At 38.2% G+C, this 70,985-nt stretch overlaps 7 protein-coding genes and 4 pseudogenes across 10 annotated transcripts; 6 read left to right on the forward strand and 5 right to left on the reverse strand.

Annotated features, from left to right (window-relative positions):
- The first annotated feature begins 3,576 nt into the window (after positions 1-3,576).
- On the forward strand, positions 3,577-5,772 carry LOC137729562 (adenylylsulfatase HINT3). Its single transcript, XM_068468536.2, is given in 8 exon segments — positions 3,577-3,908; positions 3,998-4,053; positions 4,477-4,534; positions 4,808-4,874; positions 5,088-5,143; positions 5,355-5,408; positions 5,501-5,590; positions 5,592-5,772. Coding segments are annotated over 8 exon segments (627 nt in total). The 5' UTR covers positions 3,577-3,704; the 3' UTR covers positions 5,634-5,772.
- A 1,867-nt stretch (positions 5,773-7,639) lies between these two features.
- On the forward strand, positions 7,640-10,776 carry LOC137729660 (E3 ubiquitin-protein ligase CHIP). The gene is made up of 8 exons (XM_068468660.2): positions 7,640-8,033; positions 8,156-8,223; positions 8,333-8,396; positions 9,100-9,171; positions 9,798-9,931; positions 10,043-10,190; positions 10,257-10,367; positions 10,469-10,776. The coding sequence occupies exons 1-8, from the start codon at positions 7,929-7,931 to the stop codon at positions 10,589-10,591; spliced, it is 825 nt and encodes a 274-aa protein (XP_068324761.2). The 5' UTR covers positions 7,640-7,928; the 3' UTR covers positions 10,592-10,776.
- Positions 10,777-11,627: 851 nt separating this feature from the next.
- On the forward strand, positions 11,628-13,895 carry LOC137727880 (small ribosomal subunit protein uS2). The gene is made up of 5 exons (XM_068466716.2): positions 11,628-11,899; positions 12,431-12,693; positions 12,856-13,053; positions 13,133-13,346; positions 13,553-13,895. The coding sequence occupies exons 1-5, from the start codon at positions 11,755-11,757 to the stop codon at positions 13,642-13,644; spliced, it is 912 nt and encodes a 303-aa protein (XP_068322817.2). The 5' UTR covers positions 11,628-11,754; the 3' UTR covers positions 13,645-13,895.
- Positions 13,896-27,774: 13,879 nt separating this feature from the next.
- On the reverse strand, positions 27,775-30,307 carry LOC137729627 (U-box domain-containing protein 9-like). 3 transcript variants are annotated; one of them, XM_068468608.2, is made up of 3 exons: positions 29,665-30,207; positions 29,416-29,467; positions 27,775-29,065 (listed from the first exon to the last, which is right to left on the reverse strand). In XM_068468608.2, exon 3 carries the CDS (start codon positions 28,949-28,951, stop codon positions 27,980-27,982), a length of 972 nt encoding a protein of 323 aa, XP_068324709.1. In that variant the 5' UTR covers positions 28,952-29,065; positions 29,416-29,467; positions 29,665-30,207; the 3' UTR covers positions 27,775-27,979. The 3 variants fall into 3 exon arrangements, with proteins under 3 accessions (XP_068324709.1, XP_068324708.2, XP_088534961.1); XM_068468607.2 differs by lacking the exon at positions 29,416-29,467 and having other exon boundaries at positions 29,665-30,307; XM_088678835.1 differs by lacking the exon at positions 29,665-30,207 and having other exon boundaries at positions 29,416-29,484.
- Positions 30,308-38,423: 8,116 nt separating this feature from the next.
- On the reverse strand, positions 38,424-39,936 carry LOC137728337 (GEM-like protein 2; annotated as a pseudogene). The gene is made up of 4 exons (XR_015952771.1): positions 39,698-39,936; positions 39,232-39,333; positions 38,769-39,037; positions 38,424-38,692 (listed from the first exon to the last, which is right to left on the reverse strand). The product of XR_015952771.1 is annotated as a GEM-like protein 2 (transcript).
- A 3,394-nt stretch (positions 39,937-43,330) lies between these two features.
- On the forward strand, positions 43,331-44,670 carry LOC148693689 (uncharacterized; annotated as a pseudogene).
- Positions 44,671-52,564: 7,894 nt separating this feature from the next.
- LOC148693690 (putative mannitol dehydrogenase) lies at positions 52,565-53,195 on the reverse strand. The gene is made up of 2 exons (XM_088678842.1): positions 53,042-53,195; positions 52,565-52,889 (listed from the first exon to the last, which is right to left on the reverse strand). Exons 1-2 carry the CDS (start codon positions 53,094-53,096, stop codon positions 52,684-52,686), a joined length of 261 nt encoding a protein of 86 aa, XP_088534968.1. The 5' UTR covers positions 53,097-53,195; the 3' UTR covers positions 52,565-52,683.
- LOC137728021 (putative mannitol dehydrogenase) lies at positions 53,167-54,300 on the reverse strand. Its single transcript, XM_088678841.1, has 2 exons — positions 53,954-54,300; positions 53,167-53,813 (listed from the first exon to the last, which is right to left on the reverse strand). The coding sequence occupies exons 1-2, from the start codon at positions 54,043-54,045 to the stop codon at positions 53,300-53,302; spliced, it is 606 nt and encodes a 201-aa protein (XP_088534967.1). The 5' UTR covers positions 54,046-54,300; the 3' UTR covers positions 53,167-53,299.
- Positions 54,301-55,725: 1,425 nt separating this feature from the next.
- Positions 55,726-56,695, forward strand: LOC148693691 (uncharacterized; annotated as a pseudogene).
- Positions 56,696-60,255: 3,560 nt separating this feature from the next.
- LOC148693692 (putative mannitol dehydrogenase pseudogene) lies at positions 60,256-61,590 on the forward strand (annotated as a pseudogene).
- Positions 61,591-64,656: 3,066 nt separating this feature from the next.
- LOC137730322 (uncharacterized) lies at positions 64,657-65,723 on the reverse strand. Its single transcript, XM_068469391.2, has one exon. It carries the CDS (start codon positions 65,635-65,637, stop codon positions 64,711-64,713), a length of 927 nt encoding a protein of 308 aa, XP_068325492.2. The 5' UTR covers positions 65,638-65,723; the 3' UTR covers positions 64,657-64,710.
- Positions 65,724-70,985: the final 5,262 nt, after the last annotated feature.

Here is a 70,985-nt window from a genome sequence, read left to right on the forward strand (position 1 = left end):
TGAAGAGCATTGATAACCATCATTGCCTCCCCTTGCACTTCCAAATGAGTTACTCCCAGTAGAGGTGGGCACGGTGCGGTTCCGCCCTAAATTGGAACCGGAACCGAAATATATTAACGGTTCGATTCGGTGCGGTTCCACTTAAATTTATGACTAGAACGTTACGGTTCGGTCTACACCGGTTTCGATTCGGTTCTTGCCGGTTTACGGTTCCTAATAATAAATTATTTGAACACCAAATCATTATGCATTCAAATACATCTTCTAAAACTGATTACATAAAGTTGCATACAACACATCTTTTTTAATGCAAATGTCTTTGGTAGTGGCACCAAGTCAACAAAAAGAGACAACTAAAATACATATGCACTGGTCAATCAGTCAACAAACAAAAAAATGATGAAACAAATTGCAAGTTTTCAGACTTCAGAGAGCAAGCAAGAAGCAGCAGCTCCTGTACACAATTTTTCAACCTATTTTTCAACCTATTATACCATGACATGTGTGTGTATATATAATTTATTTATTTATTATTAATAAAACGGTTCGGTTCGGTTCGGCCGGTTCTTGGTCATTCGAAACCGGAACCGGAACCGGTTTGAACGGTTCGGTTCGGTTTTTCACTCAAAGTTGACTTTTCCGGTCAACACGGTTTTTTTCGGTTTTTTTTCTTACGGTTCGATGCGGTTTTGCGGTTTGGCGGTTTTTATGCCCACCCCTAACTCCCAGGTCGTGAGCAAAAAGTACTGCTGCCCGAGAAGCCATGATTTCAGCCAGCACTGCCGAGCAGACCCCTTGAATTTTCATTGCTGTAGCTGCCACAAAGCACCATTATCATCTCGAATCACCACACCAATACCCCCTAGCTCACCTAACTCATCCCACGTGCAATCGAAGTTGCATTTAAGCCAGCCCACATCAGGTTTCTCCCATTTTTGAGGGATTGACGGTCTGCTGCATTTCTTGGAACCGTGCAACTTCCTATATTCCTGCAGCGAAGCTTGGGATTTGCAATTGATATCCGCCTGATTCAAAGCCGTACCATTCTATATCAAGATCAAAGCTAAGTCAAAGCTTTGATGGGCAAGTAATCTCGCCACCTCTACCAGCCACATACGAAAACATACGAAAACCACCATAGATATGCCTTTCCGTCCTCAAACATAATGGGCTGGAGAACCAGATAGACGCTGATCTTGAGCATTCCAACAACGCATGTTCAACACTTTCCGTGTCTCCATCACAGAAAAGACTAGTGTCAGTCGTGATCACCTTCCTGCTCTTTAAATTTGCTCTAGTTGGTAGGGCATTTAGACAGTACCGTCATACGCATATTTTAACCTTCTTTGGTACACAACATCTCCACAAAGCCTTCCACATATATTTTGACTCCCCATTCATTACAGAGCCAGTTGATCCATCCCCACCTATATTTCCACAAGACTGAGCTACAGAGTAAGCAAGCACTTTTTGTCGAAAACACTCCGTTCTTCTCCACAACCCAAATTAAATTATACGGTGGCTTGAAAAAACTCAAGGGGATACTCAAAATCAACTTTGCCTCTTCCTCAATGAATATGCACTTAATTAATCCACATTCCATATCGGACACATTCCTCATCCACCATCAGACTATTCACTGTAGTATCATGCTCCACGCCGACAGGAATAGGACTTAAAACCTTAAAGAAACTCTCTGGGCAGCCAACTATCCCCCCAGATTTTAATCTTTGTACCGTCCCTTACTCGCCACCTATAACTAGAGGCGGCATTTTGGACCCGACCCGTTAATCTGATCCAACCCGATCCGTTGAAATCAATATTATGGTGAAAACTTAATGGGTTGGGTTGTTAACGGATTGATCTGTTAACCACCCGTTATTTTACGGAGGTTCACTCGCGAACCCGTTAAGACCCGTTAATGAGGATGCTTATGTAATTTCATTAAAATAAAAACTAATCCTTATTTCCTTCTTAAAGCCATGCTCCTCCCACCGTCACTCCTCCCCTCCTCCTCTGAGCAAACTGCTACCTCCCTGCGGTTTTGCAGAAACGTAGCTTAGGACCCAAACCACCATTCTTATCCTTCGCGGCTCTGTACCACACAGTTTCACCGTTGAGTTCTCCAGGTAGCTGAAGTGTCGATGCAGTAAACGTTTGATCTGATCATTGTAATTCATCATGATCTGCACCTCCTTGGTCCCAGGGATATGATCAAATGAGCTTGATGGTTTAGCAAGTGTGAGCCCAAGGATTGGAAGAGAAGCATCATTGAACCCTCCTCCAAAATAATTTCTACATGATGTGATTGATTCATATGCGAAATATTCTCAAACTAGTGTTACGTTCTAATTTCTAACTTCTACCCGCTAATCTGTACTTGGAAAAAATATGCAATTGTGTTTGAGTTACTTTTGCAAAATTAAAAATAAAATAAAATATAATATTGTAAATGGATATTAACGGGTTAAAAATGTGATCCATTAGTTTAACAGATTGGATTTGAATAACTCGTTAACTTAACGGGTTAAATTTAAATGATCCGTTAATTTAACGAATTAGTTAAAATCAATCCAAATCCAATAAATTCAACCCATTTACAGGTCTACCTATAACCCCTTCGAATAATCACTCGAGCCTCTGCCATACTTCTCCAGCAATACGAGGCATTTGTCTCTTCACGGAGGCTTGCAAAAAGTCTGACGATGAAAAAAATCGGCTTTGAAAACGCGTGCAGCAAGAGAATCACGTTGTTGGATGAAACACCATCCTAGCTTACCAAATAATGCAAGGTTAAAAGCGAGAGGTCATTAAACCCTAAAACCCACACCCCACACCCCACACCCCACACCCCAAAAAAAAAATCCTCGCTCGCTTTTTGCACATTTTACTCCACTTCATCCGATAAATTTGAGGTTTGCCCGATTCACGGCCCCACCAAAATTGAGCAACATTTGACTCATTCCATTTTATCTTTTATATCGCTGTAACTCTTTTATGATATTTAGTTGAATTCTCCAAAAGAATCTAAAAGAATCGTAAAAGGTAAGTTGTATATTGTTATGGTAACTCTTTTCTTATCTTAAAAAGAAAGACAATTGTTAGCAAGTAATTTCACAGTTGCCACATTCAAGTAGACTCACCAGTCCAGATCATCGCAACCTCTTACTTTATTTTATTTTATTGAAAAGCCGTAATCCACGTTCTTACCACTAAATCACTTGCTGTAGTTAGATTGTTTTAATAGTTGAGACCTTTCATTTTAACTCAATGCATTTAGCATTTAAAAGTCATATTTCCGTCGATAGATTAATATTTAATATAAAAAAATTGGCTCTTATAATCTTTCTTAGAAGATGAGCAAGCGGTTTGTCATATACTACAGTAATTATGAAAAATTCGTATTTCTTCCTCAAGTATTACTTCATATTATCTATAATTTAAATTGCGATTGGATCATTTGGGAGAAAAAAGTCCGACCAAGAACTTAATACATGACACGTAATGTGTTTTATTATCTCATGCGGATAAGCCGTAAGCGGCACCCCTCCTTGACTCCATCAATTTATAAACAAAAAAAAAAAAAATTAAAAAAAAAAAAAAAACTCCGGTATTTTGGTTTCATTGTCTTTCCCAGTTTCCGAAACGTTTTGGAAAACATGGCAAAAACAAGCTGCGCAATTAGCTCTGATTCTGCTTGAAAAATGGAGGCCCGAAGGCTCGCCATTATCTGCTCCCACATCCGACCCGGTTCGGTTCTCGCTCCGACCCAATTAGCTCCCGTTTCCAGGTCCAATTGCGATTCCGGTTTGAACAGTAAGCAGTGGCCCAGTGGTTCCGACGAGGGCAATAGCGAAAACGGCTGCGTTTTCTGTAAAATTATTCGCGGAGAGTCACCGGCTTTCAAGGTTTCTATGGTTCTAATTAAACTGCATTTTATTTAATTAATTACGGGGTTTTCATGTTTTAATTATTTGTGAAATTTTATACTTTGCAGCTCTACGAAGATGATGTTTGCTTGTGCATATTGGATACGAGTCCGCTGAGTCGTGGGTAAGGTATCATTTATCCAATATTTAATTTTTCAATCATTATTTTTTCTCAATTTTCTTGCTTTTCTTGTTTTCTTTGTGCTGGAATTTATGGTAAATTTGTCGCAGTTCATTCAATTTTTTTTTTTTAGTAACACGATATTCTAAACTGCTCTAATTGACGGAGAGGTGAATTCGAACTTGAGTGTATGGTGGCGGGCTTATTGGCATTTAATGGATGCTTCTAATTTTTAACAGTAGAAATGCAAGTGTTTTGTGTCAATTTTGCCAACATTTCTTTTGTATTGCAAGTAAACACTGCATAAAAGAAAGAAAGAAAGAAAGAAAGAAAGAAAGAAAGAAAGAAAGAAAGAATGCAATTGCATCGTCTTTTAACAATGTTTTCTTTTCCACTTGCTAAATTTCCGTACTTTTGCTCGTGCAGGCACTCTCTGATTATCCCCAAATCTCATTTTTCTTCGTTGAAAGCCACACCCCCGGATGTAAGTATGTCTTACAGATGCAGTTGGTTTGTGAATTGTTACTAGATATCAAGACAGAAGAGTATTGCTTACTTTCATATGTTATGCATCGGATGAAATGATGGGATGAATTTATCTGAACATTATTGATTGATTGGACTGTAATTTTCTCGACATATCTCCGATAAGTTGTTTATATATTTGTACTTTTTTCTGCAAATCCTGTACACACGTTTCTGTATTTGTTGTGTAGTGTTATAATGTTTCACGAGTCCGAATGAACTTGCTCTGCAGGTGGTAGCTGCAATGTGTTCAAAAGTGCCCTTTATCAGCAGTGCAATCATGAAAGCCACTGATTCTGGTATGTCTTCAAAGTCATTTTCTGGCATTGCCGTGTTGTAATTTCTTTTGGTTCTCAGGTTAAGTACTCGATTAGCAATTAGGATGTCCTGAAGTGGCCCTTATACTTCAAAGATATTTTCTTTGACATCCTTGTTCACAATTACATATTCGGTTATACCTACCTAACATTTGCTGTTATAAATACTTAACACAGTACGCTCTAATTATGCAGATTCGTTCAACTTGTTAGTTAACAACGGTAGAGCTGCAGGCCAAGTTATATTTCATGTGAGTCATTATAATTTCCGTTTTGAATTTCCTTCTGGCTAAAGCTTATAGCAGCATTTACATTCAAAATGATGCATCCTCTGCCAGCATTTACTTGTGGTTATTGTTAATGGATGATAGTATTATACCTTTCTATCCAGTTATTTTGTTATTTAACACGAGCAATGTGCGAAGCTTTTGCTAATCTTGCTGTGTAACACGGTAATTTCAGACTCATATTCACATAATACCGCGCAAGGCCCTTGATTGCCTTTGGGCTTCTGAGGTATTTATCATTCACAATTTTGCCTCTTTATACGTGAAAACTGTACAGTCTTGAGGATATAAGCTTGATACTAATATATATGAACTCCACAGAGTTCGCGGAGGCGGCCCCTGAACTCGGACCAGGAAGCATCTCGACTTGCAGGTTGTGTTCGAGAGCAATTGTCAATATCAGACAACTCCAAAATCAGCCAAGGGTGAAGGATCTAGTCTTACCGAAAACTAGGTGCACATTTCGTCCGATCAAAATGTAATTTTCAGTGTACAATTATGTGCAATATACATACTTTAATTCTTTGGAATATTGTATGACTTGCAAGTATTACTTGTTCCATGTCATATAGAAGGCTGAGCTCACCAGTTTACATAGTGTTTCTTTTTTCCTTTCAAAATCTGGACATCAAAATAACAATGAATATGATATGATTTCCCTTTTCTTTTTCCTCAAGTTCGAGAACAATGGTTTATTCAGAACGAAAGAAGAGCGAAACCTAACAACCAGGAAACAAAAGCGTAATCTCAATATCTGTCCCGCACCAACGCTGTTCTTGGTGCTCCAATTAAACTTCGAAAAGTTTCCATTGATATGTTTTTTCCACCTAATTTTTTAGGTGAATCAGGCTTCTAGTATAACAGCAAAGCAAACCCTCGGACTCTAGAAGTCCGAGGGTGAATTTGTAGGACACAAGATTCAAGGAATCATTTCTTAGATCCTGGAAGTACCGAAATGTACCTCCAAATATGCAGCAGTGTGACTGTTGTAAGTCTTGGACATATAATTGTAGCGAGAAAAGTGTATGTTGGGATGAGGAGTCCAAAAGAGTTCCTCTTTCTTGAAATCGAAGGAGATGGTACGATAAGGGTTTCGTCCAACCTCATCATCTTCATTTACAAGCCAATGCATGTTTCCGCATGCAGATGTTTTACTGACACTTAACTCGCGAGGAGGAACTGAGTCTATCTCTCGCCACATGCTAGTGCCCAATACATAAACTTGGGCAACCACATTCATACTCAGATCTCTGTGTCGTGGATGTAGGGACTGCGGTGCTTTTCAGAAAACACGAACGATCTTATAGGTGTTGGACATTATCAAATCACATACAGAACCTTCTGAGTTTGCGGTAGCACCTCCAGGGACCTCTGAAACTTCTCCACCAAGAGGATCGATGAGCCAGAAGCCTGGACCACCGGATACACTACTCTCGTTGAAGAAAAACAAGTTGCAGAAAACAAAACGTACATCATATAAGTTACTGTTACAAAAATTTGTGACACGAAGAGCATGCTTGGTTTCTCTCAAGTAGTTATGTTTGCGGGTGTTATTCGATGACTGCAGCCGCAACGGCATGATTTGCAATCCATGCTATATGGGGATTTAGCAACAAGCATGATTTGATGTTCTTCAAGCTCAGCAGCATCACCGGAGTCGATCGGCAGCAGAATTGAGTAAACGCTTGATGTAATTCAAGCATAACAAATTGATGTGACAGGCAGTCTCGTAAGGATTTCGATCAAAACTATGACATTCATAAGACGAGCAATATGCTCTCCTTGCTTCTACACCTAACCTAAGTTCGAATCCCATAGGTTCAACTTGAGATTTTCTTGAACTAAGTAGAGAGAAAATAAATTAGTTTCACGTTGACGAATAAAATGAATTTGACATCAATTTCTATTTTTTGAGAGAAAAATGCTAGGGAAATCAAATTTTTAGACCATGTTTTGTAGACCACATGATGTGCCCATTGATGATTCAGCTACCTTTTTTTTTTTTTTTTTTAATGATTTAAATTAATAGTTCAACCATCAGTCATTGCATTATGTAGTTTACAAAAGATGATCTAAAATAAAAAAATGCTAAGGAAACTCTCTCAAAGTGAGATTATCTGACACCTCATAATTTAAACATCAATTTTTATGCTAATATATAAAACATTGTGCTAAAAATACGAATATCAAAATATTTATAAAGAGTTCCACGTTTTAAAACTCCTCGCAATTCTCTCTATAATTTGCATCACCCTGTTTGGGATCAATCCCAATGACAACTTTTAATATCCAATGATACTGTCATGAAAGAGTCAGGGCATTGGCCAGTCAAAACCAACGCTAATTTAGTTTTATTATGGCACTTTCAAAAATATAAAATTCAGCAATGAAAAATTAATAAATAAATAATCAAAATAAATAAAAAGGACAATCTTCCAATTAAATTTGAACTTCCAAGGGAAGGCAAACAAAAATCCAATTTAAAAGAAGTCACAACAAGTCTTTGCCTTCTCAGACCCCCCCCCTATGCGAAACGTCTCCGACTCCCTCTGAGCCTTTGAGGGTTTGCCCTTGCCTCTCTTCGTCTTCGTCTCCCTCCATTTCGCGCTTTCGCCCAGAAACCTCTCGAACTCTCCTCCTTCCCCTCCATTTCCTCTCTCCGCTGCCAAAACGTCGATTCGCCGCGCCCGCATTCGCTGAAAACACCATAGGAAACAATCAATTTGGGAAGAGGAAGGGGAGGACTGATATGGCGCCGAGTCTCGCATTGTCGACGGCAGAGAAACTCAGGAAGGACGGCAACACTTACTTCAAGAAAGATCGATTCGCGGCCGCCATCGATGCCTATACTGAGGTATTATTTTGTTTCTGCGATTCGCTCCTCTCGTGTACTTTGCGTGTGTGGAAAATTGTAAAGGTTTGATCTTTGTGATTGATGATTTTGTGGTGGTATTTTTTGGCATTTGGGTTTTGAAGGCAATCACTCTGTGCCCTAATATTCCTGTTTATTGGACGAATCGCGCTCTCTGCCATCGTAAGCGTAAGTACGTATGACCACCTTCTCTCTCTCTCTCTCTCTCTCTCTCTCTCTCTTCAGTTTTCGTTTTCCTTATTTGTTTCTTGGATTTCATTAATGGTTTTTGAGTAATGCAGTGATTGGACAAAAGTCGAAGAGGATTCTCGGAAAGCTATTCAGCTTGATCACAATTCAGTTAAGGTAAATTCTGGTGTTTTGATTTTGTTTTGCTCCTTTTTCTATAAATGTGTTTCTAGGATGTCATCTGTGACCTGAAAATAGAGATGTGAGATCTTCGGAGGAGTGAAATTTTGGTATATTGATATATTCTTTTGTGTATCGACTTGAGTACTTGTGGTGGTGCTGCAGAGAGTTGTATTCATTGTTAAATTCTGATAAATTGATTGTCTGCATTTTAACGCATGGAGGTCGGGTCATAAATCGTTGGCCTACATTACATGCACGGAGACTTTGTCTGTTTGTTTCCTCTTCTAGCAAACCATCATTTTATGAGTTAGATGCTATTTATACAATTTGAGGGCATTCAAGTGGCCAAAGACGTTTAATAACAGTTTTGGATCCAGATGCATAATAGGAATTTTCACCAAGATGATAGCTTGAAAGCATGGGTTCCTTCCTTCTATATGCCTTGTCCTGACTTTTCCGGTTGCGATTATGCTTTTAGAATCATTGCTTCCTTGTCGTCTTTTTAGTGCAGTACATATCTAATCAAGCTTTGGACACATGAAAATAATTTTGTTGCATATGTTGCGTGTATTCCTGTACAATATTCTCTGAGTCTTGCACATTAACCTATTATCTTCTGCTTTAATGTGCCATTTTCCTTTTTACTATTGAATCATCATCGTGCTGTTTAGTTCATTGAAAATTTCCTGTGTGACAGGGTAACTATATGCTGGGGCTTGCTTTACTGCAGAAGCAAGAGTATGCTGAGGGAGTTAAGGCACTCGAGAGGGTAAGAAGTGCTTTTGGTCTAGCATACTCTTATCATGAGCATTGAGAAAATTTCTCTTAGTATGCCTCTTTTCAGTATATGATTATGATAGAAGAAGAAAATGGAGATCCATCAAACTCATGATATTTAACTTGAAGGTACATGTATCTAGTGAAATTATGAAAGTTGCATAACGCACTCAGAAAAATTAAATACAACTGAGGATACTTTAGAATGATTACGGTTTTCTTGATCTTATTGTGAAAGTTGCGTAATCTAATATTCACAGAAAGAGGGTTACAAGAGGCTGTATTATAGTTGCATCACAATGATGCAACTGATATTCACCACTACGTTTCTTGGAAGTTATTTCTTCTTGTTTTGAAGGCCTTGCTCGACATGCTTGTATATGATGTTTGGAAAAATTGAAAACAGGGGGGAAGTCAGGTGTCTTACAGAAGCATAATCAGTCAAATGGCACTAATGCAGTAAAATCTTCTTCCTGATTTTATCATAATACTTGATATATTCATTTTTTTCATAGACATTTCATACTGCTTTTAAAACCTTTACTTTCGATATAGTTGCTTACGACGTAGATAAAATATTTGAATTCTACTGAAATTTTGTTTGAACATCCTGTACAGGCTTTGGATCTTGGGAGGGGTGCTAATCCGGAAGGTTATATGGTAGAGGAAATCTGGCAGGAGCTTTCAAAAGCAAAGTACATGGAGTGGGAGGATACATCGAGCAAACGATCATGGGAATTGCAAAACTTGAAGTATGTGTTCCCTGTTCAGGCCTGTGATGTCTGAAAATGTTTTCAATATTGCATAACTGTTGGTGTTCGTTTTAAAGGTAGCTGGTTCATAAAACTTGTTTCATGTCTCAGAGAAGACTGTGAGACTGCTCTCAAAGAGAAACATGACGCTCTTCAAGTTGAAGGGTTTTTGGATGAAGTTGCTACTACCTATATGAAACAGTTAGAGGCGTTAGGAAGAGTGTTTGAGAAAGCTGCAGAAGCTGACACGCCAAGTGAGGTCAGTACATGGTTTTCTTGTCTTCCATTCTCAGTTACTTTTGTTGTGACTGTAAAAAAATTTCAGGTGCCGGATTTCCTGTGTTGCAAAATCACGCTTGATATATTTCGTGATCCTGTGATTACTCCAAGTGGGGTCACATATGAGAGATCAGTGATCCGTCACCATCTTGAGAAGGTATAATATCTTCATATTGCATCTGCTAATACAAATGCCTTCTCTACGCTAATGTATATATTCACAGTGATCTCTGGCCTTTTGTTTACTCTATATACCAGGTTGGCAAGTTCGATCCAATCACACGAGAGCCGCTTGATCAATCAGAGCTAATACCAAACTTTGCCATAAAAGAAGCAGTTCAAGCATATATACAACAGCATGGTTGGGCCTACGGAACATAGCGAAGGTTGAATTTTATTGGAAACTTGGAGTGTCGATAGTTGTTCTAAAACATGCAATGTACCAAATGTGGCAGAGTGCAGTGTCCTTTTGTGTTTTTAATGTATGGTGTGACCTAGAATCATACTGAAGGTCTATCCTCTTTGAAATTGTACATATATTACATTATAAACCAGTTCTTCAATTACTGCTGGTGTAGATTTATGTTACTTAAAATTGTCGTGGTTCGTGAATTCGGTTTCTCTCTCGGACCTCAAAACGGGTTTTTCTACTACGCATCTATGTATACGTTCAATCACAAGTTACATTTGAATCTTTTATATTGAACTAATACATTGATGCATTGCGGAATCTCTGCTTCAAAGTTTTTTCCGTTTCTCAACTAAATCCTTTCCCATTTACTTGGTTGTGAGCCCAATAGGAAAAGCCTACAACCTACGTAAAGGGCCCATACACCAGCAAGCCTTTGTTCAATTTTTTTTTATTATAAATTTTTAACCTTATTTCTATTATTTAAATTTATTTTTAAGATTTTAAATTATACATGTTTTATAACTAATTTTATATCAGTTAATGAATATTTTTTTTTTCACATAAACAACGAATGTACAAAAATTGTATACTTTTGGGATCATATAGACAAAATTGGCTAAATCTAAAAGACAGTGTTATGCCCTAGAAGTTACTTTGGTCATTACATTTTAAATTTAGCCAATTTAATCATTATATAATACCGAAAAGTGGACAATTTTCATGCATTTTCCCTATTTTCGTATATAATGCCATTGTTGTTGTTAATTGAAATGGTTATTAGTATTAGGAGCAAAAACAAATTTTACATCAGAATTCTATACGTGAATTAAGTCAATTAATAAAATAATACGCCTTTTATTAAGTTTAAGTTCGAATCGTCTTGCTGTAAATTAGAGTATCATTTTGTAAAATAAAATAAGAAAGTAAAATTACATCTCGATGAAAATATTTTAATTTTCCTAGGGTTTTCGCTCCCACCCCCTCCCCATATATAAAGAGAACAAACTCGCCCTGACAGCAAGCCCGAGAAAAAGAAATAAACTCTCACGGCCTCGTTCACTCTCGCTCACAAAACCTCCCGGCGGGACTCTAGGGTTTTCAGAGACCTCATCACTCTCGGTCGACTGCAACCATGGCGACCACCACCGCCGCGGCCCCGCGCCAGCTCTCTCAGAAAGAGGCTGACATCCAGATGATGTTGGCCGCCGAAGTGCATCTGGGCACCAAAAACTGCGATTTCCAGATGGAAAGATACGTCTTCAAGCGCCGCAATGACGGTACACTCTCATCTCCTCCCATTTTTTCAGATATAGTCCTGTTTTTTAGGTTTTATTTTTTGCTTTTGCAATGCACATTTATCAAAATAAATTTTAGATTTTTGGTTTTGTTTGTATTTGGAATGATGGGAAATTTATGATGGAATGATGGGCAATATATAGTTTGTTTTGTCAGATCTGTTGTTTGGATAGTTTAGAGGATTATTTGTTTCTGAAGGTGCATTTTGTTTCTGTAATTTTCTTTCAATTCGATATGCATTTGTGCCGATTGGAACTGACTTATTTGGTTCAATTTACTTGGTTTTACAAAATTAGATGGTTTAATACCAATTGATTGTGTTTCGGCACTGTTTTGTACAAGAAACTCTAATTTGGCATGCGTGTGAACAGCGGTTGTGGAGCACAAGAGTGTGCTACTCTGTGTTATTGTTATCCGTATTGTTTCGTTAGCTGTTGATTTGTTTCAGGAACTAAGCTGTCGTTTATTGAATTGACATTTTAGTGCTTAATTACTGCTTTGGTTATTCTTAGGGATTTACATTATCAATCTTGGGAAAACTTGGGACAAGCTTCAGATGGCTGCCAGGGTGATTGTTGCGATTGAGAATCCTAAGGATATCATTGTACAATCAGCAAGGCCCTATGGACAGAGGGCTGTCCTGAAATTTGCTCAGCACACTGGTGCTAATGCTATTGCTGGAAGGCACACGCCTGGTACTTTCACAAATCAGCTCCAGACGTCGTTCAATGAGCCCCGTCTCCTCATTCTGACTGACCCACGAACTGATGCTCAGGTGATGGTCCATCTTTTATTTTTAATGTCTTTGTATGTTCATTTTTAGACTGCTAGTTGATGTCCAGGGTTTGTGTATGTGCTATTATATAACTCTCTTATTTCCCAATTTTGTTCTGCTTGTTTTTCTTTTTGTGTTCTAATAATCGTTGTGTGCCTGTAGCCAATTAAGGAGGCTGCTTTGGGAAACATACCCACCATTGCTTTCTGTGATACTGATTCCCCTATGCGTTATGTTGATATTGGCATCCCTGCAAATAACAAGGGGAAGCACAGCATCGGATGTCTTTTCTGGCTCCTAGCAAGGATGGTTTTGCAGATGCGTGGTTCCCTCCGTCCAGGGCTTAAGTGGGATGTCATGGTAAACACGGAACATTTCTATTGATTTTGTTGAGACATTCTCTAAAGTTCTAATCATTGCCTGAAATTTCTGTTTGCAGGTTGATCTTTTCTTCTATAGAGACCCTGAGGAGGCCAAGGAAAAGGAAGATGAAGATCTTCCTCAAATTCCAGATTATGGAACTGCAGATTATGCTGCACCTGTTATCGGCGGGGCTGATCAATGGCCTACCCAAGTTTCTGATGCTCCATGGCCAACAGATACCCCTGCAACTATCCAGGCAGCTCCTGTTGTTAGCTGGACCGCAGAACCAGGTTTCACTTGTTAACCATTTAACTGTTGTAAATTGTGTTAGAATCATCACATTTTTGTTGTATTACCTTGTTGGATTCTGCAGGCTGTGAGAAACATTTGAGCTTAATCACATTTTATGTTATCAAGTATGCATCTGTTTTCGGTCAGTTGTACCTTTTCTGACACATGTTTGTTTCTTCCCTATCTTGTTTATGTTTGAGTGCAGGCGCAGTAGCAGGAGAGTGGGATTCTATTCCTCCAGCACAAATTCCTGCTGCCGCGGTTGAAGGTGTTGTTCCTCCTAGTGGCTGGGATTGAGGAATTTTTGAAGGGGTGCTCTTCACAATGTCGTTGAATCCGTAGTCGGCTAGATTTTCCTTTCTCGTTTGGGATTTTCTAAAAGGATTATGATATACCATTTTGAAAAAATGGATTGTTTTGGAAGCCGTTGAGTTTAGATTTGAAAAAATGGATTGTTTCTGGAGATCTAGACAATGTTACCATTGAATTATTTCTTTTAATTAATTTGTCGTAAATCTGTATTAGAAGAATTACATCTTGGACGTTAATCTTTTGACTAAACGTGGTTGGGGTTGCGGAAAATTTGGTCCGTGGGCCTGCGGGCTGCCTATTTCTATCCGAACCTTGAACTAAATGTGCATAATCCCCTACAACCTGATTTCATTAGGCCCTAGGTTGGACACTTGTTTTGTCATTAGTAGGGCTAAATGTTGGCATGACTCTTGGCTGTAGATGGCCTAAGACCGTCCCCAGTAGGGTTTTGTCTTTCATGAAATTGATAATTTAAAGCCTTAGCGAGAAATTTTATCTCTAAGAGCAAGTTCATCTTTAAAAAATACGCTGGCACTCAGTCTATTTAATTTATTCAATGAACAGTGATAGACCTCATGAATAGTAAATTGGCCAAATGCTTCTTCACTTCTAAAAAATGTGCTGGCACAAAGTCTAAAAAATGAGTTGGCACAAACTATCTCCACCTTTACAAAATGCATTGGCACCCACCCCATTTAAAATATTATTAATTTTTTTATAAAATAAAAAAAAATAGTTTTATTTTCATATAGGATTTTTAACCAATCTTATCACGCCACGTGTCATTATTTGAAAGTACTATTTTGCTTGAAAGTGTTGAAAATATTGAAATGTGGTGTAAGGTGGAAGATGATGATTAGGTATTTATAGAAAAAAATAATAATTTTTTTTTAAATTTTTCTGAATTTTTAGACATATTTTTATTATTTTTTATTAAGATAGTTAATCTGGACCATTGGATTTGAAAAAGAATTCAAATCTAACAGCCCAGATCACGCCACGTGGCTAGGCGTTGTATTTGAATTTCAATAATTTTTTTACCGTTGGAAATCCAACAGCTTAGAAAACTAGTAATTGGAAATCCAACAGCTTAGAAAACTAGTCGTTAGAAATCCAATGGTCTAGAATGAGCCACGTGGCATCTGGACCCTCGCCTTTGTCACGCCTGCACATGCGGGCCCCGCTCACTTTTTCTTGTCGGAATGTGCGGCCACTTGAGCGTGTTTTGCATGCGCCTGGTGCAAAAAAAAAAAAATTTAAAACGGCTTGTGACGTCACGCTAGCGTTAGCATGACGTCACATAGGTTGAGCCTTGGCTCATCACATCCTGGGCTGGTTTGGGTTGGGTGCCAACCTATTAGGCTGGGCTGGAGCACTTTTTGTGTGTGCTGGGCAATTTTGGGGGCTGTGAGCTGGCCTACCCTTTTGGGTTGGACTTGCTCTAATAAGCCAAAAAATAGGGTTAGGTCTATTACTTAAACTAGCAACTTTCTTCCTTGGGTAGCAAAAAATTAGGTTATATCTAGCTTCAAGAGGCAGTAGGCCCACGAGAAAAGTAGCTACCTATGTGAGCCAAATTCTGTGAAGTATTATTGCTCACCATCATAACTATGGTGTATGTTCACTATATACATAATCACCTGCCACGTGTCCTTTCATCTAACTATAGTTAACTTTCACATTAAATGTTACTTTTTTAATTTTGAAAAAAAAAACCTATAGTTAGATGAAAGGACGTGTGGCAGGTGTTAGATGTATGGTAAACATACACCATAGTTTATGGTGGTGAGCAAAAATGCTCCCCAAATTTTGCCACTCTCCCCCCCCCCCCCCCCCCACTTGCGAATACACTTATACCCAAGGTCCTCCATTTTATTTGTATGTTTAATGCTTTAGACATAAAATGATATTAGATGTCCTACTAAAAGGGCTTACTTTTATTAATTTTCAAATAAAAATCACACTAAATTTTAAAATGACATTGAAAGTTTAGAGACCTAAACCAAAAACAAACAAACAACATATCTAAATTGCAAGGGCATTACAATTTAGTTATGAGACAAAATCTTTTTTGGTCTAATTTCAGAGAAACAAATCAACGGATAAGATTGAGATAAGAGAACCTAATCCAATGTTTCATAAGTGATAAAATCTAACTTTGTCAAAATTTGGATTTTTTAAGGTTCAATTGCTCTTTTTTTTTTTTTTTTTTTTTTTTTTTTTTGAGATAACACGTCCAAAAATCAATTTAAGAAAAGTTAACCAAAAAAAAAAAAAAAAAAAAAACTTATCGCATAATCAAATTATATATATATCCCTATGTAGAGCCCAAAAGTAAATAGCCCCTTATTTAGAGAGATTTTTTTTATAGAGCTCTAAAGATTCATCGGAGCTCCAAAATAGACTATATCCACCACTTTTTTAGCCCCATATGGAGTTCCTCATTGAAAATGCTGTAAGGGGTGTGAATACGATGATGGTATGCTTGACGTTGACGCTTCTTTTCTTGAATAATCAGAAGGTTAGGACATGTTTATTTACATGAAATCAAATTGAATCCATTCACATGTCCCATTACTTGCTTGAAAGACAAAATAGATTTAGGCATACTATGAGCTTGATTGGATCATATGCCTTACTTGTTGAGAAAAAGGAGTAAAGTCAGCTAAAGATTTGATCTTCTATTCTCCGTGTATCATGCTTAATTGATTGTACACATTATATTTCCTTTTGTAGCTTTGTAAACTAGGCAACTACTTTTTCCTAGGCTTAGATATAGGATCGTGTTTTTCCTATTCCTGTATAAAAGAAACTCATGTATGAGTTTGTAAAGATTATCATATTATCAAAGAATCAGTTTTTAATATGGTATCAGAGCGAAACCGCTCTTGGTGACCAACACCCACTTTCCACTAAAACTCTAGCCACTCTTAAACACAGACCAGAGATCATCCATGGGAGACGACAACTCAACGAATTCCTTAGCCAAGCCTGTGGAAAACAAGTATGAAAATCCAAATGATCCTCATTAACTACATCATTCTGATCAACCTGGTGCAATACTAGCCACTCAGTTGTTCAATGTAGAAAACTATGGGACTTAGAGTTGTGCCATGCTGATGGCTTTCAGCGCCAAAAACAAGGAGGGTTTTGTCGACGGTTCAATTCAGAAACCTTCGAAAACCTTTGTAACTAAACTGCAACAACGGACTCGCTGCAATAACCTTGTAAAATCAAGGTTATTGAATTCCATCACCAAAGAAATTGGGGCAAGCGTGATCTACAATGATGTGGCCCTTAATATTTGGACTGACCTCAAGGAACGCTTCTCTCACGTCAACAGTGTTCATCTCTTCCATATTGAACAGGTCATTCATGATTGTACACAAAGCAACATGACCATAGGTGTGTACTACACAAAACTCAAGAGCCTCTGGGATGAGCATGATGCGTTATGTGTCATCCCATCCTGCACATGCAGCACCATGAAAGAGGTTCTACAGTTTCGAGAAAATCAAAAGACCATGAAGTTCCTCATGGGTCTTAATGAAACATATGCTGCTGTTCGAGGACAGATATTACTCATGGATCCACTGCCCACCGTTAACAAGGTACACTCACTCATCCTGTAAGATGAAAAGCAACGCATCCTTTCATCTGGAAGAGGAACTGTACTTGATGCCACTTTTCACGCCCCAATCCCGACATACGTCTAGAATTGACACATGACGTCACAAAAAATCCATATCTATCATACCCCACCTCCGGGATATGGGCAAGCATAACTCAATAATCGAATCACATAGTTATTTTTCGTACACATTATGGCTGCATCTAATCTCCATGTTAGACTGCTTACGTACCCTAGACAGGGATCAAGCCATTTGTAGTTCGTCATGCACAATAATTGACATACAACACAGTCCGATTAAGTCGAAAGGCATAACATTTCTCAATCAATCAATAGAACTTGACAAGCATGAAATTACTCGACTCAGGGTTACATAACAAACCCACCTAAAAATCATGAGTTCCCCTCCTTCTAAATATAAATCATTATGTCGCAACATCATACCGCAATTCACAACATATATCATTTCAAAGAACCAACGAAGCACAATACCATTCTCCATCCACATTTATCAACAAGTCTAATCATAACAATAACCATGATAACCAACATAACAATCCCACATGACGATTGACATTTCCATTTCATCCATCACATAATTCATCACGTTCCCCACATAAAATCACATTTCATAGTGTGTAACATAGTTAAGAATTAATAAAGTACACATTATTCTCTAGAAATATTAATCAACTAAAATACTCATATCCAACGTCATTCCATAATCACATCAATCAATAATGTCAACCATCACATCATCAATAACACATACAACATGTCGAAATGCAAGGCTAGAGCAACACAATTCGGTTGAAGACTACTTCTTTGAAAAAGGGGATTTTGGACCACCCAATGGACCAAGGCACCAAAGGGGATTCCGGACCATCACTTAACGGAATCCAAACAGAACTCAGTTCCAGACCACCCAACCGAATTGAATGGAAGTCCAAGAAGCATAACAACGGCTTGAAGGAACAAGACATGATTCAAGTTACCCAATTCATGAAAACTCAACGAACGAAGCAATATCGAGCACAATTCCACATCACAATGGGTTATCGGTCAATTACTAGACCTCACATCTCCCAAGCAATTCAATATGCATTTCAATCACATGTCACAACTATTTCCAATACACAAGTCAAATCACATTTCACTTCATCTTACTAATTCACTATACTTCCAACCTTATATCTCAATACATAACTTGTAACATATCAAGGAATCACAAAGCACAATATTAATATTTAATTATGTTAATCAATCAGTGAGATAACATATCATTTCACGAATTTAATTAAAGAACTCTACATAATTCCCAACTTGGGTTATGAATAATAACATGATAATTCTAATTTATTTTCACAACATCTATTGTGGGTAATTCCCATCTACTCGAATTTAGGATTCTAAGATCACCTTACGGAATGAACAAGAGCAAGGATTCCGGACCACTCAACGGAATCCAACAACATTGGGTTCCGGATCACTTAACGGAACCAAAATATCAAGCGGTTTCTCATAATCTACCCAAACCTGTCATATGTAAAGTCAATGCCAATATTATGGAATTGGTTCACTGGCAAATCAGGCACTCAGATAAGCTAAAAGGCTCGGGTGAGGGACAATAAAATAAGCATGTGATACAATAATAAAACTAGCCATCAATTATAATTTATAAACCTTGAATATAAATCTTTCATAAGAAATCAATACCAAACTTTTGAAAACTCCGAGGGAGTCACCCAGACATCCAAAAGTTCATTTCAAACAACCATAACATCTCACACCCATATTCACATACACACAATGAAAGTAGAACTAGGGTGACCCAATTCATCCAAAGCCTACACCTTTGCAACCATCTCAAACTAAACTCAATGAACTAAGGTGGATACAATCCCGGACCATCACTCAACGTGATCGTGGAGTAAGAGGGATTCCAAACCATCACTCAACGGAACCCAAACCAAGATACGATTCCTGACCATCACTCAATGGAATCGCGGAGTGGAGTAGGAAGGATTCTGGACCATCACTCAACGGAATCCAAACCAGGATACGATTTCGGACCATCACTCAACGGAATCGCGGAGTACATTGCATAACCACCAATCAATGAAACAACAAATGAATCAAGTTACTCAAGTTATAAAGGCTCAACGAAACAAGAAATGAAATAATGAAACGAGCATTGACACATGTTTCAAAGCAACAAACCCCATGACAATGGGTTAACAGTCTACCACTAGCCCTCACCTCATCAAATCAAGCCAATCATACAAAACAAACCATATTTCCAATATGCACGTCAAATCCCACTTCATATAACTATATCATTGGCTAAATATGAAAATTAACAATTTATAGGAAAAATGATTATAAAACCATTTCATATTCACATATATTAAGTCGCTCACATTTCATCATATCATACCATCTATGTAAATCAACCACCTTTCGAATATGCACGTCAAATCACATATCACGATCATCATCAGTACACAAGCCAAATCATGTTTAATAAACATAGGTCTATGGCTATATATATATATATATATATGTATGTATATATATATATATATATATATATATATATATATATATATATATAATCACATTTCAATAGAATCACATTATAATACTAAGTCAAATTCACAGATGATACCAATATAAGAAATCAAGGTAATAACCATATCATATATGTTCAAGTCACTCTCTAACCAATGTAGGCCCACTAGACTTCACTTAAGTCTCCTATAGTACTAATTTTATTATTTAGAACGTTCAGAGACATGTTGATCATAATTCAACTCTCGTTCAACAATGGGGTCCACAATGATCCGCAAATCAGATTTATGATCCATAACTGCCCAAAGTCTACATTATGCTTCGAGAATAACATACTAAAGTTTCATTATGATCCAATGGTCGGATTGTCATCAATCACACAAACAAGTGGCGGTGCAAATTGATCACCACACCAAACAATTGAATCTTTGGAAACCGAGCTAGACATAGGTTCACATGGTCACTATAAGGTATTTGAAACCTAGACAATACTCGTGAACGATCCCACGCACTGCCACACGCGGTGGTATTCAAGATGGAGGGTTTAGAAACCCCGAATTTTCAACATTAACTAGATGAGCTCAAATTTACGTGGTAGCTAGAGCTCAACAAGGGAAACACTTTTCACAACTAGGCCGATGATAAATTCTAACCGGAAACCGTCCAATTTTACCGGAGAAAACCGGATTTCTAGGGTTCTAAACACCCAACTCTAAAATGAATATGAAAGCACAAACTAAGCATACCCACTTGAAGATTATGAAGAGTAGATGAAGTTTCATACCTCACTCGAAGGAAATCGTGGCCGGAATCGCCGGAAAAATGATAAAACCGCCAAAAAAGTCGTGGATTTTGCGACCTTGAACTGCAAAGATGGAAAAGAAATGAGAAAATCTAACATCACAGGGATGTAGGGCTCGTCAAGAGCTTTCCATGGACACCAAGATCATCCAAAACGAAGCACGGATGAAGAAGATACAAGCGGGTCAAGTTTGGTGGGTTTATGGGTCCAATTCTCCCTAAAACGGGTTAGGCAGCACCCATTTTTCATTTTCTGAAAAGCCCCCACCTTTTTAGAGGTTTCACTCCAATTATAGCATTTTGGTAAAATTACCAAAATGCCACCAATTTCAAACGACTCTAACTTCTCCTTTCGGAGTCGGAAATAAGATTTGTTTACGCCTACGTGCTCATGGAATCGAACTCTACCTAACCAATTCAAGAGTTGACCAAAAAGGTCGAGAAAATTTGAAATGACTAAAGTATCCCTCACTTCGATTTTCTTAAATTTGGAGAAATAAATAACTAGTTCCAATCAAATCTTCGAAATACGTCAGGAATAAAATAAAATAATAATTTTGGGGACGGGATATCACACCACTGCCTTTGGTGTTCGGGATAATACCTGAAATTTTGGGAGAACTTTCACACCAAAGAATCCTCATTTGAAGTGTGATCGATGTGATACAATTGGTCACACTTCATAAGCATGTCGATCACATCTTAAATGTGATTTTTGTGGTTGGAAAAGATACACGATCGATTATTGTCGCAAACTCAAGAAGTCCAAAGCAAAAGGAGATCTGCAGGACTGACGTTCATTCTTTTCCAAAGCCAATCATGTTCAATCCAAGGAGGAAGCACAACCGCAGTTTAGTCCTATCAGTTTAACACCAGACCAATACCAGAATTTGTTGACCTTGCTTGGTAACAATAAATCACCTTCTATGGCTAACTTGGTTGGTGGTTCATCTACCATCAATAATCTCTCAGGTACATCATTTAGTGGTATTGCACTTTGGAAAAATATAGCTTGGATTTTGGACTATGGAGCAACAATATTGTATGTTCAGTTAGCTTGTTCACCACTTATTCACCAGTGAAGAACCAAAGTGTGCGCCTTCCTGATGGCACAATAGCTCATGTTACACATATGGGGAACATTCAATTCTCCCATCATCTGACCTTACATAATGTTCTTTGTGTTCCCTCATTCCAGTTGAACTTGATCTCCATTAGCGCACTTGTAAATCATTCAAATTATATCACTATATTTGCTAAGAATATATGTGTATTACAGGACCAACGCTTGGGGATGATGATTGGGACGGGAACTGAGAGAGAAGGACTCTACTACCTCAATATCACAGAGGAAGCTATGTGTAATTCAATTGGCACAGTCAAGACTTGTCTTTCTTCTTCTCGTCTTTGGCATTAACGTCTTAGGCACCTTTCAAATAAAATTTTGAATTTAATTTCACATTATGTTAAGAACGTTGAATTTTGTGAGATTAATGATTGTTCAATTTGCCCTTTAGCTAAACATACTTGTTCTTCATTTTCCACCAGTTCTATCAAAACTTATGCAGCTTTTGAAATGATTCATGTTGATATTTGGGGTGGTTATCATGTTGCCACAAATAATGGGGCTTGGTACTTTCTCACAATAGTTGGTGATTTTACTCGATGCACTTGGGTCTACTTAATGCACCAAAAATCTGAAACATTCAAGTACCTAACCAGTTTCATTAATTTTGTGGAAACACAATTTTCTGTTAAGATCAAAGTGCTTCGCAGTGATAATGGTCCTGAGTTTACCATGGCCAAATATTATTCCGATAAGGGCATTATCCACCAAACACTTTGTATTGCTAGGCCCGAACAAAATGAGGTAGCTGAGAGAAAGCATCACCATCTTCTCAATGTTGCTAGAGCTCTTCTTTTTCAAGCACATTTTCCGAAACAGTTTTGGGGAAATGCCATTTTAACAGCTACTTATCTCATTAACCATACTCCCACACCATTGCTACAAGGAAAAACACCATATGAACTCATCTACCATAAACACCCAGCCTATGATCACTTGAGGGTATTTGGATGTTTATGTTTTGCATCCACTCATGACAAGCATCCCACTAAATTTGATGCTCGTGCCTTACGATGTATTTTTCTTGGTTACCCTTATGGCCAAAAAGGATATCGTCTCTACAATCTCGATACGGGTAAAACTTTTGTTTCTAGAGATGTTATTTTTTATGAGCACATTTTTCCTTATCCTCTTTCAACCATGGATTCATCTATTGTTTTACCTACTACCCATGATACCACAACATACATTGATGATACAGTTCTCCCTACTCCTCATTCGTCTCCATTCGACGACAATGGCTCATAGTCTGCTCCCATTGAGGTAACAGTACCATCGCCTTCTCCATCTATTGAAGCTCCAACACATCATTCGCAGCCTACACGAATTACACAACCTCCAAGTTATCTTACAGACTATCATGTTGAAGTGTCCCTTCCTTCTCGTTCCCCTTCGTCATCAACCTCTGCTTTGGTTCGCACCACAGGTATTTCTTATCCTTTGTCAGATGTTTTATCTTATGATCAACTATCACCTTAACATTGTGCTTTTACTGCCTCCATCTATGTTGAGAAAGAGCCAAGTTCTTTTTCGCAGGTTATACAACACTCCAAATGACGTCTTGCAATGCAACAAGAACTTGCTGCTCTTGAAGCTAATGGAACTTAGTCTCTTCAACCTCTACCTCCTGGAAAGAAATTTGTCGGCTGCAAATGGGTGTGTAAAATCAAATTTAATCCCGATGGCATGGTTGAAAGAAACAAGGCTCGATTAGTCGCCAAGGGCTACAGTCAAATAGAGGGCCTAGATTATCATGAAACATTTGCTTCTGTTGCTAAACTAGTCACTATGCGTATCTTACTTGCCGTTACTGCTACTAAGAATTGGCATCTTCATTAGTTAGATGTCAATAACGCTTTCCTTTACGGCGATTTCGATGATGATGTCTATATGGCTCTTCCACCTGGGTTCGGACGAAAGGGGGATACACGTGTCTGCAAGCTTCATAAATCACTATACGGTCTCAAGCAAGCCTCTCGACAATGGTTTTTGAAGCTTTCTGCAGCACTTAAGCAAGCTGGGTATCAACAATCCAAAGCTGATTACGTATTATTCGTCCATACTCAAGGTATTACATTCACTGCAATACTTGTTTATGTGGATGATATCATTTTAGCAGGAAATAATTTGGAGGATATTGAAGCAACGGAGTTATTTTTGAAGCGGCATTTTAAATTAAAAGATCTTGGTCAACTAAAATACTTCTTAGGCATTAAAGTGGCTAGATCAACCAACGGCATTGTACTTTCACAAAGGAAGTATGCATTGGAGATTCTAGAGGATGCAGGTTGTCTTGGTGCCAAACCAACGCCATTTCCCATGGAACAAAATCTGTCCCTTAGCAAAAATGATGGGAGTTTCATTGATGACCCATCATCATATCGAAGACTTGTTGGGCGTTTAATCTACCTAACCATTACGAGACCGGACTTAGCATATACTGTGCATATCTTGAGCTAATTCATGGATAAACCAAGGAAACCACATCTGAAAGCAGCCCATAGAGTTTTGCGTTACATTAAGCACTCGCATGGTCAAGGTAAACTTCTTTCAGCGACAAGCTTAATAGGGTTGAATGCTTTTTGTGATGCAGATTGGGCAAGGTGTCGAGACACTAGACGTTTTACCACTGGATATTGTATATTTCTTGGGAAGTCATTAGTGTCTTGGAAAACTAAGAAACAACTAACAATGTCACGATCTTTAGCAGAAGCAGAATATCGGTCCATGGCTGCGACATGTTGTGAAATTACTTGGTTAAAATACATTTTGGCAGACTTGGGAATCAAGCATGCATATCCCGTCAAATTGTATTGTGATAATCAAGCTACCCTACACATTGCTTCAAATCCAGTTTTTCATGAGAGAACAAAGCATATAGAAATTGATTGTCATTTGGTTCGAGAGAAGATTCAAGAAGGCATGGTCAAAACAGCACACATATCAACTTCACAACAGCCAGCTGATATTTTTACCAAAGCCTTGAGTTCTTCTCAATTTTCGACTTTACTCAGCAAGTTGGGAATCATTAACATACATTCCAACTTGAGGGGGATTGTTGAGAAAAAAGAGTAAAGTCAGCTAAAGATTTGATCTCCTATTCTCTATGTATCATGCTTAATTGATTGTACAGATTATATTTCCTTTTGTAGCATTGTAAACTAGGCAACTACTTTTTCCTAGGCTTAGATATAGGATCGTGTTTTTCCTATTCTTGTATAAAAGAAACTCATGTATGAGTCTATAAAGATTATCATATTATCAAAGAATCAGTTTTTAATATTACTTCTTCTGGCAGTCACTATACCACATTAATAATTTGGAAACCTTCTATAAGAAAATTTGTGATTGTTCCCAAACCTAATGCTCAGATCTGTGCGACCAACAAAAATGACAGTGTTCTCCTCCTGATCACACAATGTAATAACAGTCAAACTACCTAATTTGGTATTGTATATAATATAAACCATCAAATCTAGTTATTATTGCTTGTCGTGAGAGACACAAGGTCGAAGAGTTCCAAACCTTTATGCATGCGCCTCCCCATAAGAGCAGAGTACAAGTTCCGGCTAGGATAATCGTTTGCAAACTACGATACTTCAAGTCATGCCCTTGGCTATATGATTGACATTCAAATGACTATAAAGTTTTGAGAAGCGTGACAAGTACTGATGGGTCAGGATAAACCCAAAGTCGAGTGGAGATTTGGTCCCAAGCCAAGGGCTCTTGGAGGAGTCTTAATGCTTATATTATTCCTCCTGATCCTCCTAGTTTGTTCAATGTTGCTTTGCATTGGTCTCAATTATATCGTACAAATCGTCAACAAATGCGCGCGTTCTATCATTTGATGTGTTCAATGAAATAATATTTGGTGAGGTCCTAATGTCTCTCATCTCATTGATTGGCACCGGTGAACATTGAGAGTATTTTTGTCATTTTATCATGTGTAATACTTTTCATGGATTTTTACCTTGGAAGCCTTGTGTTTCTTGACCAAACCAATGTTCTAGATATAAGAAGTTTATCGAGAATTGTGATTGGAAAAAAATATATGTTATTGACTAAAATGACCATTAAAATGAATATGTTGTCGACATTTATTAATTTAGTATGTTCAACAATTTATTTTTGATTTATGATCATTTTATGTGAGAGATACTTACGGAGGGGAAATTAAACTCCAAATCCGAATTACTCTTAACCAACTAAGTTACAAGTTCTTTCATAATTAGAAAACTTTTTACATGAAAACTGACACGTTTCAATCAAGCAGTCCCCATCTCTTCCGGTGCCTTCTTAATTGGTCTTCCTGTTTTGTGTTTTAATTTTGTCCCATGCATTGTACAATACATGATGTTAATGTTTCTCTTTTGGATATCCTCTAATTTCGCCACCACACGACCTATTCCTTCATTTCCATCCCATATTTTGGTAAGATTGGCATGAATAGACCAAACCTCAATTATTCACAAACATACAGGACACTTTCTTTATCCTTAATTGCTTATAATTTGGTATGAGTGTGCAATAACGCCTTATCAAACGATGTAGTTACTGGTGTAGAAGATGCAATTGGTCAGGTCCATAGTTATTGAATATGCATTGGAAAAGTTCAACGGACTGAGTTAAGTTCAACCATTTCAATTGGTAAAGACAGTGTGCTCGTTTTTTGCACTCACGCTCAAATTCTCTTCTCATAAATTCGAATAATTTATGATATAGTTCTGATATGTTAGTAAGTAATTTGCTGCTTCTCTCCTTGAGTAATTAGAAGTATAAAGGGACAAAGAATAAGAGTCCCCATGACTTTGACTAGGAAAGAGTAAGTGCAAAGGAAGAATCAAAAGCAGAAGAATCTCACAAACGATGAAAATAATGAACGACAAAAGGAGACCAAGAGGAGATATTTCGGTATGAAAATGTTATAGCACAAGATAATGTGTACGTACAATTATGTTTGCCAAAATCAAAAGTAAATCAGTATTTTGACGAGGAATTTTAAAAATACACATTCCTAAATTTACGCTAATTATATATATGTTATGTATGCATAAATTTTTTTTTTTGCTTTTTTTTCGAGTTATTTGTATAGGTGTTAAAATGTGATTTGCAAGAACGAAAAAAATGACTCATTTCTAGAAAGATTTTTGCTCCATTAGCCCTTGATACTATATAACTGGTGTGCTCTCTCCTCCAATGAATACATTCACAAAAAGAGGAGGAATCTTCAATGGACCACAACCTTAGTTGTAAATTGCCACCGCACTTCCCCATTCAATATGTTTACATTCTTTTCGTTTTTGCATTTTCAGTTCCTTTTTGTATTTCTCAATGTGACAAAAACACGGTCCGGTACACCAATTGTTATAATGTAAGTGGTTGGAACTTGAAAACACATATATTATAACACTTGGTATATTGAGCTGTATTCCTATCATATTGAAAAATCTCTCCAAAATAACTGTTTGCAGCCATTCATTCGTTAGTATTTGCTTTTGGCCTTATTTCAAGGTCAGAAGTGAGTAAAGTAGCTCATTGGATTGTAGTGAAAGTGAGTAATGGAGCTCATTGGATTGTAGTGAAAGTGAGTAAAGGAGCTCATTGGATTGTAGTGAAACAATCCAGCTTCAATAATGTTGATTGTTGGGTTGGTAAATTGTCAAACATTCATGGTTTTTGTGATTTTTGGGTGTGGTTGAGGAAAGAAGAGTAGAAGTTGCCACTTCTTTGCAGTGTGGCATTATTACATTACATGTAATCGGGAATATATATCTCTCACTTATCGCGGGATGAGTTGGATAGAGAGCTGGTGCAGAATTAGATCAAGAGATGAGGATATATCTGTAATTACACCCAAGTTTTCTCTTGTGCAGGCCGCTTCTGTCCTGCATTGTGTGTAGTGCAAAGTTTTCTAAGTAACATTTTTTGAGAACCATCTGCTAGAACCATTCAACGAAACAAAAACAAAGAATTTTCATGTATAAGATATATAAAGCTTGATTTTTTATTTCTTCTTCATGGCTAGCTCTTCAACTTGAAATCTCTGGAAGATAAAATGCGAACATACACAACAGGGATTGAGAATGAACACATGATGCTCGGTGTTGCTTAAGTAGTACGCTATACTAACAACCCGAGCTCTGGAAATAGGTGAAGAATTTACAAATATGGTGAAAGAGGAGGATTCACCATCATGCAGTATGTGTGAGATTTACAGCTCTGTTCAGTCGATCAAGAATACCACTAGCTTTCCTCTTAGCCCTTGAAGTTCCATTCTGTGCAAGCTCGGTTATTGTTCCATAAGCGTTTTCTTCTTCCCTAATTTCCCTCCACTTGGTTCGATCATTCAAACAGATTGTGTGAAGGATTGCAATGCAATTCTCCTTGTTGCGTCCGCAATTGGTCTCCCTGATAACATGGAGCAAGCAAGAAACGCCTCCAAGCTCTCCCATTTCCTCCACAGCCTTGGGATGGCTTGAGAGCATTGCAAGGATGGCCAACAACTCATCAACATGCACACGGTTCGCTATCTTCTTCAGAATCGTTTTCACTGCCCTGTCTCTCACAGCTCTTGCCTTGTTCTCATGAGTGATGCACAGATTGAAAATTGCAGAGGCAACATCTTTCATAGCTAATGGATGCCCCTCATCTAGGAGAGCGATGAGTGGCTTTAGGGCACCTGATTTCCCAATAAGTGCCTTGTTGGAATCAAGAGCTGACAAAGTGAAAAGGGCTGCAGCTGCATTGCTCCTTGTTTGAATGGTCCCCGATTGCAATGCTTCCATAAGTAAAGGAATTACCATTGGAGTTTCTGCCACAAGTTTCTTGTTGTTGTCATGGATTGACAGATTCAAGAGCGTGGTGATCACATCTTCTTGGAGTTCCGGGTGAATACCATCTTCAAACTTGCCTTCAGATAGAGGACTGAGCAACTGAGGAATGGCATGTGTAGACTCGCTAAAAAGTGCCCGGAAAGAAGGCATCCTCTTCGTCAACATCCGAAGCTCCTTAGCAGCTTCTTTCTGCTCAGGAAATGTTGAAGACATCTTCTTGAGCAAAGAAAGAAAATGGTCGCGATCTGATTCTGTTATGCCATCCTCATTGACTAGGAGGACGGGATCTGACAATTCAATCCCTCGATCCTTACACCATTGTGATATCATTTCACGAACCAAGTGATTCGGTGTAAGGATTGTGTGTGTGAGCACTTGCTGCGTTCGGGGGCATATCCTGTTGCCGGCTTTTAGTCCTTTTTGGATGAATGGCCTATCATACGTCTACCAATACAAAGAGTGAAAAATTGGACCTAATTAAGAACCCATTGAGCAACTTAAACCATGAATTACAAAAAAGTACACAAATGATATTATAAAAGTCAGCGGAAAATTAGCAGAACAGCATTCTTAGCAGAAGTAATTCAAAAAATTAGCAGAATATTGTCAACATTTATTAACAAAACTCTACCCAATCAAGCAATTACAGATTTAAATTCAAGTCGCAGAATCAGTAAAAAGACACACAGAACTTTAAATCCACCATTGTAACTCCAGAGGCCAACCACCGGAAAATTAAAATTACCACAAACAGTAAGAAGAACAGTAACCAAATGAAGAAGACAATAAATCACCTTCCTTTTACGTGCCACACAAAATAAATCCTCAGAGCACCGTGTTTGGTTGCTGAGAAAGTGAAAAGGAAAAACAAAATAAAAAATTCTTATCTTTTCCTTGCCGACATTTTCTCAGCCCCAAAAACCAGAGGACGAAGCAAAAATTGCAGAAACTCAAACCACAACCAAAAAGCTTCAAAATTGGAACAAAAAACAAGAAGAACAGCGCAAATTAACAAAACCAAATTCTCAAAATTCGAAATCAACCTCGCCTGTGGAAACAATCACAGGGTCTCTCATCAGCTCTTTCGAAAGCGGGCACCGGAACTCTTCCGGGCAAGAGAGGACATCTTTGAGCTTGAGAGAGAGCGATCTTTTCTTGAGCTTCAATTCTTTCAGAGCAGAGAGGGTGTCTCTGGCCTGATCGATTGTCTGGGTGGTGAAATCCTCGTCGTCGACAATTGCTTTCATCAGCCTCTGCAGCTCCTTCTTCAACTCCGCCGCCTTCGCCACCGCCGTCGCATCAGAGTCGAATACGCCCGTCTTTGCCATTACGGGGGGTTTTGGTGGGTTTCTGATTCCGGGGATGGGAAATGATCAGATGGAACTTTCGTTTCTGACAATGGAGAAGCAAAGGTGGAGGAGGATTGCAGTGGATGTCATTGTTGTCTGTGTTCTTCTGCTTTCTTCTATTCTCACTAAAAGTAGCTGGAGTATGACTGAGTATGAAACTGGAAAAAATTGAAGGAAACCACAAATAGTCAAATGCCAAAACCAGACACGCAACACAAACGCATCCCACACTCCCTCTCTCTCTCTCTCTCTCTCTCTCTAAAAGTTATGAACTCGGTGGAGTTTCTGTTTCTTATAAATAATCTAATCTGATATCTTATTCTCAAAGTTTCAACTTGTTACGGTTTCGTCACTCTGTTATTTTATCCATTTTTTAACTGTGATTAAGATGCTGTTGCCTTCGTCAACACGTTTAAAAGCTGAAAACAACTACCATTAGGAAATTAAGCTTGACCACCTTCGAAAACGTAAATTCCACAAACCATATTCTCAAATTTTATCAAACTAATCATTTAGTAGTTCAGTATAATATTAAAAAAATTATTTTTATTTGTAATTGGTAAGTCTTGGATTCATCTAAGTATTACGATTGAGTAATGCTTGCTAGACTAATTTTTAGATCAAATTTGTAAATTTTGTGATGCGTCCTTAAGAAAAAATAAGCTTGTTAATCAACACATAATCTAATAATAAACAATTACGTCATATATTTTAAATAAATGGCCTTTTTATTTTTATGCAATGGATCATATCATAAACAAAGCCAAAAGGCAGAGGAAACACGGAAAGCCGGCAACCGGCAAGCAAAGGTACACATGTAACTGATAAGTCTTATGTTTAAATCTCATAAATAATAACTTCAAAACTAATTCACTCCTGGTCTTCAATCGACTTTTACTTCTTGTTTTGGTGGTAGATTTTGGAAGACTTATAAATGAATAAGTGATATTTATTCTTCCACAGCTCTCTCACTGACCAAGCAATAAATATAAAGTATCTGAATTTTAATTTGGGTGCTGGACTTACTTTAATGAGGAAAAAGAGCTTGAATTAATGAATTGTTTTGAAAATCAACTAATTTTCGGGATCAAAATTTTTGCACCCAATTTGGGTGTAACTTCTCTGAAGCTTCAATTTTGAGACCACATCCATTTTAGGTGCAGGAGATTTGATCTCCTAGTTTTTGGTCCAAAGCTATTTGCCAATATGCTTAGTTGGAGGAAGTAATTATGTTCGATATATATATATATATATTTGTAGTGAATCTGATACTAAATATTCTTATTTTCTTGTGAAAGAGGCACAATTTAGGTGTGTGATCGAGTCCTAAAATATTTCGCAAATATCTTGACGTTCGTTACCATTTTTTTTAAAAGGATTTTAATATTTTCTTTGAGCATGGTTATAATCCAACTCGATTAAAATACAAGAAATCCAAAATTATACTCTAGTCTATATTTCTATAAAAGTCCATTGCTTCTTCTCTTGTTAATCTTTCAACGTACTGCTTTTGAAATATGTTCACTTGAAAATTTGAGATTAAAATTAATTTCAGTGTTTCTTACAATTTTCCTCGATTGCTAATGAATATTATCTTTTAATATTTGTAATTTCAACGCTCCATTTTCTTTCCTCCTTTGTTATCTTTTAATATAAGAAGCTAGGAACTCATTTGGATGTGCTTTTAAAATTATTGAAAGTGTTTTTAGAGAAAATATTTTTATGTTCCAAAAACACTTTAAGTGCTTTACCAGAATTTACTTGCATTTTTACTAAGAATTGGTTCTAAAAACATTTTCACCAAAAATGTTTTCAGTTATTTCAAAAACACTTCCAAATGAGAATATCCATGCACCTTCGAAAAATCAATTCAAAAGAAATGCATGCAGTGTTTCATCATAAATAAATAAAAATATACACAATACTTTATTAATTAAGCATGATTTCATCACGTTAATTGTATAATACAATGTTGGTAGTCTTTTAACATCAACTTTGGTCAAGCTTTGGTTGGAGACATTAAGATTCAAGAATAGTCTCATACCACCCCCCTATAACCTTTACATAATTATAAATAATAAAAAAACCTTTATTTGTTTAAAATCAAATTATTATAATAATTTACGCAGAGGGTTTGAACCTGCACATTAGATTCACGAATTTTTTGATCCTTAATGTATTTGTAAACAATATTAATATTTATAGTCCTTTTTACTATTTTATATTTGGTAAACTATTTTACTATTTATATACAATTTCAGTAATTTTAGAATGAAATTTTGGAATGAAAGTAAAAGGTATTATTCGATTCTCCATTACCACATTCTTTTAGTTCAACTTTCAATTGGTTATTATTATCTTTCAGTACCACAACCACATTTTTTGTGCACATGATATGTTTGACAATGCTTCCTTCGAACTCTAGTGTCGATCACTTTCAAAACTACAAGTAAAACATAAAGGGATGCAAAATATTGAGTTGAGTGGCATCAAAGATTTGAACAAAACACGGAGAGAAATAAAGGGATCATTTTATTTTTATTATTTTAAGGCATTTTAGTTAAAATGATTTCTAAGATTTGCATAACTTCTCTCTTTGGTCCTTGAGAATTTGAAATCGTTCTAGAATTGTCTACCGTCAATCATTTTGGTCATTCCATGAAAAATCTTTGTTAAATAAAGACCAAAATGACAAAAAGACCCTCAATACAATGATCCAAAATGTTTTGACAAAAATTGAGTTATTTTTGTCATTTTCTTTTCATTTAACAGAGCTTTTTCACGGATATATCAAAATAATTGACGGTGGGTAAACTTAATGACCAGTTCTATAGATTTTAAATCTTAGAGACCAAATTTAAGAGTTATGACAAACTCAAAGATCATTTTAACAAAAAATTCTTATTTTAAAATAGTTAGTATGTACAAGTGACTTTTAATGTCCATCGTCGCGACTGCTACACTAATGTTATCACTTCATATTAATATAGTGTATAAATTTTAAACTATACCTTAGGTTGAAGACATCATTCGTATAATAACATATGAATTAGTAACATTACGCAATCGTAATTGGAGCCAAATTGGCCCCATCGTCTATGTAGTCACTGAATACATGGGATGTACAGCTGGAATGACGCGTAAGAAAACTTGCTCACTACTGTGCCACATTACTTGCACATTACTTATCTGAGCCAACTCACTCTCACAGTTTATTTCTCAGTCATACAAGTTAATACCGATGAATAGTTATGGTCTTGTGGGCAACAGAATCCATCAAGATATGCAAATTGTATTAATATTGCACAGATATAGCTGGTTCTAATCGCATGCTTCCTGTCCTACGCGCAGAGTTTTTTCTGAATTTATTTGGATATTTCTTTATTTTTATCTAGTTGGGAGCAAGGAGGGGGCCAAGGCTGCTATGGGAATTTGCATCATTGCATGTGGGAGGGAGGGAGGAGGTCATGTGTGATTTGATGAGGGTGTCAACACAGAAAAATATTTCAGTGTGCTAAGAGTATGGTCCAAAATATTAAGTGTTATAATATGATTTGTTAAAAATTTCTTTTTTAAGTTTTTAACCATGGAGTATCGAGTTGTGTTTTCGATACACTGAAAAATATATCATCAACACGTGTTATTGGATTTCCATTACACACAGATAGAGAAAGGAGAGGCCTTATTCACCTTCCTCTTCCTAGATAAAAGGTTTTTCAAGGTCGAGGACCACCCGATTCATGACTTGTAAGTTTGTAACTCATGGCTCTGCCATGTGGTGCAGGAAACTAGGGGAGGGACCAAAAAAAGGGAAGAGAATACACCTAGGTTTAGGTTCATTTGCTGACAAACAATGTATTGAAAAGTTTGTTATATTTCAGTCACAAACGGAGAGAAACTTACTTTGAAATGATGCTATTGTTGTTAGAATATATAGGATATGGAGGGTGTGGATCATGACACATGTAATCAGCCAAATAAATGAGGTAGTTAGGAGTGTGGCTGTTAGAATAATTAGTTAGGATTGTTAGTAAGTAATTAAGCTGTTAAGGCAGTTAGCTAAGTACTCTTCTATACAGCAACTGTACCCTTTGTAACAAAGAATCAATCAAGAAAATAAAATAGCAATTCATTCTCTCTCTCTCTCTCTAAACCTTCTCTGTTTCCTTCTTCCTCCTTTGTGATCTCTCTGTTCTCTTTCTGCATATTACTTAACAATTGTAACGGTATAGTTTCAAACCAATCATGTAGTATTATGTGTTTTGACTTTCCTACGTAACGTACATAACAATACACAATAGGATATTACAACAGTTATAACAGTTTCCTAGTAACCCTTCTCCACCAATTAATATCACATCATATAGATGACAGTTTCTTATTTTCTTAGTCACTAGCAAATAAAATGAGATTAAACATAAATTAAGAAAGCAGTACTCAAGTAATTAGTATTTTATTTACCCAAAAAGAACTAGGGTTTCATATATTCATTAAAAGAGTGTAGAGGAAGGCTCCACATAAAAGTCAAGCCCACCAATTATGATGAATACTCATAGTTCTATACTACTTAAATCACTCTTCTATGTTATGGAGTGCTCCCCTTCCTTTATTTTTTATTTTTCCATTTGCTCGATCTGTGTCTTCTTGTAGTTCATCCAGCAGTTTATAGTTATAAACTACTTTGTCCTGTCAATTTTTTGCCAGCCTAAACACAATGTCGATAACCATTCATTCTAACTGGTTGGTTGTTTGTCATTCAAGTCAATTGAGGACCTACACCAATAATGTTTATACGGTGAAATAGTATTACACAATTACACTATCAAAATCCCCTCTTATAATTAATTAATACATGCATGAAAACAGATTATCATTTTTTCCCTCCAAGTTCTTCACCATAACCTATTTTAAATTTTAATCCATTTCGACAAGTACCTAACTCGTTTTAAAACTAATGGTTTAGAACAATTGGATCAGATGACGCACGATTTGTGTTGGGGAATTCGACTTCAACAACTCTACATTCGATCCTCCAAGAGTTCTTGTACCATTTGGAGTTTTCTACGATATGAATTTATACTTAATGCAATCGTAATTTTAATATTCTAATGTATAGATTAGTCGTAGTGCATTATTATCTCGTTGCATTTGACAAAAAGGTTGAAAACGCGGAAAGAAGATAAAATTAAACATAAAGGAAATTGAAGCATAATTGGTATGGGAACAGAAACGAGAGTTTGGCACCACCATTATGATCTCGCATCGATAATTACAAGATTTTCAGAGGTCCATATATACGTGCCAATTATGAGTTAATTCGGACCAAGCACTCTCAATGCCTCAAAGGTATGAAGCACATATGGGGTCCTATGGTCCTCTTCTCCTCACAGCGATGTGCCAAACAAAAGGCTCGACGTCCCTACTTGGTTGCTACCGAGCCTTTTCCCTCATTACATGTGTATTTGTTTTGTGATGCCACCATATCCTTAAGTGTCCAACACCACCTTTGTCATTTTCAATGACACACAAATGCCCAACAGTGACAAATGGGAAGCTTGACGTCAATCATTTCCTCCACCAAAAACCGGGGGGAAAATGAAGAAAGGAGATTACAACCCAATTGTCCACACTCGTTGCTATGTGTCTGAGAGTAGCGAGATAACACTGCTCGAATACAAATGTTTTTAAAAGAAAGGATAATGCTACCTCCTGAGACCAAATTCTTAAACTAAATTTGTAAATAAAATAATGTTACTAATAAGAACTAAACACGTTAGTTAACACTTAGTTAATAATCCAATCATCTACAACCACATCATTTGGTTTGCAAATTTGGTTTTAAAAATTTGGTCTTCTAGCATTACCCTAAAAGAATGTGAAACTCAACAATAGAGTTTATTGTCTTAGCATTACAATATTGTGTAATTTTGGACTTGTAAATAAAAAGTTTCTAGTTTAACTTACATAGGTGACAAGTTTGATGTCTAATTATTATGATTATTTTATTGTGGAGTATACTATGTAGACCAAATTTATAAACTATATGATGTGTCAACAATAGGAAATAAGCATGTTAATTAACACTTAAGTAATAAACCAATCGTTAACAACCACGTTATATGATTTAGAAAATTTGGTTTCAAAATTTGGTCTCCCAACCATTACCCTTTATTGTGTAGCTTAACTTAAATTCACTTTCAAAATATAATATATGATATAACAAAAAAAAAAAAAAAAAAATGATTAACATTTTTTTTGAACAAACGATATTATCTATACTAAAGAATGAAGAATGATTATACTTTAAACCTCAAGTTTAATTTGGGGGTGGTTTTCAAATCATCGTACAATTAATGTGGGCCTACAATATTAAAGAGTGTGTCAGTGTTGTATATCTAAATAACTTTATCATGCCATCAGTCCTATAACTGTTAGTATTCCTCCTCATTTATACGTGGAAGGATTTAAGTCCCATTAATTTTTTTTTTTTTTTAACAAATGATATTATTTACACTAAGGAGGAGGAGATGGGCTAAATCTCACAATGAGTTAGCAATAATATAATTCAAATTCGTCTTTGGCAAGAATCGAATATAAATCCTCTTCACTTTTAGATGACAAGTGTAATACCAAATTATTATAAAAAACTCATTATGTGGCTTAGGCTAAATCTTCACCTAATACATAAAAGACATGCAATATATTGTAGAATTATCAAAAAGACGTGTCGAGGGCCCACTTTCAATAACATCGATAGTGTCCTCAAATTGGTAATTACCACCTGCCCAATCCATCAAGTGTGAAATTTAATCACACAAGGTTTTGATATTAGTTAAAACGGAATAATTCTATTTAAATTATTTTTCTCCTTTCCCTCTAGCCGACGTGGGATTCAACGTATATATAGGCTAAGAATATAATGAATCATTTTGACCACAGAATCAAAGCCCATCCCAAACCTCCAAAAGCCCCCAAACCTCACACAACCACCGGAGGCAAACAAGAAGGAATATCAGATCACCAAAACCCAGAGGTTAACCCCACCACCGATTCAGAAAAAGCCAGGGGAAACCATATGATATGTTATAGCTGTCAGAGGGTCTAATGGGTATTATGTTTTATTTTGTAGGTTATTTCGTAAATTTCTACTTGCCACCTTAAACCCTAACCCCAACCCATTTCGTGTGTGTCATCAATTCCAATGACGACTAAGAAGAAACTCCAAGCGTACGTCTACTTTCCTGAGGAGATTATAGTAAGCATTCTATCATCTCCAACCCTCAGTCAAAGGCATCTCATCTCCGTTGCCTCTCAATCACTCCATTCCCTTGGCTTGGAAGCGCCACCATTCGAGATGATTCTTCGGTTGGAAATACCTTTCAAACCGTGACCTCCAAGCATCCTAAGTTTACTTACCTACTGGGCTCCTGCAATGGTCTTGTATTGGTATCTGTTGATGGTTATTGGGACTTGTATCTCCGTAACCCATCAGCATGAATGCAATTTTCGATTTATGGTTTGGGTTATGTGTCGGCTACTATAAGCTCTTAGTAGCTGATCTTACTAGGAATTTTGAGACTATTTTGTATATGGAGATGTTCTCATTGAGAGCGAACTCTTGGAAAAGTATTCATGTCCCTGAACATGAGAGTGATGAATCTAGGCAAGATGTTGATTATTTTCAGTATGTTTTGATGCAATAGATAACTTGGATTCCAGATTTGTAAGGTATCTTGTGAACATTTGGTAGTTCAGGGACTCAGCTTGGATCAAGAATGCTTTAAAACACAAGAAATTCAAAATGGGATTCCATGTTAGCAACTCATCTTTCTTGTGGCCATGGCTATGGAGGTGTCGTATGGTGGCTTTTACAGAATTGCCTTGTAGCATTTTAGTAGAAATACCCGAAAACATTGAATCTCATTTTCCACTTAATTATATACCTTTGAGAGTTGTACCTCAAGTTCATACTGGCAGTATCTTACAGATTTTCATTTGTGGGTAGTGAACTCAAATCCTCATGGTGTTAAATTTGAAGAGTATGTTCTCTGTTCCTTGGTGCATTTTTATAACATCCCATATAGACTTGTTATTTAGGGATTTACTCTGCTTGTTTTCAAGGGGTGTTGATGTTGAAAAAATTAAGAAAAATGCTTTCCACACACCTCTTTTCTCAGCTTCTTACAAATGCCTTTGTATTTCTGGCCTTTGGATCGAACAAATGAAAGCAGAATCAAGAGACTGAAATACACAAGGATGTGCAGAAGGAGAAAGGCGTGTGCTGAAATAATTTCCCAAGATTAATGCTTTTCCAAATGAATATTATACTTGCTAGAGAGTTGATTAAAGATATTCTGTTTTTCTGTGTCTTGTGTATAAAGCTTCAACTAACTTTAGGAATGTTAGGCTTTCATAAAAAGTAGTAGAAAATGGCAGATGAGCAAAATAGATCATGGGAAAGTGTACTTACACTTTAAAGTGGTGTTAACGTTTTACATTCCAATCTGTCTGAATTAACTCGAGTTATTTAGTCGTTTCCTTCATTTATTCTGAGATAGCAATATAGCTCAGCTAAGATTACCGAGGGCCTTGTCATAGGATATGAACCCCATGAACCAGAATTCATGACCATCTCTTGTGACAATGTGTATGTACTTTTCTGAAGGGTTCCATATGTTTGTTGAAGGATTTATGTTCTTAACTGATCAAGCTGCACCACCACCTACATGAGATTTAGTAACTTGTTAGAGGAAAGATAAACCTAAGAATTTGAATTATATGTCCAGTAGAAAATCTACCTTGTAATGCATGGAAGTTGGATGTCCTGGGGACAAATAGTGTGAGAAATCACTGCAGAAGGCTATTCGTACATTGGAGATGCACAGCATCCCAATCACAGATCCATGAGAAGTTGATAGATAGCAAGCATATGAATGTAAGAGCTTCTCTCCTGTAATTCTTTCAAATGTCTGCTGGAATACTTTTTCTTGTCCTCCAGTAGTATGCACCTTTGTGCCGGTATTTAGCCTTGCCTTCGCTGCTTCTGTGAAACTTGGACACATTCTCACTGTCATGAAAAAATTCCAAATTTTTTTATGATCTAGGCTACTTGTATGACATGCGAACGAAGATCGATAAGGGTCAATCAATTCAAAATCCTGTAGGGAGGCTCTACCAACATAGTGAACTTAACAAATTGAAAATTTTCTTCTAACTTTATAGCAAGGGAGAAACATAGGAGTTCACAAAAAGGAAACTCACAGTGGTTCCAGACATTATCCACCATAGCCTCTGCTCTTCTGGTGGCAACTTCAACCCTTTTACCGCACTGGCTCAATGCCTCAACCATATTAGCCATCGGACCTGCAGCACAAAGTAATAAAAATAAAAATAAAACATTAAAAATAAAAGCAATCGTTCCAACTTATCTCCTAATCACATTCTCAGACTAAATGAAATAACGTAAAAAAAAAGATTATGCCAACCCAACAAACTATAATCGATAAGCTCTTTACATGTAAGAAACCAAGTATCTTCTGTAAGCATGGATAAAACTAAAGCGCAAAAATTTCCGAAAAGCAATTTTCCTTTATTTATTTAAATGAAGGCTAACTAGTTATCATGATCGTAAATGAAGGATTGATGTTATGCTTCATATTCATAAGTGAAGGCAAACCAAATTCTTAAGAGAAATGTACAGAAACAAGGGAGCAATGGAAACACTAACGCTTGGTAGAAGAATTCGATGTCGCTGGAACAGGCGAATAATGGACATAAGGATTGTTGGCCTGGGCTGTGCCTTGAGCTTCAAGGGGACTATTCATGTTCATTGTTGCGAGAGTGGATAGTCGAGTGGTGGATGCGATCAGGTTTGTATTTATTTGTTTTCTTTTTTGGTTTATATGATAAGCTCGGTGCACAATAACAAGAGAAGAGAAAAGAGATGCCGATGAATGGTGGTGGTTGGGGGGCCATAGGAATGGGTGATGGAAATCTTCAGATGCCGTCGCACTTAAAAGGAAGAAAAAATATGCCAACCTTTATCTGGTAAAGCATATTGTTGGATATTGTATTTTATATGTACTTTCGCTAATGATGGAAGCACTCAAATCCGTTGTAACAAATATAAATTTGTTTAGATTCTTCAGAAATCCATACATCGTATATATAGAAGTAAATATGGTTGTATATCATGAATTTGTGTAAAGAAAAAAAATTAATCCTTATGTTAGTGTTGTTCGTGGTTTTGTAAAGCATGCATTACTTTTTGTTATGCTGGAGTTTCTAGAAAGGAGTTGGTTTTAGCTCTAACAAATTAAAGTGGAATATTAGCTGGTTTGCATCCAATGCGTTATTAACTTATTAGTTAGTACGTAAGGGAATAAACAAAAAATGAGGTGCATAAATACATCAAAAGAAATAGGTTTCTCCACCTTCTACCTTCTACGCTCCTAAATTTAGATCAGAAAAATGTTAGGCACACCAAACTTTTAGACTAAATTTGTAAACTATGTGATGTGTCACCAATACAAAATAAGCACGTTAATACTTAAGTAATAATCCAATCATCAACAATCACATCATATAGTTTACGAAATTTGGTCTAAATAGTTAGTCTCCCTAACATTACCATTTAGACCCATGCACTCCTTAGCTTGCTTATAAGTATGATACTCCATTCATTAATTGCTTAACCCAAGCAAATAATTTGTAATCACTTTAGCATCAATTTAAAAAACATACACCATGAACAATGGACTCCTCAATCAGTTATTATTACATTCTTGGCCCTTATGTGTCTCCTTGTCTCCAACATCACTTGCAAATGCATGAGTGTTTTCATTTGTTAGCAAGCAAACCTGAGACCAATTTGGCTAAAAGCATAAGAAATGCATAAAATCTCTTTGGAATGATATTCTAATTCGATCAACATTTAATCTCAAAAATTTAGATACAGCCATTCCTAAATTTGCACTAACAAATGTACAACAAAGCAACAAAGCTTTCTTTGGAAATGCGCTCAACACCACCAACAGTGTTAATGGCTTTGGAGCAATAAAATAGTACGCAGATTCGTATGATTTTGCGCTAGGGAGTTTTGTTCTCGCATTATAAGGGATCAAAGACATTGACAAATTGGTCTCCAAAATTGTCACATAAGTCCACGACGATATTGTTTGTTGCACAAAAGCCTTGACAGTTCAACTTCCTTATTCAATATCTATGACAACTTTTTGACCATGTAACTTATACAGAGATGTCGCCACCCTTTTTACTTCCAAGTTATAAAATATATTGAAAAAAAAAAAGTGAATGATGTATTAAATTTAGACGTATTACTTGTATACTAAATAATATGTTTGTGATTACTGTGTCTGTAAAAGAAAAGAAATGAATGAAAAGTGAATGTAAGGAAACAAAAAGATTTTTTAATATCGAATCCGTCTGTGTTGCTCTTTTGGTTGTCCATGTTACACTTACACCCAGATCTACACGTTAAATTTTCTAAAGAACACAGTATGCTATGCAAATTGAATCATTACAGCATTCCCTTCGTTGAATTAAAGTATAAACATAATTTGGGATTTTATCTATAGAATTATGAAAAAGAAAAATAGGAAGAAAAGAAACTATAGGTACAGAGCATTATATAGCGATGCATTTGGATCCTCTTTCTTGTATTTGGTATAAATTAAGGGTAATGCTAGTCACACACCATTTTTACTTCTCATACACCTCAATCAATTTTCGGTCATCAAATCGAATAAATTGAAAATGATTAATGGCAAAAGATTAACGAAGGTGTGTGAGAGGTAAAAATTGGTGTGTGAATAATACTATCCTAAAATCAAAACGTGAATCAAGTAAAAACTTTCTAACTATAATTCTTAGTTGATTATTCGAATTTAAAGCAATGGTTCAGAACTTTGGCCCAATTGGAATTTTGGTTCCTAAACTAAAAATCCGGAGTTGTTATGATGTGGAGCAATAGTCTTTTTGGCTAAGTCCATTAGAAAATCCATAAAATGTAAAGGGTTTAAAGAGCAAAAAAATAGATGACAATTATCATAGGGTTAGTCAAAATAACCATTGCTCTATATTATAATAGTTCAAAAACCAATGCTCACAGATTTTTAATTCAAGGACTAAACTTCCAATTGAGCTAAAAGTTAATGAGCATATATAACCATTATAGCATTTCGAATGACCGCAAGACGTTAAGGACAACATGGACACATTGATACTAATGCAACTACTTTTTGAGTTTTGGATACACAATCATCCGGAGAAAAAACCAAATGGCATGTGCAGAACAATCACATCCATTGTACCAAAAACAAATTAGTAAATTTCAAGTTTGACTTCCACAGTGAAATGCTTTAGATTTCTATAACGCCTTACCAAATTTATACAAAATTAAAATTAAGGGCTCATTTGATAATCAATTTGCTTTTATTTTTGGTTGAGGAATTTAGGAATGAAGAAAGGTAAAGGACAAATGGTGAAACTAACAGTGTGAACCAATGTTCTAAAAAGCAGTCTAGGCAGTTGGCTACTGCCACAATTAAATTCTAGGCATTTACAAAATCAGGTAGCCACTTAGTACTACAATCTAGTGGTATTCCGCTTCACTTGTAAGTGAAAGATCTTAGATTCGATTCTCACCAAAGGCGAATTTGAATCACATTATTGTTAGCTCGTTGTAAGAGCAATTCCACCTCTAAAGACTTTGCGCTAGCACCCAGCGCATTTATCCACTCAAGTGAACAATAATAGACCCTAGTGAACAAGAATAGGCCAAAGCATCTCCACCCCTAAAAAAATGCGCTGGCACCCTGCCCATTTAAAATATTTAAATTTGTTTATAAAAGAATAAATAAATAGAATATTTTAATTTCGGATAAGATTTTTAACCAATCTCGTAACTCCATATGCCATTATCTGAATGTACTATTTTGTGAATAGATTTTCGCTAAGATTTGCAACCAATCCGGATGCGCCACATGTCACTATCTGTTTACAATAATTTAGCCAAGATTACGATAAGATTTTCAACCAATCTTATTACGCCACGTGTCATTATCCGAACGTACTATTTTGTGGATAGATTTCCGATAAGATTTTCAACCAATCCCGACACGCCACTTGTCACTTCATGTTTGCAATAATTTAGCCAATATTTCGATAAGATTTTCAACCAATCACGTAGTGCCACGTGACATTATCCAAAACCTCATCCTTTCTTTTTTTGTCCATATAAACCCTACATCTCTACATCCATCCTTACACCAAACTCAATCCTTCTGTTTAGCTCAAAATCCTTCTTCATCCTTTTCAAACCTTGAGTTTTTTTTTTACAATGTCTTCTTCAAGGAGAGTGCATAAACAATTTGTGGAGCAACAGAAAAGATTGTTGGCACAACAGGAAGAATTGATCAATCTCGAGGAAGGTGGAGGTGGAGATGAGGCTTTCGCAATGGAGGAGGACTCAGATGATGACTATAGAAGGCAGAGGGCCTCACATTCCCACTATGTCATGGAAGCTGTGGGTCAGATAGTCAAACCCAGACGTGCTGCAAACTTCGATAGAAAAAGGGAAAGACGAGGTAAAGATCTCTTGGAAGATTATTTTATCCGCAACAGCGTATTCCCTGATCATGTTTTTAGACGTCATTTTAGAATGCAACGAAGTTTGTTCAACAAAATCATAAGTGCTATTTGCAACAATGATCCATATTTTGTGCATAAAGATGATGTTTTTTGTGTTTTAGGTCTTCTTTCAAAGCAAAAAATTACGGCTGCCTTGCGAATGCTTGTATATGGAGCATCTGCAGATTAAGTGGATGAGATCGCGAGGATGGGAAAAACAACTGTTCTGGAGTCCCTGATGCGGTTTTGCTCTGCAATTGAAGCCCTGTACACCAATGAGTACCTCCGGACACCCACGCCAAGGGACATGCGAAGGCTTCTGAGGAAGGGCGAGATGCGAGGTTTCCTTGGCATGATTAGAAGCATAGACTGCATGCACTGAACTTGGAAAAACTGTCCAAGTGCGTGGCAAGGAGCTTATGGCGACAGAAAAGGGCCAAAAGTATCATTTTGGAAGCGGTGGCTTCATTTGATAAATGGATTCGGCATGCTTTTTTTGGTGTTCCAGGAGCTCAGAATGACCTAAATGTCCTTGTTCATTCTCCAGTGTTCGACGATCTGCTGCAAGGAAAATCACCGAGATGCACATATTGGGTTAATGGCACTAAATACGACGGACCAAACTACCTTGTAGACGGCATTTACGCAAGGTGGTCTACGTTTGTCAAAATAGTGCCACATCCACAGACTGAGAAAGAAAAACACTTCGCAAAATGTCAAGAAGGGTGTAGGAAAGATGTGGAGCGTTGTTTTGGTATCCTACAAGCTCGTTGGGCAATTGTCAGGTTTATTGCTAGATTGTTTGATGTTAAGGCTCTTCGATCCATCATGATGACTTATATTATTCTCCACAACATGATTGTGGAAGATGAGTATGATTATGATGTCATCGATGAATATGAGCCGAATTCGATGAACAACTCAAGAACTCGTATCTACTATACTCATGACCGAACAAAAGATCCCTTGCAACATGAGTCGTTGGAATGGAATAGACGTTACAATGAATTGATCGTTCATCGGTACACTGATATGCAAGAGCCATACTAGCACGTAACTCGCCAGAATGACTTGATTGAGCACCAGTGGGGATTGCAAGAAGGTGAAGATAATTAAAATGAGCTTGTGGTTGAAGAATAAAGTGTTTTTTTTTTTTTTTTTTTTTGAAGTTTATTTGGTGAGGTTATGTAATCTTATTTGATGTGTTTAAATAAAGTACAAAAAAAAAAAAATGAAATTGCATAAAGTTCTAAAAATAAATAAGAAATTACATAAAGTACTAATAATAAATAAGAAATTAAAATAAGAAATTACATCTATAAATAAAAATAAATAAGAAATTACATAAAGTACTAATAATAAATAAGAAATTGCACAAGAAATTAAATACTGTACTACAATAAATACGAAATTATACAAAGTCTCTGGAGCTAGTATATGTGGTGCTAGGATCTTCGTTGCTAGGATTTGTGTAGCTATAACCCCCTCGACTTGTTTCTGCATCTCTTTCATGCCTCATTCGCATGACGTCTTTTTTTTCCGATGTCCAAAAATATTTTGAATTCGGAGACAGTCGTACTAGAGACTTGTTCATAATGTCACGATTTGCTTGAGCTATCTTTTGTTCTCTAAGCATCTCATTTTCTCGATTAAGTGCTTCTTCAATCATCTCGTTCTCTCGATTAACTATTTCTCTTTGTCTCTCAGCCGCCGCATCACGTCTCTTAGTAGTTGCTAATATTGCTACCATAGCAGCAACTTTTTCCTCATCTCTAGTTGTTTACCGCGCCATGTTCAGTTCACCTTCCTCCATATATTTAGTGTAGTCATTTTTGGAAGAACTACTTTTTTTCTTTGATGCCTTTTTACCTTGAGGCCTGAGGGATTGACGAGTCGGTTGGGTCTCCAGCACTTTTTCAGGCGTCCCTTCTGTGTCTTCAAATGTGTCGCTTTCTTGTTCGGCCGTGTTTGGTTCTGGTGAACCGTGTAGACCCATGCTGTGCATGACAACTTTTGGACCGGTTGACACAATTTTGTATCTAGGGAAATCTTTGACAATTTGCCAACATTCCCATTTGTTGAATGATTTGTTGTGGTTTTTTGCATTGTAAAAAGCTTGTGCTTGTAGTGTCTATAAATGTGGGATAAGACAGTATTATAAAAAATGTGGGTGTAACACAAATAAATAAATTAAAATATTGATGCGGGTGGAATATATATAAATAAATAAAAATATTGTCACCTGATCTACTAAACTTATCCCACTATGTAGATTACCGGAAACATGAGAGATGGCGTTTTTCCAACAAGTAAAGGATGAGTTGAGTTTTTTCCAACGACCTTGAAGACCTTGGCTACTTTTGGCATCTTTTCCATGTACATTGCAAAACGCTTTCGTAATTTTACTCCACATTTCTCGCTTATACATCTCATTACCCGTAATCGGGTCATGAGTTGTGTGAACCCAACATTCACACAATATAACATCTTCAATGAGCTTCCACGTAGACATTTTTCTCTCTCAAAGTGTAGAAAATATTGAAATGTGGTGTAAGGTGGAAGATGAGGGTTAGGTATTTATAGAAAAAAAATAATAAAAATTTTTATGTATTTTTTAATAATTTTTATGTATTTTTTCATAATTTTTAATAAATTTTAATGTAGTTAATTAATCTGGACCGTTGGATTTGAAAAATATTCAAATCCAAGAGCCAAGGAGCTGCCACGTGGCCAACGGTCATAATTCTAACCGTTAGGCCTTTTTATTTTTATTTTTGGGGAATAAACGTGGACCGTTGATCTGTGATCGGACGGTCCATTTTAAAAGTAAAATTTAAATTTTTTTTACCGTTGGAAATCCAACTGCACTGAGAGGGCCATGTCGCCTACTTCTGGGTGAAGAACAAGTAGGTTGACAGCGGGCCCTGCCGCCTACACCCATGTCCCCTAGCGCCCACTTGCAAGTGAACTGCATCCGCCAACCAAATAGGCCGGTCTCTGGGTCTGTCAAAAATGGGCTGATCTGTTGCCTGGCTTGGGCTGGGTGCCAAGCAAGTTTGTGGGCTAGAGTGAATGGACTGACCCCCATCTTGGTTTTTTGACTAGGTGCTAGCACATTTGCACCTCGGTGGAAGTGCTCTAAGGCTTAGCCCACTCCCCTACCTCCTTAGTGTACTATCATTTGTTCAAAAAAAAAAAAAAAAAAATCGGTTATTGCATCTAGGTCGGGCTAGGCAGGCTAGGTGACTTTTTTTTTTTTTAATTGACTTATAGTCTTGACTCACTTTCCCTCTAACAGAAAGAAAACCCGGACTGTGTGCGATGTTCAATCGTCTCTCTATGCCAAAGTTTTTTGTTATCCATGTGTTTTCAATAAATTGTGGTACTTTGTAATTTAAATATATTTTCTTATTGCATTTATGTTTCTCAATACAAATATAGTATTTCTTTAAGTATAAGTATGCACCTATTTATAAAAAAAATCTAGGACCCTACCTGCCGCTTGGTAACGGGCTAGCAGTTTTAGAACCTTAATGTGAATGGAATATGTCTGGAAATCAAAATCTAAAAGAGAACTAACTAAGAACTTTTTAAAATTGTGTTCATTTTCAAGTTTCTGTTTGCATATAATCTCCACCATTTCTCCCTCCTCTCTCCCACCTTCTTTCTTGATCCTTGTCCGGTCCTCATTCTCTTATATTTTCTTCTATCTATAACATTCACAAAAACTAAAACTACAAACTAATAATCTAATTAGTTCACGAAAAATTTCAAACACATCTGAGCAAGCCAAAACAAACTTCATATTCGAAAGAATAAGCAGAAAAAGTATCCATGGTTTTTGTTTGGATGGAGTTCGAGTCTGCAACTTGGAGATATATATGTGTATAGTTTGAGAAATAATTCGCCTTATCTAAACTCTTTTCGTAAATTTTTGGAATAAAGAAATCCCCTTCCAAAAATGAGTTAAGAAAAGTACAATAAAAGCTTGTCCAAAATTCCAAAATATTGTATTTCTTCTTTTTTATCTTGTTATTTATCACCATAAGGGATTTGGTGTTGTACGACGACAAAATGACGGTATAACTGTGACTGCGCACAAGTCTGATTTCACATCCGAAAAAGTTGCAATTGGATAATAATGCAGTTTTTCGTTGAAAATCTAAAAAAGAGTTTAGTTTTACTGATCAACTGTTAGTCCTAATCCTGCAAGGAAAAAATAAACTCGAAGACACTCAGTCTCTTGCTTGTGTGGTTCAGATAGCATCTGGATCCTTTTTGTTGCAAGGAGTACGTCTAGGACTTTGATTGATCAAGTTCTAGAAGAATCTTAGTGAGATCACTGTAATAGTTACCAACATGAGCTACATTGATCATAATCTTGTCATACCGGAAGAACCACTTCATCGAACAGCTAACTTCTGGCCTGGCAATTTTCTGCTCGCCACTTGGTAAATGTCGTGTCTGGAGTTTAATTTGCTGCTGAGAAATTGGAATTATCGTTTTGAACGGTGACTATACCTCTGTGGTGGAGTTTATCCATTTGGATCCAAGGACAGATTTGTGGGGTTTGATATATATATATATATATATATTTCATCATTAATTTACATGACTGGCTTTGTTGGGGGTTCATAGAAGGATGGGTTTTGTGAAGGGATTTGATGTGCCCTCGTAGGGTGTGGCAGGCAGCCTAAGTCTCTGGTGGGATAATTCCCTAGAAGTGAAGGTTATTTTTTCATCAAAACACGTTATCGATACCCATTGCAGGCATATCCGTACTCATGATTGGTTCCGTGCAACTTGGGCGTATGGCACATTGTATAGAAGTGAGAAAGTAGCGTTTTGGAACTGGATGAGTCAGCATTTTGGGGTATGCGACCTATCGTGGATGTGCGGATGTGACTTTAATGAATTTCTTTGGGATTTTGAGAAATCGGGGGGTGCTGATATGCTGTATAATTGCACTAGATTCCTTCAACACTTCATGACCGGTACAGACCTTTTAGACTTGGGTTTCAAGGGCCCAAATTTTACATGGAAAGGAACCAGGAATGGACGTTTAGTGGAGATCCGCTTGGATAGGGTGCTTGCAAATGGGAATTGGCAGGCATGTTGGCTGGACACCTCGATCATGCGCAGTACGGTGATGGGATCTGACCACTACCCCATTGTTACTAACTGCTTGCCGTGGGTGGGGAAGGGCAAACGCTTATTCAAGTATGACGCGTCCTGGGCGAAAGATGAGGAAGGAAAAGAAATAGTTCGCAAATGTTGGGGAAAAGTGTACTCGGGGGGATGGCTCGATAGGTGGCAGAAGAAACTCAACTCCTGCAAATGTCGACTATTGGAGTGGAGTCTTAGGTAGGTTGGTATGAATGGGGCAGCTTTGAGTTCCCTAATATTACAACTAGAGGAAATGCAAAAAGACTGGGGATATAATGGGGCTCAAATTGAGTGACTCTCTATCCAGATTGACAGGTTGCGTGAAAAAGCTGAAAAATATTGGCTTCAACGATCTAGGGTCAAGTGGCAAAAGGAAGGGGACATGAATACGACTTTCTTTCACCAATCAACGTTGCAAAGGAGGAGGCAGAACAAAATCATGAAGCTCCGAGTTGAAAATGATCAGTAGGTGGATAACCCAAGAAGTATTTCGGAACATGTGGAGAAACATTTCATCGAGTTATTTACTTCTGAAGGCCAATGTGATTGGGGATCAATCCTCAATTATGTCGATCAAAAAATCTCTCCAGAGATTAACGGAAATGCTTTTTGACATGGAAATTAAAGAGGCGGTTTTTTTCATATGGGGGTCCTCAAGGCTCCAAGCCCAGATGGCTTCCAAGAAGTATTCTACCAAGTAAACTGGGATACAATCTGCCAAGATGTCAGTGGTATGGCTAAAGAGCTTATGAATGGTGATGTCTGCCTTGAACGCCTCAATTTCATTCACATTGCCCTGGTCCCCTAGGTGCAGAATCCGGAGACGATCGCTCAGTTCTGTCAAATAAGCTTATGCAACTATTCATATAAGGTTCTTTCGAAGGTACTAGCTAATAGGCTCAAACCCTTACCCCTGGACCTGATCTATCTTATTCCGAACGTTTTTGTTGCAGGTCATCAAATCCAAGATAACATTGTTATTGCCCATGAGATGTTCCACTTTCTAAAGTTAAGGAAAGCAAAAACAAGATTTGAGTTGGGATAAAGCATATGATAGGATTGAATGAGACTTTTTACGTGAAGTTATGCTAAAAATGGGGTTTAACCCGAGATGGGTAACCCTTCTAATGGGATGTGTTTCATCTATAAGCTTTGTTATGCTGGTGAACGGTCAACCAGGTAAAAAAATTTCCCCCACCCATGGCTTGCGGCAAGGTGATCCCCTCTCTCCTTACTTGTTCCTACTGGTCAGTGATGTTTTTTTGCTTCTAATCCAAAAAGCGGTGGAGTTGGAATTTATTGAGGGTATCAGGCTTAGCCCAAGGCCCTTGTATTTCTTATATATTTTTTGTAGATGACACGTTGTTATTTCTCAAGGCTAATCACCAAAACTGTAGAAAACATTAGCTAGATAATAAAGTCTTACTGTACTGCGTCTGGACAACAAATCAGCATGCAAAAGTCGAGCATTTTTTTTGGTGCCAACGTTCCAAGTGGCTTGGACAGGGAATGCTCGACAATTCTTGTTATGCCCTCCGTTTGTGATTCGGGGTTATACCTTGGCATTCCCTTTATTTAGGATCTCTCTAAGCGCCAGGCTCTGGGGTACATCAAAGGGATAGTCATGGGGAAATTTCAAGGTTGGAAGCAAAACCTTATATCCTAAGCTGGGAAGGAGGTGCTTATCAAAGCGGTGGCGTAGGCGATTCCCACTTACCCGATGAACATTTTTAAATTCCCACTTACCACATGTAATGACCTTGATGCTATGATTGCTTGCTTTTAGTGGAGGCAAAAGAATGAGGAATGCAAGATCCACTGGGTAAGTTGGGAATCCATGGGCCTTTCTAAGAGTGAGGGCGGTCTGGGTCTTAGATCATTCCAAGAATTCAATCTCGCTCTGCTTGCAAAACAGAGTCGGAGGATTATCAATGAACCGAATTCACCCTGGGTACGGTTCTTGAAGGCCCGGTACTTCCCCAACTCCTTATTCTTTGAAGCTAAAAAAGGGTCCAGAGCTTCGTGGGCTTGGGCAAGCCTTTTGGAAGGCAGGAAAATCATCTTGGAGGGTACTCATTGATGGGTTATGAGTGGGCATGGTATCAAGTTATGGGTTGATCTTTGGCTCCCATCTTTTCCCCTGGGCCATCCAACCCCTTTGGAGGATACCCAAGTAAATTTGGGTCAGACGGTGGACTCGATCATTTGCCCAATCTCCTTATCTTGGGATCTGGAGGACGTTAGAAGCATCATTCCCTCCGTTGATCACTTGACAATCCTACAAACTGCCATCGGTGACCACCGTAGAAATGACCGTCTTATCTGGCCGTGGGAAAAAAAAAAAAAAGAGGCTTATGATTAAGTCGGGCTACCATTGGTTACGAAGTCGAGGTCGGGCTACTGCTTTAGGTCATCTTTTAGCGTCATAACAGGTTGATGGCAAGGTTTGGAAGAAACTATGGATACTCCATGCACCCCAAAAAATTAGGAATTTCTTGTGGAGTGCTTTTCGGAATGGCCTTGCAACCAAGAAATGTCACCACAAACGTCTTCCTACTTCATCAACCCTATGCCCAATCTGCAACCAGGTGAAAGAATCTGTGGAGTACTTATCATTCTTATGCCTGTGGGTTGCTCCAGTCTGGTTTGGTGGCCCTTTTAACCTGCGGATACAAAAAGACCAGATTTCTACCTTGGGTTCTTGGCTGAAATATGTGGTTTCTGGAATTGGGAGGAATAAGGAGAAGTCCAGATTATTGACTTTAATTGGTTTTACTTGCTAGCAAATATGGATGGCCTATTGTTCGGCTGTCTTTAACCTCAAACCACCTTCCATAACTCAGGTTATTTATGCAACTGTATGTGCTGTGAATTCTTTCTTTGCGGCGAATGAGGTGCATGTTCCTCCTCCGGTTCATGTCACGAATGGCTCCCCACCAATGTGGCTCCCCCCGGCCCCCTATTATGCAAAGTGAATGTTGATGCCAGTTGGTGTGTTAACACGAAGAGTGGTAAGATCGGGGTGGTTATTAGGGACCAATTGGGGGATTTTGTCACAACAAAGAGGGACAATATCTCAGCTCCTACTGTTGTGATGGCAGAGGCCTTAGCGGTACTTGGTGGTTGCAGTTTTGCCAGGGAGCTGGGTTTACCCCAAATCATGGTCGAATCAGACTTGCTGAGGTTATTTCGTGCCTTCAAGGGCCTATTCACTTTGGTAGTTGGGAGGCTTTCCCGACCTTAACAAAGATCGCACAAATGGGGGAATCTTTTCAAATATGTCGCTGGTCTTGGATCCCAAGATCAGCTAATATGGTTGGTGGATAAGTTGGCATCAAGAAACCTTTAAGAGATGAATACTGGCACTTAGGTCATTAGACCTCTATCTTCCCTGGTGCATGTCCTCAACAAGGATGACTTCCCTTGTCCTCCGCCTAGCTAAGTCCATGGGGAAGTGGTGGAGTGACGTTCGGCACTTAGTGCAGCGTCTAGAAGTCTCTATCTTCAACATTTTCCTTTACTATGTTGTATTTATGCTTTCTATTAGCCTTACTTAGGCTTTCCTTGTACTTATTGGCTTTTTTCCTGGTAATGAATTTCCAGCTTCGACCAAAAATAAAAATAAAAAACCCTTTTAGCAATCTTAGAATTGTCGGAGAATATTTACAGATCCATGTTAACATTTGGGGCATTATTAACAGGACAAACCAAAACAAATCCCGCATGATAATAATTCAAAAATACATGCATTCTATTTATTCATAAATTCAAAATGCACTATTACATTCCGCTCATAATGTGATACAAAGCATTAAAAACCAGAAACAGAGTTGATTCTTCAGAAAAAAGGAAACAAAAACCCAAGGGGCATCAATTTTACATGCATCAGTGCAAAGTCTACACGGTAGACTTCAACGTGTTTCCAATATCGATGACAAATCGATATCTGACATCTGCTTTAAGAAGGCGCTCCATGGCAATGTTCACATAATCGATTAGGATAACCTCAGTATCAACTGTTATGTTGTGCTTGGCTACGAAATCAATCATCTTTTGCGTCTCCTTCATGCCCCCAGTGGCACTGCCAGCTACTATCTTCCTTCCTGCAATTGCAAACTGTACTCTTGTAAAGAAGTTGTCGCCAAAGACATTACACAGTTTAAAAAGTAAACGCGTCATGCCACAAATTCTCCTTGAAATATAATTTGTATTGAGGAAACAAAAAGTAAACATGTTATTTTAAATGCATGCTTACCCACGAGCAAAGGAAAAACAGGAAGCTCAAGAGGCTTCTCTGGTGCTCCAACCATCACTAGCTTTCCGTGAGACTTCAACAAACCAATCAAAGGCAATAGAGGATGAAGTGCAAAAACTGTGTCAATGATACCCTCCAATGTGCCCGTGGCAGCCTAAAAAATCCACACAAAAAAACCAGAGAAGTTTAGTTATCCCTACACACTTCAAATCAACTTGAATCACTAAACAAACTTGCTTAATTTAATACTCACCGTACCTACATCTGATCTTTATTGCGGCTGACTAAAAACGAATCAGCGTGTAGATGTTCAATTGCTTTATCCTTCTTATTAAGGGAGGTACTGATAACAGTAACCTTAACCACCATGGCCTTAGCAAACTTGACAGCCACATGGCCTAAACCACCTAAACCCACCACACCCACATGCATACCTGGTTTGTCAAGTCCGAAATATCTCAAAGGGCTATAAGTTGTAATCCCAACGCATAGGAGAGGAGCCGCTCTATCAAGGGGAAGGTTGTCTGGGATACGGACTACAAAATGCTTATTGGCCACCATGATGTCAGAGTAACCTCCGTATATGGTGGTTCCATCGTAGTACTTCGAACCATAAGTAAGTATCGATTTGGGGCAGTAATTTTCAAGATTGTCAGAACAACTTTCACAAGATTTACATGATCCCACCATGCATCCAACACCTATCTTGTCTCCAACATTGAATGTTTGTACTTTGCTCCCTACCTCTATCACTACACCAACAATCTCATGTCTGCATTGGCCAGTTCACATTCCATAAGTTAAATGGATACCAAAATCCAAATTCAGATACTATAAATATATGTGTTCGTTCTACAATGTACCATTTGACATTAGTACTTGTACCATTTAAAATGCAAGTTTAGTATGTACCCGGGAACCAATGGATAGTTAGACATTCCCTCTTCATTCTTGGCCATGTGAAGGTCTGAATGGCATATCCCACAGTATAACACTTTAAACATCACATCTTTGTCACCGGTTTCTCAGCAGCCAAAAAATGCAATTTTTCAGAGAACATATGAAAAGATTGATTAAACAAGAAGTTGATGAGGAAGTTTGGATTAATATTTACCTTCTTGAGAATTTGAAGGGTGAGAAAACACCTAATGAATCTCTGGCGGCCCAACCAAAGGCTTTCTTGGGGTGTTCTTGTTCTGTAGACATCACAAAATTGCCCTTGATTAATTCATACGGGAGCTTTGGCTAGTAGAATGAGAGAGAGAGAGAGAGAGAGAGAGAGCATGAGGGATTGCTAAATTTGGTGAGTGGTTGGCTGCTATTTATACATCTATAAGTGCTGGCTGGGATGACGTGTTTGGTGAGCGAAATCAGAAGTCAAACGAGGGTCTTCTAAATATTGCATGACATGTCTGAACTTTCCTAATGGTTTACTGACATCATCCCATTGCCATTGCGTAATTGGTTACCCTAATACCTAAAAGAGAATCATTTTGTTTTATCGAGTGTCAAGCATTGAAAAAAAAACTGAAAATTTGACATGGGAAGTGTTATTAGTACTCCAAAAATCTCATTCTACACTATTCACAAGTGTATTTTTCTTTCCAACTATACAAAGTTTGGAGTGTAGAATGAGATTTTTGGAGTGCCAATAACAATTCTCTTTGATATTACGCCTTAAAACTATATTTTTCTCTATTAAAACCTTTTTTTTTTTTTTTTTTTTTGTGTACTTGAATAAAACTCGTTGATTAGCATCCGGGCCGGCCACCTCCATTCCCTATATATATAACCCTATTTTCTCTAAAAAGCTAGTTCCACACTCTTCCAAAACTCCCAAAAACTCTCCAAATACTTTTCTTTCTAAATTCTAACTTTGGCATCAAAGGTTCTTTAGCCAAAGCCTCCCCATTCATCGTGGGCGCGTGAGGCTTAGTTTTGTAGGTGCAATTTTGTCCAAGAACAAGGAAGAAGAAATTTGCATCCACAAATTGGTGCTTTCATTGAGAGTTGAAATTCACACTCGTAGAAGACTCTCACATAAAAAGGTTTTTTCTCTATTTTCTAGTCCACTTGTATTTTTCGTACGTTCTTATTATTAGAATTTTTTTATTTGCAAAGATTCTTTGATAAAACGAAAAAAAAAAAATACAATGGCTAGAAATTTAGAAAACTTCATGAGTGAAAATTCCAATATTCAAGAAATGGGACCATGGCGATCCACAAGATTAAATGTGATCCTAGGAGGAGCGGCACCACCACCACAAGGTTCCACCATGGGAACCACCATGGTGGCCAACCGTGGCGAGGTCCATGGCACCACTACTACGGCCCGAGCCGTGCCACTAAAGCAAGCCCAAGCCATGCCATCCAAGGCTCATGGCACCAAGGCCATGACCCAAGCCATGTCACTCCAAGCCTAATGTGAGCCCAACGCGTTGCTAAGCCGAGTCATAGCCTCGTACCTATGTGTGCCACACGCCAAGCAGCCTATTCATGTGGCCCAACCTGCTCCCACTGTGCAGCCTGCTCTTGTGGCCCAGCTTGCTCCCGTGGTCTAGCCTACTCCCACCGAGCAGTTTACTCCCGTGACCCAGCATGCTTTCACAGCCCAGTCTCCTCCCGTGGCCTTCCAAGCAGTCCAAATTGGTCCAAGGCTAGTTCAGTCGTGCTGGCTCTAAATTTTTGGACCGATGATCAAACCGGAAGAATTTTCACCATATTTTTCTGCGGACTTGACATTTCCCAACTCAAATCTCGCGCCCAAAGTCTACCACACTTCCATTGCTCAAGGAGAAACATTCCTTCCAAGCTCTTCTAATCTAAATGGCGAACAACACTTGTCTTGACAAGTCATAGAGTTGACGAGCACCCTAGCACAGCAGACGACCTTGGTGAACCAGCTTTTACAGCACACCAAGATGCAATGTGTTCTAAATGAGGTATCCCGAAGAAGGACAAGGGCAGACGAAGAACCTCTCCAATAGCGTCCTGACAAGCAGTCACTCGACCAGCCACGAACTGAGGGTTTAGGCAGAGTACACTCCCGATTGGGCCCCCGAGATAGCGTATACTCCCGTCTTAACGCGTGAAGGAGCGTGCACTCTCGACTAAGCCCACGAACGAGCATACATTCACGGTTAGGGCCATACTCCGATAATCAACATGAGCAGCCTTCCAAGCGAAGTGTTCATTCGCGGCTAGGACCGCAAGGAGCATCATCCACATCACATCGGAGTAGGCAGCACGACGGACGGAGAGAAGCAGTCACTCAATCCGGCTCAAGTTCAATCAGCAGCCTACGAAATCCCTCGTCTACTAAGAATCGACCACATGCACCGCTGTCGCGGGATAGACGAACCGAGCACGTAGAAGAGCAGCCTAGACCAGCAGGTCAAGACTGGGGGCAACCAAGAGCTCCGTTACATCAGCAAAGGTAAATTCAGGAAGAAATGGAGAGGTTCATAAACAAACGATCGCGTGATTTCCAACTCAACAAAGTGGCCAATGAGGCTCTACGACAGGACATGACCAACATAAACAGGTCACCCTTCACAGATTGAGCAGGCAGAGCCTCTACGCGAGTTCAGCATGCCACATTTCACATATTTCAAAGGGGATGAAGACCCGGAGAGACACTTAAAGCACTACTGAAGCGTAATGATCCTCTATTGAAACAATGACAATCTTATGTGCAAGATATTTGCCACCACTCTACAAGGTAAAGCACAAGATTAGTTTTACACCCTGCCGCCACAATCTATCTGAAGTTTTGACAAACTTTCTTTGGTTTTTACCAAAGAATATTCATCCTATCGCTCGATAAAAAAGAAGTCCGATCATTTGTTCAACGTCAAGAAGATCCCAAAAGAGTTGCTTCGTGACTATGTGAAGAGATTTAAAGTAGAGAAGGCAATGATAGTCAGATGCAACGACTCGATAGCTAGAGCAGCCTTTCAAAAAGGACTTCCAGCAGACCACCCGCTATTCAGAAAATTGATCATCAAAGAAGATCTAACTCTAGTAGACTCTTTCGCTTTGGCAAAGAAGCATGCACTTTGGGACGAGGCACGCCAATGCACATTCAAGGACTTGAAGAAGTACCCGACATCACCTCCCTACTATCCAAACTGGAAGCAGATGAGGACTGATTCACATGTTTGACGGTATCTGAAGCAGCTATACGCTCTACCACCATATGAGAAGAGCTGGGGGCCCGACTACTTGTATTCCACAATTCAAAAATTCTCCAAAGTTGATTTAATAACCCACTTAAGGTGGACTTAAATAAGGTTTGAGAGAAATTTATTTCCCTTCCCTAGAAGGATCTAATTTCATATTAAAGAGGGAATCTACATCAAAACAGGAAGCAATCCTAAGTTTCCTAGAGCAAAAAGATCTTTAAACCTGCTGCCCTTTCTTACGAGCAGCCTAGTAGGTGTGGGGGTATTTGTGGAGCCAAAAATAATCACAAGGCGACACATGGATTTTTGGAAAAAAAGGGACAAAGTCACCCCTGAGACACACTGGTTGTCCTACGCGCGAGCAGTATACAATTAGCCAAGAGTGTCCAAAATAGGTAAAAAATTCCAAATTATCTTATCCATCCTCATCTTAGGTAATTACTTCATAACCTACAAATTATTCCATATAAATGGAGATTAATTTGCTAATTAATGAATTAATTCCTAATTAATCCATTAATCACCAATTAAATCACCCATTTTCACACAAAAAACCTTTAAGGGTCGGCCACCTCCATCCCCTATATATATGACCCTATTTTCTCTAAAAATCTAGTTCCACACTCTTGCAAAACTCCCAAAAACTCTCCAAACACTTTTCTCTCTAAATTCTAACTTTGGCATCAGAGGTTCTTCCGCCAAAGCCCCCCCCCCCCCCCCCCCCCAAAATTCATCATGAGCGCATGAGACTCTTGGCCTTGACCTAAGGTGTTATATGTTTTGTAGGTGCAATTTTGTCCAAGAACAAGGAGGAAGAAATTTGCATCCACAATTGTCATACTCAAATTCTAATTAATGGGTCATTTACCTATTAATTATTCAAATCCCAAATGGCACAAAGCCGTATCACATATCAAGTGGTATAAAACCGCTAAATTCCACACACATATTCCCTCATTTATACCCAATCACATGCATAGAAAAATGTAAACGAGGAACGCAATGGATTAATTTCATGGTCCTTTCCAAATCATGACGGAAATCTCAAAAGCAAAGCTCGAAGCCCACTGTTGCACTAACGCATAAAGTTGACCAGATAATTGTCCGAAAAAGAAGCTTGTTGCAGTGTTGAAGGATACGCTCAAGCTCAAAGTGCACTAAAATTAGTGTGGTTGCTGACCAAGTCTCATTCAAATTCCTAAGTTAGGAATTGGAATAAAGATCTCCGGTGAGCACTTAAGTAGGTTGTTCTGTAGATAATATTTACCTACATTTAAATTAATTAACCTACTTATTAATTTTATACTAACTTACCTACATTTAAATTAATTTACCTATTCCTTAAAAAAAAAAAAAAAAAAAAAAAAAAAAAAAAAAAAAAAAATAGTGATATTAGATAATGTTCGAATGCTGTGGGTTTGTGCTTGTAGGCAATTAACTAAACTTTTAATCTAATGCACATCAATCATGTAGGTAAATTGACCATTTTGGAAGTAAATTAGATCCTTTAAATTTTGGTAAATTAGACTATTTTGTAAGTAAAAATTGCGCGGAACATATAGCTTTTGTTTTGTGTATTAGGGGTTGGAGTATTAGCCAAAGCTGTTTTAGGTTTATTGTTGTGTTGGTATATAAATTAACTTATATATTAAATGCACAAAATTATAAAATTAATATTATTAATTTTCAATCGGCACGTTATAACAATTTGAAAGTTAATACATTGAATATACAATGAATGACATGAATTATTTTGTAAAATATATAAAATTAATTAAATGGATATAACTGTCACATCCCGACCCGGGGCGGATCACTTCCCGGGCCCGCTCCACCACCGTAGCACGATATTGTCCGCTTTGGGCCCCGACCACGCCCTCACGGTTTTGTTTCTGGGAACTCACACGAGAACTTCCCGATGGGTCACCCATCCTGGGAATGCTCTCGCGCGCTACCCGCTTAACTTCGGAGTTCCCATGGAACCCGAAGCCAGTGAGCTCCCAAAGGGCCTCGTGCTAGGTAGAGATGGGAATACACATTTAAGGATCACTCCCTTGGGTGATGTGGGATGTCACAATAACAATTAAAAAAAAAAAACAAAACAAGTAATTGATTCAAAAACCCTCTTCAAGTATTAATATGGGTAGTTTAGGCATTCGAAAAATACACAATTTGAAAAGTCAAACTTAATTAAAGAATTTGTTTAATTTGTTTAGTTAGAGACTAATCAACGATTTTTATTCAAGTAAACATAAAGAAATGGGTTTTAATAGAGGAAAATATATTTTTAAGGCGTAATGTCAAATTTTCAGTGGTTGATACTCAATAGAACATAATGATTTTCTTTTCAGAATCAGGGTAAGCAATTACGCAATGGCAATGGGATGATGTCAGTAAACCGTTAGGAAACTTCAGACAGGACATGCAATATTTAGAAGACCCTCGTTTGAGTTCTGATTTCACTCACCAAACACGTCATCCCAGCCAGCACTCATAGACATATAAATAGCAGCTAACCACTCCCCAAATTTAGCAATCCCTCTCTCTCACTCACTTTCTCTCATTCTACTAGCTAAAGCTCCCGTACGAATTAATCAAGGGCAATTTTGTGATGTCTACAGAACAAGAACACCCCAAGAAAGCCTTTGGTTGGGCCGCCAGAGATTCATCTGGCGATTTCTCACCCTTCAAATTCTCAAGAAGGTAAATATTAAACCAAACTTCCTCATCAACTTCTTGTTTAATCAATCTTTTTATATATTCTCTGAAAATTGCATTTTTTGGCTGCTGAGAAATCGGTGACAAAGATGTGATGTTTAAAGTGTTATACTGTGGAATATGTCATTTAGACCTTTACATGGCCAAGAATGAATGGGGAAGGTCTAACTATCCATTGGTTCCCGGGTACATACTAAACTTGCATTTTAAATGCCACAAGTACTAATGTCAAATGGTACATTGTAGAATGAACACATACATTTATACTATCTGAATTTGGATTTTGGTATCCATTTAACTTATGGAATGTGAACTAGCCAATACAAACATAAGATTGTTGGTGTAATGACAGAGGTAGGGAGCAAAGTACAAATTTTCAATGTTGGAGACAAGGTAGGTGTTGGATGCATGGTGGGATCATGTAAATCTTGTGAAAGTTGTTCTGACAATCTTGAAAATTACTACCCCAAATCGATACTTACTTATGGTTCTAAGTACTACGATGGAACCACCGTATATGGAGGTTACTCTGACATCATGGTGGCCAATGAACATTTTGTAGTCCGTATCCCAGACAACCTTTCCCTTGATGGAGCGGCTCCTCTCCTATGTGCTGGGATTACAACTTACAGCCCTTTGAGATATTTCGGACTTGACAAACCAGGTATGCATGTGGGTGTAGTAGGTTAGGTGGTCTAGGCCATGTGGCTGTCAAGTTTGCTAAGGCCATGGGGGTTAAGGTTACTGTCATCAGTACCTCCCTTAATAAGAAGGATGAAGCAATTGAACATTTACATGCTGATTCGTTTTTAGTCAGCCGCAATGAAGATCAGATGCAGGTACGATGAGTATTAAATTAAACAAGTTTGTTTAGTGATTCAAGTTTATTTGAAGTGTGTAGGGATGGCTGAACTTTTCTAGTTTTTTTTTGTGTGGATTTTTTAGGTTGCCACGGGCATATTGGATGGTATCATTGACACGATTTCTGCACTCCACCCTTTATTGCCTTTGATTGGTTTGTTGAAGTCTGACGGAAAGCTAGTGATGGTTGGAGCACCAGAGAAGCCTTTTGAGTTTCTTGTTTTTCCTTTGCTCGCGGGTAAGCATGCATGTAAAATAATGCACTGACATGTTTACTTTTTCTTTCCTTCATACAAATTATATTTCCATTGAGGAAGGAGGATTTGTGGCATGACGGGTTTACTTTTTAAACTGTGTAATGTCTTTGGCGGCAACTTCTTTATAAGGGTACATTTTGCAATTGCAGGAAGGAAGATTGTAGCTGGCAATAACATTGGGGGCATGAAGGAGACGTAAGAGATGATTGATTTTGCAACCAAGCACAACATAACAACTGATATTGAGGTTATCCCAATGGATTATATGAACATTGCCATGGAGCACCTTCTTAAAGCAGATGTCAGATATCGATTTGTCATCGATATTGGAAACACATTGAAGTCTACCTTGTAGACTTTGCATCAATGCATGTAGAACATATGCCCTTTGGGCTTTTGTTTCCTTTTTTCTGAAGAATCAACTCTGTTTCCGGTTTTTTATGTTTTATGTTTCTGGTTTTTGTTTATGTTTTAGGTCACATTATGAGTGGAATGTAATAGTGCATTATGAGTTAATGAATAAATGGAATGCGTGTATTTGAGAATTAGTGTCATGTGGGATTTGTTTTGGTTTGTCTTGTAAATAATGCCCCAAATGGTAACATGAATCGGTAAATATTCTCCAACAATTCTGGGGTTACTAAAAGGGTTTTTATTGGCACCTAACAAAGTCATATCAATTGATGATGAAATATATATCAAAAACCCCACAAATCAGTCCTTGGATCCAAATGGATGAACTCTACCACACAGGTATAGTCATCGTTCAAATGGACAAACTAATTTACATTTTCCACCTTCTCTCCTTCCTTCTTAACCCTCATTTGGATGTGAAATCAGACTTGTGCGCAGTCACAGTTACACAGTCATCTTGTCGTCGCACAACACCAAGTCCCTTGTGGTGACAAATAACAAATATCAATGGCAAGAAATAATGGTGATAACAAATAACAGATTATATGGTTGTATGAGTAGATGAAACATACACTTCTTCCTCACCCTTCCCACCACCTCCCCTTCATCATTTTTTTTGGTATACCTTTTTTTATTAAGGCATAGAAAGATGAAAACTAAAAAGGAATTGTTATTGACACTCTAAAATTTTATTTTGCATTCCAAATATTTTATAATTAGAAAGAAACATACACTTGTGAGAAGTGTAAATGAGATTTTTAAAGTGTTATTAACAATTCCCAACTAAAAACTTTTTCTTTTGGGTCAAATGAAATTATTTCCATTAAAAAACTAGTATAAGAAAGAGAGAGAACAAAAGGCCTCCCATAAACAGCAGTAGATAAAGCAAAAGGCCCAAGCAAAACAAGAGAAGCAACCCAAGATATAACGGGACGCCCACACAAACTTAGGAGCATAGACAGAAAAAACAAACAACAAAAAAACCTATTTTGAAGCAGCATAAACCAAACTGCCACCGCCCCTACATCCTTGAAGGAAGCCAAACTCTGAACTAAGAAAATAGACACCAGATCCAAAATCCCCCTTTACAAACCCGTGCAAATATATACAAACAAAGTATCACATGGATAGAAAGTGAGGCTACATAGCGTGGCAGAGGCCACAAAATACTTAGCCTCGATGAGGATCTGACATGTCGGTTAAGGAAGGGGAAGTGAGGGAAGGAAATGGATTTGATATCTAATTTCAGATCAGAGCCTGTAAATTCAAGCACATGACGGGGTGGGGATGGAATATTATGGTTAAAGAGGAGGAAGGAAGAAAAGTAACAGAGAGAAAGCAGTAAAACAGATGAAAAACACCGAATTAGGGCCATGAAGCCCGAATCCCGAATCTGAGACAAGCTCAAGGTAATTGAGACTAAGCTTAAGAAAGACTGGAAAAGGGAAAGGAAGAGGGCTTGAGAAGCTATAAGGGGGGAAGGGGCAGAGGAGATGGGAGGGGAGAAAAAAAAGGGAAAAAGGGCAGAAGAGATGGGAGGAAAGGAGGAGGAAAAGTAAGAGGCGGTAGTGGCCTGTGAGAATGAGGGAAGGAGAAGAAAATAAGGGTGGGTTTCCCCCGGCACCTAAGCCAAAGGCTAGGGCCGGTGGCAAAAGAGATTCTTGAATTAGTGTTTCAGCAAAGAGTGAGGTTTTGTGTGTTCTTTTTTTTTTTTTTTTTTTTTAATTAAGAAAAAGAACCTAGAAAAAGATCTCTGGATACTAAAATTTACGTTGAAAAAATTCCCAACTAAAAACTATATTTTATAAATGAATATCATAGATATAAGTACTTGGTGTATCTTCTGCAAATTAATGGTCATAGTTGATGAAAACTTCATATAAGTCCAAATAAGTCCCTATGTGGTGCTTGCCTTGATGGAGACTGAGTTTGCTACTCAGAGAGATGTGTATGGTTTCACCAACCAACGTCTTACGCCCCCACATAGGAGTGAGAAATAGTTTGTCTCATCTCCAAAATTGCCTCTTTCATTGTATAAGCACTCTTCATCTTTTATTCTAACTCTGTTATGTTTTTAACACAATATTTTATAGTATTAATATGATAATTAACGTAAAATTGTGAGATTATTAGAGAACCCAATATTGCTTTGAGAAAATCTGCATAATATTTCTCTTATTGGATTTGACTAAGCACCTAGATGAAATAAATTTATTTTTATGTAACGTTGTATTGTTACACATGATTCACGTGGCACCACTCCACGCTTTGTAATTGCATTTCAAGCTAACTGTGCCACCTGCATCACCATCACATTAAAAAAAAAATTCATTGTGACAAAAATACGGATGGTATATCATGTGTTTTTATGTAAGCAGTGAGAAATTTTATTTTTTAACTTATTAACCTTTTAACACACATATCTCATTATTTATATAATGATATGTGATATATCATTCTATGTGCCGATCACATTGAAAAATTTCTCTACCACATCGAATATCCTTTCCGGATAAGATTCCAACCAAAAGTAATCGCCCCCTCAAACCTCCCCTACTTAGGGTGCATCCTCATCCCACGACTGTTGGATTTGATGCCAACATTGAAAACAACCAGTCTAGATTTGTTTGGAGTTACCAAGTTTGATGCACATCTAAGAACATTTCCAATAAAAATATCAAAAATTAAATATCAAGTATGTGTCAATGTGGGAGTTTCTCTTCTTTCAACCTACATAATTTTTTAAGGACCTCTTTTAAAAAGAAATTAATTAAAACAAATTTTCACAATTTATAATTTGTGTATTAATAAGATCTGCATAATAAAATAATTAAAAAAATTGACCGCACCTTTTTTTATAAGATAAATTCAGGTAAGATTGTCATAGAATTTGTTTCCACGTTAAAATTTAAGGGATTTTTTTGATATGGATCCAAAGTAACTAAAAATTAAACCTATTTCAAAAGTTAAAAATCACTAAAAGTTGAACTTATTTCAAAAAATAACCTATAAAATTAAACCTATTTCAAATTTTTTCAAAAAATAACCTATAAAATTAAACCTATTTCAAATTTTCTCGAAATTTAATTGGGTGACATAGAATTTGACAACCCTTTTGAAAATGATTTAAGGTGCGCATCATGGACATTTGTACATTTGCCGCGTTTCCCAACACAACACAAAACAAAAATTAATCTCCTTATATTCTTATAATTGAATTTATTAACCCGATTAATTAAGTACGGACATAGAGACGGCCGTTGATGGTAGAGCCGGAAACGGCGTCGTCAAACCCAACCCAGCGGCATTGGGCTGCAGATACGGGAGCAAAAATGGCCGAGTCTCTTGAGTAGGCTTTCTCCGTCATCGGATTCACGGTTCGTTTGTACGGACCGAACCACTTGTTCTGCATGTAACGATTCTTCCGCCACGGAGGCACGGAGAGATCCGTACTCCTCAGCGATCTCTTCGCCGCGTCGCTCGTGACCCGCACGATCCGCTTCAGATCCTCCGAGCTGCCTACGAAGTCCCTCGGCAGAAGCTGCAGCAGCCGCGAGTACTGGCTCGACGACCGAGCTATTTCAAACTCGGCGGCGAAGTCGAGGTCCACGAAGTACCTGCTCTGCCACGTGGAGGAGCCGGATGGGACGGGTACGACGTCTATGAACTCGTAGCTCCCGGCGGTGATGTTGCCGGAGGAGGTCCATTTCGTCTTGCAGATCGCCGCATTGTGTCCCAATCCTCTCAGAAACGACATCACGCTCCGCCGCAGAGTGGACTCGCTGCTTCCGCCGCCGTTGGACCTCAAACACGCGAAAGCCTCCGCTGCCTGGGAAACGTGAGAGCGGAGCAGCTTCAGGTACGAATCCGCATTTCCGGAAACGGCAACGGATTTGAGGACGGAGTCGATCGCGTCCGTATTGGAGCCCGATTCGACTCGTTCCGAGTCGGACTCGTTGTCGGGAAACCCAGCCGCGGACGACTCGTCATGGTGGAGGAAGTCGTGGACGAGCTCGGAGAGGGAGTCGTGGTCGCCGGAGTGCTCGCTTCCTTTGCTGGTGTCACGAAGTCCGGAGCTGTATCCGCCTACTAGTCGATCTTTCACCCGGTCATCGAGCGGGTAAGTGACCCGTTTCGATCTCGTTCTAACAAAACCAGCCATTGATGATCAAACAGTTTCTCCTTCCTAGTTTTATTTCAGTAAATCGAACTCAGGATAGGAACGATCAAGTAGTTCTTGAAAATTATGAATATGTGAGAGGAGTTTATATAGGGGTGGAAAAAGTGGAAGGGTTTGAAGGGAATAAAAAAAGGGATATTCGGTTTTTAAAGTGGTCACTGTTGGAGAGGGAGGATATCCGAGAGGGATCGAGTGAACAGGTGGCGGCATATCCAGTGGCACCTGCGGTGGTTTATTCGATTACGTGACGCGGAGGCTCTGACCGCTTGATGGTTTTTGTAGGGTAGGGGTTTGTCGCCCACGAGACCGGCACGCGATTTAATGGGTCTTCGAATGTGGAATTTTGGCAGAGGATAATCAAGTCGAGATGGATAAGTAGTTGAAAGATGCTAGAATCATCTTACTCAACACCTAGTATTTATACACACAGGTATACGTAACGAGTTCGATATTAAATTATTATATTAAAATTATTAAGTAATTTAATTTAAAATATCTATCATTTAGCGTAGTTATATTATTGTATCAAAAATAAAAACTATAATGCTAGCGCAAAATTTAAGAATATGGTAACAAAGTAGGGTACGCACGCGTAAATGTTGGAGCACTGCTACAGTTGCGAAACAATCCTCCGATATTTCAATTGGCATTATGCTAGTTTCCAAAATCTCTCTGGGTTATTATAAACATATATTTTGTGTTTATGAAAGAGTGGAACAAATGTGTTTGAAGCTGGGAAGCAAAGGACCGGGCCTATGTATGGCTCTTCCCCTCGTTCCTTAATAAATCATAAACATCATAGAACTCTTTTTTTTGGGTACAATCATAAAAAAAGGTCATTTAAGCAATAATGTTATTTTTGTGTTTAACCCATCAAGAAAAATCTATTTATAGTTGTTGATCCTAAAAAATTACTTAGCCTACATGGCGTTCAGGCCGAGTAACTAGTAAGCTAACTACTTCCTTCGGTTGAATGCAGGGCGTGCCAACTCATTGGCCGAGCTCGGCCTGGCACTAAATGAATGTTGATGTGGCGTTAGGCGCACTGCTGACTTCTTGATCTCGTGATTGCGGTCGAAGAAGGAACACATCTCGGCCTTCGGGTTTTAGAGCCTGAAGACAAGCCTGCTAGTTATGCAATCAAATTCGGCTTTCAGTGTGCTGACTGTAGTACACTAGTAGCACCTCACCTCGCCGAGAAGGCTGATGAAATGACCTTTACCAACAAGGACTCAGAAATCCTTGTTGATCGAGACTTGGATAGGTAACTAGTCGGTCTCGAAGCAATGTTGTTTATCCAAATTGAAGGTGCTTCTCGGTCGACTGATTCTACAGCTCCAGTTGTTGGTTGCCATCACAACGCTATTTATCCAAACTGAAGGTGTGTTAGCAGGAAAAAGGAAAATAAAAATCTCAAGGTCTTTAAGAGGTTTCGTGTAGAGCGAGAGTATGAGCATGGCCGTTTGTGTGTTGATTTGAAGGAGCTTTAAATGATGCACTCCCTTATCTATTTATAGGAGCAATTTCCTCAATGACTGTGGTAGAATTTCACTCGGACTAGAATTCCTTAACCCAATCTAAATAGGTCTCGGTCAATCCTAACTCATATAGGACTCTGAACCAAGCTATTTAATCACTCAGATTCAACATTTGACCCTCGACATCTTTTTTTTACTCGAAGCATCTTAGGTTTTGAAGAATCCTTATTGTACTAAGATTCGACCACTTCACCCTTATTCAGACGGAATCATCTTCTGATAGGAATTGACCGAACTCTACTGGGCCGCACCCAAGGTATGAATATTCCTGAAACTTTTTACTGGGCCGAGATGTCACATCCCGACCCGAGCGAGACCACTTCGTGGGCCTGACTCCACCATAGCATGATATTGTCTGTTTTGGGCCCCGACCACGCCCATAAGGTTTTGTTTTTGGGAACTCACACGAGAACTTCCCGATGGGTCACCCATCCTAGGAATGCTCTCTCGCGCTACTCGCTTAACTTCGGAGTTCCCATGGAACCCGAAGCTAGTGAGCTCCCAAAAGGCCTCGTGCTAGGTAGGGATGGGAATATACATATAAGGATCACACCCCTGGGCGATGTGGGATGTCACAATCCACCCCTCTTAGGGGCTCGACGTCCTCGTCGGCACACCACGACTAGGGTTAGGCTCTGATACCAAATTGTAACATCCCGGCCCAGGCGGGACCACTTCCTGGGCCTGACTCCACCGTAGCACGATATTGTCCGTTTTGGGCCCCGACCACACCCTCATGATTTTTTTTTTGGAAACTCACACGAGAACTTCCCGATGGGTCACCCATCCTGGGTATGCTCTGGCGCACTACTCGCTTAACTTCAGAGTTCCCATGGAACCCGAAGCCAGTGAGCTCCCAAAAGGCCTCGTGCTAGGTAGGGATGAGAATATACATATAAGGATCACACCCCTGGGCGATGTGGGATGTCACAATCCACCCCCCTTAAGGGCTCGACGTCCTCGTCGGCACACCACGACCAGGGTTAGGCTCTGATACCAAATTGTCACATACCAGCTCGGGCGGGACCACTTCTTAGGCCCGACTCCACCGTAGCACGATATTGTCCGCTTTGGGCCCCGACCACGCCCTCACGGTTTTGTTTTTTGGGAACTCACACGAGAACTTTCCGATGGGTCACCCATCCTGGGAATGCTCTGGTGCACTACTTGCTTAACTTCGGAGTTCCCATGGAACCCGAAGCCAGTGAGCTCCCAAAAGGCCTTGTGCTAGGTAGGAATGGGAATATACATATAAAGATCACACCCCTAGGCGATGTGGGATGTCACACAAGAACAATCATGGGCTCGGTCCAAAGTATTATTTTGGGTCCAAACAATAGCGTTCCAAAATGCTACGAAGATGTCACATTTTATTTCACTTTAGAAACACTATAATATTTTTAGGTCTATTCTAGTATTGACTGACATAGCGCTTTCTAGTGCTGCTATTATATCATATATTTTTTTAACTACGATATATTTGCACTCAAAAAGTAATAATTGAGACTAAAATACACAATATGTTTACTATAATCTTAGAGCTAAGTGACATATTATAGTAGCTTCGAAGTGTTATTATGCAATATTATGGGGTATGATACTAGATAGAACAAATTAAAAAAGATTAATTAATTTAAATTAACACGAAGTATATGAAAAACAAAAATAAATATATGAAAAGCACCACTCGCGGCTATTTTAGTCTTGACTGACGTTTTAGCGTATGGTGCCAATTAAAATAGTGTTACATTCTAGAAACGATTTGCAGGCATCAAAGTACAGTGTAGTGTTGGCATTTTGCACTCTCACGCACAGAATATTCTTGGAGACCAAGACGATCGTAAGTTTTATAGACTTCAATCATAGATATGGGCCCATGTGATTACTTTGTCCAAAATGTGTCAACATGATTTCGACACTATTCCTTAAAACCGAAATTCATGGAGTGCAGAAATGAGCCACTCTTGCTTCTACGCGTGCATGCTTCCAATACATTAATCTCAGTATGAAAGAAACAAAAGTAGCTCGTTTTAACCAACTTTCTTAAATGCCTGCAAACACTTAGTGTCGATACATATTTGATCGTTATATTTGATTTAATAATTTTAGATCATCTAAGCCATTTCAAATGGACTAGAAAGTTTAGAGTAAAAGCTCATAATTTAACTTTTACTTTGACTGAATAGATCTTTATTGCACCGAAAAAATTAAGGTTATATATTACTTCAGAGTCAAGTGTGAAGTCACATTTGACTGAGGATTAACTCTAGAATTAAATATAAGATTCACATTAAATTACACATGTTGTAAATAATATCTATTATGTGGTTGTTTATTTCTGGGACAATATGTAATTAGATAAAACTTTTTTGTACATATAAATCACAAGTCTATAAATAGGTACTCTAATGGAAAGAAAATGATACTCTCAACTATAAGAACAACCAATATCTAGTGGTGATTTTGTAAGTGCGTTGTCTATGCTTGATTTCAGCCCTTGCTCTTGAGTTACATGCCATCAAGAAAGGGTTGGAATTTCCACTGGATTTAGATTGTGTTCCGAGGTTGAGATGTAGTTCGGTGTAGCTAGGGTACCAAAACTCTAGTGTTTGGTAAATTCTCTAAATTCTCCAAACACTTTTCCCTCAAAATTCTAACTTTAGCATCGAAGGTTCTTCAGCCAAAGCCCCCCCATTCATCGTGGGCTCGTGAGGCTCTTAGCCTTGACCTAAGGTGTTATTTGTTTTGTAGATGCAATTTTGTCCAAGAACAAGGAGGAAGAAATTTGCATCCACAAATTGGTGTTTTCATTGAGAGTTAAGTCCCACACTCATAAAAGACTCTTACATCCAAGGTTTTCTATTTTCTTGTCCATTTGTAGATTTTTCGTACGTTCTTATTATTAGAATTTTTTATTTGCAAAAATTCTTTGATAAAACGTAAAAGAAAAGTACAATGGCTAGAAATTTGGAAACTTCAATGAACGAAAATTCCAATGTTGAAGAGATGGGACCACGATGGTCCACGAGGCTAAACGTGATAATAAATGGAGCGGCACCATCACCACAAGGCCCCACCATGGCAACCACCGCGGTGGCCACCACAGTAGCCACCCACAGTGAGGTCCATGGTGCCACCACCACGGCCCAAGCCATGTCATCCAAGCTTACTGTGACATCCAATGCCCACATCACCAAAGCCACGGCCCAAGCCGTGTCACTCCAAGCCTAAGGTAAACCAGCTCGTGCCGCCCAAATCCAATGCATTGCCAAGCCGAGCCCAAGCTTCACACCCGTGTGCACCACCCGCAGAGCAGCCTACTCCTGTGGCCCAACCTGCTCCCGTGGCTTCCCAAGCAGCCCAAGCCATGCTAAGATTAGCTCAACCATCCCGGCTTCAAATTTTAGGACCTACAATCGAGTCAAAGGCATTTTCACCACACTTCTCTGCGGATTTGACATTTCCCAACTCAAATCTCACGCCTGGAGTCAACTACCGTTTCATTGCTCAAGGAGGCGTATTCCTTCCAAGCTCTTCCAATCCAAATGGCGAACAACACTTGTCCTGATGAGTCATAGAGTTAACAAGCACCTTTGCACAATAGACGACCTTGGTGAATCAACTCTTGCTACGCACCGAGATCCAAGGTGCCCTAGACGAGATGTCGCGAAGCAGGACAAGGGTAGACGAAGAACCTCTCCAGTAGCGTCTGATGCGGGATTTATACGCACACAAATTAAACCCTCTTTTTGTCAAATTGTAGTATAAGTATAAGTAGGGATCGTTCTGGAC

The sequence above is a fragment of the Pyrus communis genome, chromosome 10 (assembly GCF_041283825.1).
Source record: "Pyrus communis isolate YQ-2024b chromosome 10, ASM4128382v1, whole genome shotgun sequence".
Lineage (NCBI taxonomy): Eukaryota > Viridiplantae > Streptophyta > Magnoliopsida > Rosales > Rosaceae > Pyrus > Pyrus communis.

Excerpts from the sequence above, each read along its gene's own strand:
- LOC137728021 (XM_088678841.1), bottom strand. The coding sequence starts at position 54,045 with ATGTTTAAAGTGTTATACTGTGGGATATGCCATTCAGACCTTCACATG. Across the intron at positions 53,814-53,953 it reads AACTATCCATTGGTTCCCGG|ACATGAGATTGTTGGTGTAG; the intron begins GTACATACTAAA and ends TGGCCAATGCAG.
- LOC137729660 (XM_068468660.2), top strand. The coding sequence starts at position 7,929 with ATGGCGCCGAGTCTCGCATTGTCGACGGCAGAGAAACTCAGGAAGGAC. Across the intron at positions 8,397-9,099 it reads TTGATCACAATTCAGTTAAG|GGTAACTATATGCTGGGGCT; the intron begins GTAAATTCTGGT and ends CCTGTGTGACAG. Across the intron at positions 10,191-10,256 it reads AAGCTGACACGCCAAGTGAG|GTGCCGGATTTCCTGTGTTG; the intron begins GTCAGTACATGG and ends AAAAAATTTCAG.
- LOC137729627 (XM_068468607.2), bottom strand. The coding sequence starts at position 29,949 with ATGGCAAAGACGGGCGTATTCGACTCTGATGCGACGGCGGTGGCGAAG. Across the intron at positions 29,066-29,664 it reads TGATTGTTTCCACAGGCGAG|ACGTATGATAGGCCATTCAT; the intron begins GTTGATTTCGAA and ends TTGTATTGGTAG.
- LOC137727880 (XM_068466716.2), top strand. The coding sequence starts at position 11,755 with ATGGCGACCACCACCGCCGCGGCCCCGCGCCAGCTCTCTCAGAAAGAG. Across the intron at positions 11,900-12,430 it reads CTTCAAGCGCCGCAATGACG|GGATTTACATTATCAATCTT; the intron begins GTACACTCTCAT and ends GGTTATTCTTAG. Across the intron at positions 13,054-13,132 it reads GGCTTAAGTGGGATGTCATG|GTTGATCTTTTCTTCTATAG; the intron begins GTAAACACGGAA and ends TTCTGTTTGCAG.
- LOC137730322 (XM_068469391.2), bottom strand. The coding sequence starts at position 65,637 with ATGGCTGGTTTTGTTAGAACGAGATCGAAACGGGTCACTTACCCGCTC.
- LOC148693690 (XM_088678842.1), bottom strand. The coding sequence starts at position 53,096 with ATGGTTGGAGCACCAGAGAAGCCTCTTGAGCTTCCTGTTTTTCCTTTG. Across the intron at positions 52,890-53,041 it reads TGTTTTTCCTTTGCTCGTGG|GAAGGAAGATAGTAGCTGGC; the intron begins GTAAGCATGCAT and ends TTGCAATTGCAG.